The sequence below is a fragment of the Lacerta agilis genome, chromosome 8 (genome assembly GCF_009819535.1).
Source record: "Lacerta agilis isolate rLacAgi1 chromosome 8, rLacAgi1.pri, whole genome shotgun sequence".
NCBI lineage: Eukaryota > Metazoa > Chordata > Lepidosauria > Squamata > Lacertidae > Lacerta > Lacerta agilis.
Window position 1 is genome coordinate 69,719,381 of NC_046319.1, and position 60,948 is coordinate 69,780,328.

At 45.4% G+C, this 60,948-nt stretch overlaps 4 protein-coding genes across 5 annotated transcripts in view; all 4 read right to left on the reverse strand.

Annotated features, from left to right (window-relative positions):
* Window positions 1-15,882, reverse strand: part of LOC117051614 (transmembrane protein 91-like) — a 21,725-nt gene extending 5,843 nt beyond the window's left edge. The window contains exons 1-2 of one of the 2 annotated variants that reach the window (XM_033158176.1): window positions 15,622-15,882; window positions 246-460 (exon numbers count right to left, since the gene is read on the reverse strand). In XM_033158176.1, coding sequence (XP_033014067.1) covers window positions 246-460; window positions 15,622-15,832 — 426 coding nt within the window. In that variant the 5' untranslated portion in view covers window positions 15,833-15,882. Of the gene's footprint in view, window positions 1-245; window positions 670-15,621 lie in introns of those variants that run through there. The other variant, XM_033158177.1, reaches the window with a different exon arrangement.
* Window positions 15,883-32,157: 16,275 nt separating this feature from the next.
* On the reverse strand, window positions 32,158-35,145 carry LOC117051615 (proline-rich transmembrane protein 1-like). Its single transcript, XM_033158178.1, has 2 exons — window positions 34,654-35,145; window positions 32,158-32,880 (listed from the first exon to the last, which is right to left on the reverse strand). The coding sequence occupies exons 1-2, from the start codon at window positions 34,990-34,992 to the stop codon at window positions 32,710-32,712; spliced, it is 510 nt and encodes a 169-aa protein (XP_033014069.1). The 5' UTR covers window positions 34,993-35,145; the 3' UTR covers window positions 32,158-32,709.
* A 3,030-nt stretch (window positions 35,146-38,175) lies between these two features.
* Window positions 38,176-41,064, reverse strand: LOC117051617 (transmembrane protein 91-like). The gene is made up of 2 exons (XM_033158179.1): window positions 40,598-41,064; window positions 38,176-38,620 (listed from the first exon to the last, which is right to left on the reverse strand). Exons 1-2 carry the CDS (start codon window positions 40,937-40,939, stop codon window positions 38,450-38,452), a joined length of 513 nt encoding a protein of 170 aa, XP_033014070.1. The 5' UTR covers window positions 40,940-41,064; the 3' UTR covers window positions 38,176-38,449.
* Window positions 41,065-52,115: 11,051 nt separating this feature from the next.
* LOC117051995 (synapse differentiation-inducing gene protein 1-like) lies at window positions 52,116-54,925 on the reverse strand. Its single transcript, XM_033158722.1, has 2 exons — window positions 54,496-54,925; window positions 52,116-52,268 (listed from the first exon to the last, which is right to left on the reverse strand). Exons 1-2 carry the CDS (start codon window positions 54,880-54,882, stop codon window positions 52,116-52,118), a joined length of 540 nt encoding a protein of 179 aa, XP_033014613.1. The 5' UTR covers window positions 54,883-54,925.
* Window positions 54,926-60,948: the final 6,023 nt, after the last annotated feature.

A 60,948-nucleotide genomic window follows, 5' to 3' on the forward strand; every position in this document is an offset into this window, starting at 1 on the left:
CCAAATCATACCTTGCAATGTCACCTTCCAAAAACAGCACTTAAGCCAATGCTAGTCCTACTCAGAGCAGACCCACTGAAATCAATGCCCATTACTTGCAACGGGCCTTCTATGAGTAGAACTCGGTTGGGTGCAACCCCTTGTCACTAAGGGGGGGGCATGCCTGTTCTGCCTCCTTTGTGTTCTAGCAAAGCCTCAACCCCCCCACCCCCGTTTGTTTGCCTCCCCCTTTCACACACACTTACCTGTATAGAGTAAACCAAGGCAGCAATACCAAGGGGTAGGCAGCAGCAGAGCATGGTGAAGATGGAGTAGATCAGGTGATCGGGTTCATTGCAGGGTTGTACAGGTGTGACGAAGACAGCCTGTGGAGGTTGAAGGACTGGGCCTAGGTTAGATCCTGCACCAGGTGGGCCATAGTAAGGCATTGCCCCATAGCCTGCTTGGGGTGCTGGCCCAGGAGGCTGTTTCAGTGGGTCAGGCTCTGCATAGGCCTCTTTTTCAGAGTAGGCAGGGGGGTTCTGAGCGGCAAGTGCCTTCTCACCCAGCTTTTCGTAGTCTGGGTTGCTCATGGTGGTGCCCGTCTGCTTTCTTCTTCCTTCGTCTTCTCAGTTCTGCAACCTCTGCTCAGTCCTTCACGTTCCTCCGTTGTGGCTGCCCTGGTTAGCTGCTGGATGTCCTTCTCTCTCTCTCTCTCTCTCTCTCCTCTCTCTCTCTCTCTCTCTCTCTCTCTCTCTCTCTCTCTCCTCCTACCCTTTCCTCACCTTCTGCCTTCCCTCTGCCTTTAGCGCCCTCCTGTGGTCTGGGCGTGTGTGTTTCCTCTGCAATGCAGGCCATGCTGTGGGTCCTTCCTTAGGAGACTCTTAGATACGCAGCTTCTTAGACAGGACAGCTTTGCTGTGTCTAGCTGTCCAGAAGAAGAGTGTGTGGAATGAGGGGCAAGCAACGAGCAAGAGACCGTTTTGTCCTGGGTATTGCAACACAGGTCCTAGAAGTGAAGGATGTTTCCTAGCCATGGACTGCTGTAATGCTTCTTTCGTCATCCTTGCTGTGGAAATGGACACACACGAGAGAGACATTTTGCAATCCTCAGGTATCTGAGATGTCATTGGGTCTGCGCAGGTTCATAAATTTGGGGAGGCTAGTAACCTCTCCCAGGCCAGATATACTGCTCTCACACTGGAGAATCTGAGATGTGCCCTAATAAGGCATCCCTCTCTCTTTCATTATAAACTTTTAGGAAGAATTTAAAAACATTCTTGCTCACTTAGGAATTTGTTGGCTGAAAGATCTGTTCTTGCGAACGGACCTGTTTTTGTAAGATTAAACTGTTTTTGTAAGATTAAATTGCTTTATTATTGATGTGTTTGCTACTTTTCAGGAGGAAGGGTGGGATGTATGTTTAATAAAATGAATGAATGTAGTCTAGTCTAAGTTGAATCCTAAATTTGGGTAGAAATCCAAAGACACTGATCCTTTCATGCCAGAAAAGCAGCTGCTGATTGCCCTGGGATGGAAAACATACAAATCCCAAATATTATCTATCTATATCTATCTATCTATCTATCTATCTATCTATCTATCTATCTATCTATCTCTCTATCTATCTATCTCTCTATCATCTCTCTATCTCTCTATCATCTATCTATCTATCATCTATCTATCTATCATCTATCTTTGCAGTTAGCTATGTTGTGTGTGTATGTATGTATGTATGTATGTATGTGTCTAGACACTGGCCGTATTTGAACACCACAGCAAATGCAGACAATGGTTTTCTACAGAGGCTCGTATGACTCTGCTGTATTTCTCCTTTTCTGCAAATGGCAGCAGGAAACAGTGATTCCTGGCATTACTTCCATCAAGGGGGGGGGGGAGGGAGGAGAAGGGATTGTGGCTCATTTCACTCCAAACAAACCACAATATGAAATTATTGGCTTTAGCAATTATGGTTTGTTTGAGTGCCACAAGCCACCACCCTCGGTTTGGATGTGGCGCTAAGCCAGGGGTCATGGTTTTATTGCTCCCACATTAATAATAAACCATTAGCTGTTGTCATGATTTATCTCCAACCCTTCTTCCTAAAAGCAGCACAGGGCAGCAAATACACCCCCAGTCAAAACATATACTGTATTAGCTCGAATATAAGCCACACCCGAATATAAGCCACACCTTTAAAATTGGAGGGGGAAAGAAAAAGAAAGAAAAAAGCTCCAAATATAAGCTGCTCCATTCTTTGCTGCTCCTGGCTGCATACTGGTGGGGTGGGGGGGAGCAGCACTGCATTGCCAATGGCCTTTCCCCTTCCTTGCTCTCTCAATTCCTGGCCTTGGGGGAGAGGACGGGGGACTACGCATGGGTGGGTACCACTTTTCCATGCTCCTGGTGACGTTTGCCCCACACTCCTGGCTGCATACTGTAAGGTCACAAATATAAGTCACACATCGGTTTGGATGTGGCGCTAAGCCAGGGGTCATGGTTTTATTGCTCCCACATTAATAATAAACCATTTTATCTCCCTCCATTCCTCCTAAAGCAGCACAGGGCACAACACACCCTACACACCCACACCCACAGTCAAAACATACCATATTGGCCTGAATATAAGCCGCACCCAAATATAAGTTGCACCTTTAAAATTGGAGGGGGAAAGAGAAAAAGCAATAATACCCAAATACAAGCCGCTCCATTCTTTGCTGCTCCTGGCTGCATACTGGTGGAGGGTGGTGGTGGGAGCAGCGCTGCATTGCCAATGGCCTTTCCCCTTCCTCGCTCTCTCCCTTCCTGGCCTTGGGGGAGAGGATGGGGGAATACACGTGGGGTGGGCGCTACTTTGCCACGCTCCTGGCACTGTTTCCCCATGTTCCTGGCTGCATACTGTAAGGTCGCTAATATATCCTGCACTTTAACTTTTCACAGTTGGAATTTGGGAAAAAGTGAGGCTTATATTCAGGCCAATACGGAATTTGCCAAGTGCCCCATTTTCAGTGGGATGGACTTCTTTTCCTTGAGGGTGCCCTGCCTTTGTCCCACAACGCTCTGGTTTTGTGTCATGGTGTGGAGCAGGGTGAGGTGGGTGGCAGCGAAGGGTATCAGGCGGTGTGGCGCTCTGGTATGAATTAGCTGGGTCACGCCACAACACTGGAATGAAAGCCTCTTGTTTTTTGGTCTTGTGAGATCAAAGAAGGAGCGTGTTTTGTTTCTGTGCAGGCACAAAAGCTTGGAACAAAAAACGGAGCATTCTAACTTTGGTGGGTAAAATGTTGGACAGTATGAAAACATTCTAAAACCATGACAGTTAAAAAAAAAAAAGTTCTAAAAGCAGTGAAAAATATTACCGCATCCAGTGATCTCATGGTTGTCAAGGGCATTGTCTTTCAGCCACCAAATGCCTGGGTCAAATTGGTTAATTTGGTTGGTTAATTACACAGGTAAGCTTGCATAACATGTTGTGTGAAGTAATTGTATTTCTGAAGGGTGAAAAAAGAGTTCCTTTGTCTTTAAGATGCAAGTGTGGTATCAGACATCTTAGAACAACATGTCCATCTGATCTCAGGTGAAACACACCCACCCATACCAGGAACCATCTTAGGAGAGATATGAGAAGGAACTCTTCCAAGATGGTACCTACTGTTTACATTTTTTGTAACACACACACACACACACACACACACACACACACACAATTGGGAGCACTGGCTAAGTTGATCAAGCATCCTGACTGATTAAATACTGCTGTCCTTATTTGAATCTACAGAATGAAGCATCGGAGCTGAAAGTTCTTGGAATGCGAAATGTGCCAACACATGTAAACTAGTTATGAGAAGGCGAGCTCCAAAGTGAAATTACAGGAACTGAGACCAAAGACGTCTGCCTGTAGTTTGCAAATTCTTTGTTTAAGGAACCAAAAATAGAGTGTGGTATGCTTTTAGGCAGATGAATCCTCACTGCGGTCAGGAACAGGGCTTTTCAGATTTATTCATTTTATTTCAAAAGCATTCATTCCATAAAGCATGTAGCTGTGGGACTGCTGGGCCTTGAGGCAGTAAGTGGAGCCAGTGTCAATCACAGGCAGAACTGCCCCCTGACTGGCTGTAAGAAGGCAGGCGAAGAGGGGGCTGCCTGAGGTTTGGTGGGCCACTGCCCCATTTGCCCTCATGGACCAGTCTCCACTGAAAACACCTCCATCACATAATGTTGTTGGCACCCGTCTGTCTCAAGAGAATGAGGTGAAGTCAAACAGCTGTGTTAGCAGCACCGAAGTCACCTCCCCGGGGTGGAAGCCTGGGTAGTGTGTAAGGTGGTCCTGGGCTGTCCAGGTGACAAGACTCTTGGCCTCACTGATGTGGTCCCAAGGAAAGCAGAGCAATACATTTGGCACCAGCTTGGCTGTAGGAGTTGCCGGAAGGAGGTGTACAAGACGCCACCCAACCGTCTTGGGACTGCACTCCAGACTTGTGGAGGGTTTATGCCTTAGCCTTTCCTTCTCCCAAAGATATCCTGCAAGACAGCTGAGCTTCAGGATCAGAGATTTCCCTCTTCTAGATGGGCTACCTTACAGGTTGACCAGCACCACCTGCCCCTCACTTGCCTCTACAGCACATGCGGATACCACGTGTTGGACCCACTACAGTGGTACTTTGGTTCTCAAACGCCTTGGTACTTAAACAACTTGGAATGCAAACACCGCAAAAGTAAGTGTTCCTGTTTGCAAACTTGTTTTGGAAGCCAAACATTCTCCGTTTTGAGTGTTACACTGACAATTTGAGTGTTACACTGAGGTCCATCTGTTTTTGCTATTTATTTTGCTCTTTTTGTTTTGTTTTTGTGACTATGTGGAACCCAGTTCAGCTACTGAATGATTGATTGTGTGTTTGACCATAGTACATTGTTTATTGCTTTCATTTTATGGATCAATGGCCTCATTAGATAGTAAAATTCATATTAAATTGCTGTTTTAGGGGTTGTTTTTAAAAGTCTGGAACGCATTAATCCATTTTGCATTACTTTCTATGGGAAAGCATGCCTTATATTTATAGGAATGCTTTGGTTTTGGAGAGGTCTTCCGAAACGGATTAAGTTTGAGAACCAAGGTACCACTGTATTGGTCTGAGACCCATCAGCTACCCTCACCTGGTTTAGCCAACCAATTGAAACCACTCACAGGGTGTGGCCATTATCATGTGCTGACAGCTTCTAGGAGCCACAGATGATAGCTGAGTGCAAGGCAGGGGCACCAGCTCCTGGGAGCCGAGCGCGTTTGGCTCCCCCTCAATATTTTTGGGAGAGTCCCGGCCCCCTATGTGCAAAAAGCACGAAGGTGAAGTGTGCTGAGAGAGGCACAGCTCCAGTGGCCGACTCCTTCTCCTCCACCTCCTGCTGTGGAGGGGAAGGAAGGTTGAAGCAACTTCCTGCTGATGCTGCTCCAGGAGGAGGTGGAGTCCGAGCCACCGGCCATTGATGCCACCCGGCCTCCATGTTTATATACCTGAGACCTTAAATTCATATAACAATCACCCCTCTGTAGCTATAATTTTTCCTTTAAAAAGTTATAATAACCTGGTATCCACCTTATGATATGTTGTAAATAGATGCTTTTATGTAAATCTGAAGAGACTTGCATGTCAGGCTTCTTAAGACTATTCATAAGTGAAGCAGTGCACATAGCTGGACATAGGATATCGCATAAAGAGAACACATGTTGCATTCTCTTACTAAATCACTTGTGGCATTCTAGCACTAAGGAAGAAACATTTTCTCAATAGAGTTCTATGCTTTTCACTCAGCAGGAAGGTCCAAAAATGATTGAAAAATGCAGTTTGTTTTGTTTCTGCCTTTTTTGTGTTCTCAGGAGCCAAAGTTAGCTCTCCTCTAGTCTTTCACCTTCATCATACCACAGCAACAACAAACCCTGGTGTTAGGGGGTTTCAGTGGAGCACGTCACCTTGTACTCGCCACAGGTTTGGACATGTCGTGAGAGAGATGTCTTTGCCTTGGCCTTTCTATGGGCTTTTATTATCATAGGCTCAGGTCTTGCACGCAAGGGAAGTTGCTCACTTGCTCTTAAGGGACCAAAATAATAAAAAGAATAAATAAAATCTAATTGCAGCCTGGATACACTTGCCCAATTCAAACCGAGTCAAATTAGAATTTATATAGACCCATGGTTCTCAACTTTTCAAACCAATCTGTTAAAAAAACCATTCTAAAAAGGGCAGTTGTCCAAATTAGTCAATTTAACTTTATAAGGGATCATTCCTGTTGAATCAAAGCATATACCTTTCTTGTTATCTGGTCTTTCCTGGATCCTGATGCTTCTCCTTGGTAAAACAAATTTAAAAAAATTAAAAATGGGTACGTAATTTTAATCAATAAAGAACAATTAAAAAAATAAAAAATAAAAATGTGTAGGGGAGGTTTGCACACTGAATTGTTCTAGGTGGGACAAGGAAATGTGGTCATAAACTGATCTAATCTAAATATTGGACTACACAATAGCCTGATCTATTTGAAAGCATGAAGTGCATGAGAATCCTCCATTGGAGTGTAAGCAATAAGACACTATACATTAAACATAAAAACAATTACACACAAAATTGGGTCATCCTCTCTTTTGTGGGAATAACATATACTGTCAGACATAGTTCTACGTAATAACACATAATGCGCACATACTAATTAATAATTCTATTTACATGTAGGTAGCCGTCTTGGTCTGCCATAGTCAAAACAAAATAATTGTTTTAATAATTTAATATCAGTTGGATATCTTGAGGCAATAATGTGATATTGAGACAATTCTTGCTGCTTTTTTATACGTATTGTCAACCTTGGGGCACAAGGGCTTTTTCTTGCCTGCCCCTCAGTCACAGTGAGGAAGTTACCAGCACTTTTACACCTTGTTTAAATTTTTATAGCTTTCTAAGTTCTTTTTCTTCTTAGGTTGTGGTCAAAAAAGAGCAAATGTCCTTAACAATTCAACTGTTCAACACCCCTCCCCCACTGCCCTCAAGTCCTTTATGGAGAGAAATTGCGGTGGCCACTCTGATGGTAGGCAATCCTCTTGAAGCAATGCAGGCTGGTTTCACCATTCAGTTTCCAGTAACACATCCTTTGAAGAGACAGGCCTGCAGAGGGTTGGGGTCTGAAGACACAGTCGGTTAAAAGAAAAAAGGGATTAAGATAATAAATAGCCAAGAAAGGGGAGAATACCCTTCAAATTTCTTCTTAGGAAGCTGTAAACAATACAAATGGGTAGCATAAAATGGGTAGCATTTTATTCATTTAATTATTATTATTATTATTATTATCACCTTTCCATATAATTACTACTGTCATTTTCTGCTCCGTCTGTTTAATTCCCTTCCCTTAGTTTTTGGGTGTTGTGGGAGAAAAGAAGGAAAAAAACCCCTTTTGTTAATTTGGAAATAAGCATGGGTGACAGAGTCTCGCAATTCAGTTTGGAGATTCCTGGCCTGGCCGAGGAAGTATAAGCTCAACTAGAAATGACCCTGTGGGGGGCGGGGGGGGGGTTGCATGTTGCTTGCAGACAAACTAAGGAATCAAACAAGGAAGAGAAAAATAAAAGTACCCAACTTTTCAGATCTTAAGATAGGAGAAGTGATTTAAAAGGAAGATTAAAGGGAGCAACTGAGCAATTTTCCTGAGCTTCCATAGGAATAGTAAGACTAGTATAACAAATAGGAGTAAAATAATCACACACAGGGAAGTGAGATGGGGTGGGTATTCACAACAAATGGAGTTCCTAGGAACACTGCCCCCCTCTTTGCAGTTACAGGTAGGTAGCCATGTTGGTCTGCCATAGTCAAAACAAAATATAAAATAAAAAAATCCTTCCAGTAGCACCTTAGAGACCAACTAAGTTTGTTCTTGGTATGAGCTTTCGTGTGCATGCACACTTCTTCAGATACACTGAAACAGAAGTCTTTGCTAGCTACTAGGCTGTGGGTGTCACGGTGTCCCTCCCCCTCCCTTTTACACGCAGTCAGCAGCTAGGGAGCCTCAGCAACCTTCCTGCCTTTTACAGCCTACTGGAAAAGGACCACCTTGCAATTTGGACGCCTGTTCATAGACAGTGCCAATGGACATCCTTGCAGTCTGACACTAACCAGTCATCCCAGTTAACATCGTGGCAGGCCGGGGCGGCTACGTCCAAAATCAGGATAGGCAGGGAAACAGAAGCAGAAGAGACGCGATATTAGCTCTCAAGTTGGCCTAGTGCAAGGGTAGGTAACCTAAGGCCCGTGGGCCAGATCCGGCCCAATCGCCTTCTCAATCCGGCCTGCGGATGGTCCGGGAATCAGCATTTTTTACCTGAGTAGAATGTGTCCTTTTATTTAAAATGCATCTCTGGGTTATTTGTGGGGCCTGCCTGGTGTTTTACATGAGTAGAATGTGTGCCTTTATTTAAAATGCATCTCTGGGTTATTTGTGGGGCATAGGAATTTGTTCACCCCCCAAAAAAATATAGTCCTGCCCACCACATGGTCTGAGGGATGGTGGACTGGCCCATGGCTGAAAAAGGTTGCTGACCCCTGGCCTAGTGGTTTGAACCAACCTGGCAACAAGAGAAAAAGTTGATAGAGCACAGATTCCCTATTTTTTGTCAGAGTGACAGAAACGAGCATAGAGCTGGCCTCCCCCCTTGCAACTGATGCTTATGTTAGGGTGGCTGGGGAACCATCAGCCCCCCGGATCCTTAGACCCCCTTGCAATTGATACCTTTGTCAGGGCAGCTGGGGTTAAGGTCTGTAAGCAAAGAGCAGAAAAAAGGATAAATAGAGGGAGAGTTTTTTTAGTTGCTGGGGTTGGAGAGTCCCGCCCACCTTCTTCCCCATTCACGGTCCCTTATACTCACTTCTGCATGTACTGCTCCTGGCGATCCCTGGATCTTTTACTAAATTATTTATGGCTAGCCTGATCAAGCATTGCTTCCTCTGGTTAGCCGCATTGGAACTCCAGTTATTTCCAGACCCTGGGATCGCTGGAGGACTGGTGGTTCCTCCTGGCAAATGGCCTGGTGCGCATTGGATCACCAGTCCTTCTTCACCCCCAGAATCTGGACAACCAAAGCTCCTGCCTGGCTCACCATATTGGTGTAAACAAAATCTACTCCTTTCCCCTTATGGGGTATCCAAGGGCTCGTATAGAGTCCTTAAGCGAGTTCCCTATCGGCAGGAGAAAATAACAGAGGCCAACCAGAGAATATTGAGAAGCAAAGCAGCTACTAAGCTTGATCTTTATTAAACTGTTGCAACAGGGTCCTCATGCACCACATGCAGGAGGGAGGAGGAACCCAGAACAATGGTGTGCAAGCCCTTATATAGACTTTTGAAATTGCCCACCCTGTATCTCAAGATCACCCCCCAAAACATCATACATACATCACACAGATGAAGGCGGTCTACAACAGAAATCCTGTCTGCCAGGATACCTGACAATGGCCAGTGATTGCTTACTTGGGCAGCCTGGTCGTTTTTTGTGATGTCAAATACTTTAATTCCTGAATCCAGGTCACAGGCTCACCTTATTCATACACAAAGATGCCCTAAAGACAGGTAAGCAAAAGACAATGAAGAGCCTTTCCCATTTCCTTCCTCTTTGTAGAAAAACATTTGGGAGGGTCAAAATGGTTTCAGGATTGTTCTCCTGTACTATTTCAGACACGTGGTTTACATACTCATGTATATGTTTGCCTTGTAAATTAATGAACATTTAATTTATATATTTGAGACCTTAAATTCTTGAAACAAAGATGATATATATAATAATGCACCCCAGCCCAATCGCGAGAGCGAGGTGACCGAAGAGACGTGCCATGCGGGAGTTTCTCTCGGCAGACGCGGCATTTCCAGCGAAGTTGGCTTCTCTTGTCTGCAGAGAAAGAGACAGAAGCGAGTGAAAAACCATGCGGCTGGAGAACACCATGGAGAACACCTCCAGCATGCAGAAGTGGCAAGCAGAGAAACAGCTACCTTGGTGTTAGCCAGTGAAGAATCTTGTTGCTTGAGGCTGTCAGTCACTTACCAGTAACGTCGTGGTTTTAGACTGGAACCTAGCAGAGCAAAGCAAGACTATAAGCTCACATTGAGGCTCAAGACATCAGTTTGGATGGTCCTCTGGGTTTTCACCAGCACAGATCTGACCAGTGGTGAGGTTTCTCCATGAGCAATTTGCAAATCAGGCTCTCAGCAACTTCCAGCAGGCAGGCTGGGACCTGCCCTTAAAGTATCTCATGATTAAAGACCCTCTATCCTCTTCCCCTGTCGCAGTTGGTGCTGGCCTGTTGTTGGCAACTCTGGTTGGGTTCATATCATTTGTTTGAAACACTCATCCCGCAAAAATACCGGGAGCTGTAGTTTGTTAAGAGTGGCTGGGAACTGTAGCCCTGTTGGAGGGTTAAGCTACTATTCCCATGATTTTTCAGGGCGAAATGTGCTTTAAATGGACTTTTTAAAATGTATGGTGGATATGCAGCCACAGGTTCTATGGCCAGCCCCACTGTGTAAGAGCATAAGGCAAGCCTGATCAGGCCAGTGGCCTGTCTAGCCCAGCATCCTGTTCTCACATTTTGCATTGCTTTAAAAGGAGAAAGAGAAGAGGAGGAGGGAAGGAGCAGCAGGAGGAGGAGGAGGAGGAGGAGGAGGAGGAGGAGGAGGAGGAGGAGGGAACTAGAAGGGTAGAAGGAGCGAATAAGAAAGAAAGTGAATATGTGGGTTAGAGAAAGGTAAATAAAATATACCCTAGAGCAGGGGTGGCCAACTTCCAAGAGACTGTGATCTACTCACAGAGTTAAAAACTGGCAGTGATCTACCCCCTTTTTGGGGGGTTCATGTAAAAGTTGTGGAGCTTCTTTGGGGAAGAGGAAAGCAACATTGAGCTTTTCTTTTTAGGAAGGAAAGCCCTATTTTTGGTGGTTCAGGTCATTTTAGGGGTGCAGGGCAAAGATGCTGAGCTTTTTTTAGGGGAGCCAAAGTTTTTTAGCTTCTTTGGGGGCAGCCACTGATCTACCGGTGATCTACCACAGATGTCCAGTGATCTACTGGTAGATCACGATCTACCTGTTGGACGTGCCTGCCCTAGAGAAAGATCAGATGAAGGTAGCCTGTTCTTTGGTGGAGAGGTGATTATGAGCCTCTGCTCCCCACTCCTTGGCATTGGGGTATCCTGATCAAGAGATCCATAAGGAGGGGTTTCTGTCCATACATTCAGGCTAAGAGCCATAGCATTCCCAAATGCCGCAAGTCTGTGTGGGTTGCACTTATTTGATGTATGTCATGGGTCAACCCCAAATCAGGCTTGATTGCTGGAATTCCTCCAGCAGGCTGACTGGAGGAGATAGTGGCTGCCCAATGCCAAGCCAAAACTCAGTTACACCTGTAATCAACAAAGTTGTGGCCTAATTGAACCTCACTGAATGTTTCCTGTGGTCCGTGTTTTACTGATATGGCCCGATGGGGAGGGGTTCATGGTGCCTGGGCACACCGTTATGGAGAACTCACTTACGATGAGCATTTACACAACTCCTTGCTCAGGGAGAATGTACAAAGAAGGGAAACGTGCCCATTGACATGAGCCGTATCCTGGATCACATCCTCATTTAAGCTGGGTCACACCAGTGGCTTTCTGCCATACCCTTTCTCTCTCTCTCTGGTAATTTCGTGCACATTGTTTTAAAAGGAGGAAGAGAGGAGGAGGAGGAGGAGGGGAGAGGAGGAGGAGGAGCGGGGAACTAGAAAGAAGAGGAGGAGAGAATAAGGAAGAAAGTGAATGTGGGTTAGAGAAAGGAAAATAAAACATGCCCCAAGAGAAAGATCAGATGGGTAGCTCAGTCTGCCAGAGCATAATGCTGATAATTACAAGGTTGCAGGTTTGACCCTCTTATGCAGGGGTCAGCAAACTTACTGCGCCTCAGGTCAGTGTCTCTAGCGCCGATCGCGCGGCGGGCCAGAGGGTGGGGGAGCCCATACACATGCGCACACGCTATTTCCGGTGCACTTCTGGGTCGGAGGAGCACTGGAAATAGCTTGTGCGCATGTGCACGGGCCTCTTCCGACCTGGATGTGCACCAGAAATAACGCTTGCACATGCGCACAAGCTATTTCCAGTGCTCCTCTGACCCAGAAGTGGGCAGCAACGCTGTGGCACGCTCTTAAGAGCGGGCGGCAGCAGCGGGTGGTGGGGGCCGCTGCGGGCCGGATAAATGAGTCCCTCGGCTGTATCCGGGCTGCAGGCCTTAGTTTGGAGACCTCTGCTCTTATGGGATAGCTGCATATTTCTGTATTGCAGGGTCTTGGACTAGATGATCAGGGTCCCTTGTGACTCTACAATTTTACTATTCTATGAATGTATGCAGTAAAAGAGGAAGGAAGGAGGATAAAGGTGGATCCCAGTTCTCAAAACACAGAGCTCTGAGGCTGGATCCAGCAATAGCTGTGCCATGATCAGGTTGGTATAGAGAGCTCTTTCCCCCACAGCTGATCATCTGCAGCATCATGCCAAGTGAAGAATTAGCCCTTGATCTAAGGATATGAGGAATGGGGACAATCTCCTAGCTGTGTGACAAGATGTTCCAGATGACCATCTCACCAAGTTGCAGACAGATCCATGGAAAGTTAGCCCTTGTTGAACAGTCGGTTTCCCATCCACAATCCTAGTTGCAGTTAAAAAAAAGAAAGTTTGATTCCACATCACACCCTCAACCATGCCTGGATTCTGCAGTTAAGTGGTGGCATGATATTTTTATTTCAACTTCCGGCGACGGCGCCATCGCGGGCGGTCGTGGGTTGCCTCGGCAGCGAGGCGACCCAGGCCGTCCCGGGGGTTGGAGCCCCGCTACTGCTAAGCGGGGCTCCGGTGAGGCGCGGGAAGAGCGTCCCGCGCCTCGGGCTCCCCGGCGGGCCCATTATGGCTCCGAACCCTTCCCCCGTTCCCCCTGTAAAGGGGGAGGGGGGTGAAGGGACTACGGAGCCGGGCTATAGGGGAAATGCCCCAACCGGGACGGCGAAGCGGCGGCTGCCGCTCGTGGTGAGCGACATCGTTCTCCCTGCAGAAGTTAAAAAAGGAAGCCCGGTGGTCGTGAGTATCGGATTGGACTTATTTTGGACATTTAACGACCCGGGAGGCATTACGGAACGGAAGCCTGTTTCCCTCCCTTCGGTGGAAAGAAAATAACTGTTTTGATAGACTGCTGTTACAGTGATGGTTACAATGTTTTGATTTTTGACAAGTGAGACTGTTTAGATCTCCCTTTGGGGGGTAAGATGGTGAAGAATATCTCCTTTTGAAATTACAGTTCTTGCGCCCTAGCTCCAGGAAAAATGGCTGCGAAGGTTTGAGATTGAGTGGAAATGTACTGGCACTAAGTTAGAAAAACATTGAAATCTGACACCTATGCCCACTTCAGCCATGCTGGGTTTCGTTTTCGAGCTGGTCTTGGACTCTGGACTGACTGATGAACAAAGGATTATTTTTTTGAGGTTGGAACTGCTTAATCAGAAATTGGTGTTGTTAAACCGGGATATGACAGAAAAAGTACTACCCACAGAGGAGACTTTTCAGGATATGGCTGCAATTGAAGAAAGCCTTGGCAAAGAGCTGAAGGGGATCATGGAAGAACAGAGTAAAATGGCTTGGCATCTCCGAGAAGAACAATTACAAATAAAAGAAGAATGGAAAGTCGAAATGGAGAAGCCGGAAGATGAAGAACTGGGTACCCTGATGCTCTATGCAAGGACTGCTGTGAACTGTGTCTGGATCTGTGGATGCATAAGAAAAGAGGACAATTTGAGGAGAGGTTCTGACGTAAGATGGAAAAGGAAAATGGTTAGAAGCGGGATAGGATGAACTGTATTGGTATCCTGAAGCCGGTGTGTCAAGCTTCTTTTAAGTTTTTGGATTATAAAAGGGATATTTAGTTTTTCTTTTATTAGCAGCAGTTTAAGGGAAAGAAGAGGTTAGATATGCTTTGATTTAAGAATAATATGTCAAGATATGAAGAATAATACATTAAGATATGTTAACAATATGTTTAGAGATGAAGAATAATATGTTAAGGTATGAAGTTTTGTTATTAGTTATATGAAGATATAATAACAAGATTTTAAGAAGAATGTTTAGTTTTGAATTTATAAATGAATTTAATTTTAGAGATATGAAGTTATTAAAGTAAAATTAGGAATAGGAACCGAAGGAGAGAAAGCAGGGGAAGTCAATAATGATGATTCGAACCAAGATTTTTTTTTTTTTTTGGAATAAGAAGAAGAATCGTTGGTGTATTTGTATGTGTTTAGTCATAGTGGTGGGTGAGTGTTGGGGTTAATGTTGGTGAAGGCGTTGGAGTGTTGTTTGTTATGGAAAAACCAATAAATTCTTATATAAAAAAGATATTTTTATTTCATTTTGTTATTATTTATTAAATGCATATACTGCCCTTTATCTGAGGATCACATGGTGGGTACCTACCTATCAAGCTGAAGTCAATTGAAAGGGGGCTCTGGTCCACCAAAACAGGTGCTGCAACAATGTGTTCCTTTAAGGTGCTATGAGACTCTCCCTTGCTCACACTGCAATAGACTAGTAGATAGACACGTTTGCAAAGCAGTTTCCCGTAATACGATGCAATCCTTTCTTAGGCGTTGCTTTTACCAGTGTATGCATTTTATGCATGCTTTGCCCTGGTACAGGCATGTCCAACTCCCAAGAGACTGTGATCTACTCCCAGTATATAAAAAAACTGGCAGTGATCTACCTATTGTCATTGGAGGGAGGAGGAGTGTGCATGGGGTGGATGGATTGCCCAGAATTGTTGAGCTTTTAGGGAGGAGGATTGCACAGAGTCTTTAAGCTTCTCCCCGTAACATTTTATGCACAATAAGGATCCTGCGATCTACCAGGATCACCCGGGGATCTACCGGTGGATTGTGGTCTACTGGTTGGATGTCCCTGCATGCATTTTGGTAAACATATACTTGGCTGGAGAGCTGCGTCGCAAAATTCAGAGAAGTGTGAATTTTGGGAGGAGGGCTGTTTTTCGGTTTGTGTATCGTTTCGGAAAGAGCAAATTAGGTAAGTTTGCCTTTCAATTCAATTCAATTCACTCCCCTCCCACTCCCATCATGCCAGTGCTTGAACTGCAAAGGGAAATATCTTTCAATGAGATCCAGAAGTCCCATTCCCAATTATATCTTGTGATGTCACCTTCCAAAAACAGCACTTAAGCCAATGCTAGTCCTACTCAGAGCAGACCCACTGGAATCAATGCCAATTACTTGCAACGGGCCTTCTCTGAGTAGAACTCAGTTGGTTGCAACCCCTTATCTCTAAGGGGGGCATGCCTGTTTTGTCTCCTTTGTGTTGTAGCAAAGTCTCAGCCCCCCCCCCCATTTGTTTGCCTCTCCCTTTCACACAAACTTACCTGTATAGAGAAAACCAAGGCGGCGACACCAAGGGGTAGGCAGCAGCAGAGCATGGTGAAGATGGAGTAGATCAGGTAATCGGGTTCGTTGGTGGGCTGCGCAGGTGTGGCGAAGACAGCCTGTGGAGGTTGTAGGACTGGGCCCAGGTTAGATCTCGCAACAGGTGGGCCATAGTAAGGCATTGCCCCATAGCCTGCTTGGGGTGCTGGCCCAGGAGGCTGTTTCAGTGGGTCAGGCTCTGCATAGGCATCTATTTCAGAATAGGAAGGGGGGTTCTGAGCGGCAAGTGCCTTCTCACCCAGCTGTTCACAGTTTGGGTTGCTCATCCTGGTGCTTCCTTCTTCCTTCATGTTCTCAGTTCTGCAACCTCTGCTCAGTTCTTTGCGTTCCTCCATTGTTGCTGCCCCGGTTAGCTGCTGGGTGTCCTGCTTTCTCTCTCTCTCTCTCTCTCTCTCTCTCTCTCTCTCTCTCTCTCTCTCTCTCTCCCTCCCTCCCCCCTCCTACCCTTTCCTCACCTTCTGCCTTCCCTCTGCCTTTAGTGCCCTCCTCCTGTGGTCTGGGTCTTCTTTAAGGCTCTTGTGTTGCCTCTGCAATGCAGGCCAGGCTCTGGGTCCTTCCTTAGGAGACTCTTAGATACGCAGCTTCTTAGACACAGCTTTGCTGTGTCTAGCTGTCCAGAAGAAGAGTGTGTGGAATGAGGGGCAAGCAACGAGCAAGAGACCGTTTTGTCCTGGGTATTGCAACACAGGTCCTAGAAGTGGAGGATGTTTCCTAGCCATGGACTGCTGTAATGCTTCTTTCGTCATCCTTGCTGTGGAGATGGACATACACGAGAGAGAGATTCTGCAATCCTCAAGTATCTGAGATGTCATCGGGTCTGCGCAGGTTCATAAATTTGGGGAGGCTAGTAACCTCTCCCAGGCCAGATATACTGCTCTCACGCTGGAGAATCTGAGATGTGCCCTAATAAGGCATCCCTCTCTCTTTCATTATAAACTTTTAGGAAGAATTTAAAAACATTCTTGCTCACTTAGGAGTTTGTTGGCTGAAAGATCTGTTCTTGGGAACGGACCTCCAGAACGAATAAAGTTCGTAACTAGAGGTACCACTGTATTATCTATCTATCTATCTATCTATCTATCTATCTATCTATCTATCTATCTATCATCTTTGCAGGTAGCTATGTTGTGTGTGTGTGTATGTATGTATGTATGTATGTATCTAGACACTGGCCGTATTTGAACACCACAGCAAATGCAGACAATGGTTTTCTACAGAGGCTCATATGACTCTGCTGTATTTCTCCTTTTCTGCAAATGGCAGCAGGAAACAGTGATTCCTGGCATTACTTCCATCAAGGGTGGGGGGGATTGTGGCTCATTTCACTCCAAAGAAACCACAATATGAAATTATTTGCTTTAGCAATTATGGTTTGTTTGAGTGCCACAAGCCACCACCCTCGGTTTGGATGTGTCGCTAAGCCAGGGGTCATGGTTTTATTGCTCCCACATTAATAATAAACCATTTTATCTCCCTCCATTCCTCATAAAGCAGCACACGGCACAACACACCCTACACACCCACACCCACAGTCAAAACATACCATATTGGCCTGAATATAAGCCATACCTGAATATAAGTTGCACCTTTAAAATTGGAGGGGAAAAGAGAAAAAAGCAATAATATCCAAATATAAGCTGCTCCATTCTATGCTGCTCCCGGATGCATACTGGTGGAGGGTGGTGGTGGGAGCAGCGCTGCATTGCCAATGGCCTTTCCCCTTCCTCGCTCTCTCCCTTCCTGGCCTTGGGGGAGAGGATGGGGGAATACACGTGGGGTGGGTGCCGCTTTGCCACGCTCCTGGCACTGTTTCCCCATGTTCCTGGCTGCATACTGTAAGGTCGCTAATATATCCTGCACTTTAACTTTTCACAGTCGGAATTTGGGAAAAGAGTGAGGCTTATATTCAGGCCAATACGGTATTTGCCAAGTGCCCCATTTTCAGTGGGATGGACTTCTTTTCCTTGAGGGTGCCCTGCCTTTGTCCCACAATGCTCTGGTTTTGTGTCATGGTGTGGAGCAGGGTGAGGTGGGTGGCAGCGAAGGGTATCAGGCAGTGTGGCGCTCTGGTATGAATTAGCTGGGTCACGCCACAACACTGGAATGAAAGCCTCTTGTTTTTTGGCCTTGCGAGATCAAAGAAGGAGTGTGTTTTGTTTCTGTGCAGGCACAAAAGCTTGGAACAAAAAACGGAGCGTTCTAATTTTGGTGGGTAAAATGTTGGACAGTATGAAAACATTCTAAAACCATGACAGTTTTTTTTTAAAAAAAAGTTCTAAAAGCAGTGAAAAATATTACCGCATCCAGTGATCTCATGGTTGTCAAGGGCATTGTCTTTCAGCCACCAAATGCCTGGGTCAAATTGGTTAATTTGGTTGGTTAATTACACAGGTAAGCTTGCATAACATGTTGTGTGAAGTAATTGTATTTCTGAAGCGTGAAAAAAGAGTTCCTTTGTCTTTAAGATGCAAGTGTGGTATCAGACATCTTAGAACAACATGTCCATCTGATCTCAGATGAAAAACACCCACCCATACCAGGAACCATCTTAGGAGAGATATGAGAAGGAACTCTTCCAAGATGGCACCTACTGTTTACATTTTTTGTAACACACACACACACACACACACACACACACACACACACAATTGGGAGCACTGGCTAAGTTGATCAAGCATCCTGACTGATTAAATACTGCTGTCCTTATTTGAATCTACAGAATGAAGCATCGGAGCTGAAAGTTCTTGGAATGCGAAATGTGCCAACACATGTAAACTAGTTATGAGAAGGCGAGCTCCAAAGTGAAATTACAGGAACTGAGACCAAAGACGTCTGCCTGTAGTTTGCAAATTCTTTGTTTAAGGAACCAAAAATAGAGTGTGGTATGCTTTTAGGCAGATGAATCCTCACTGCGGTCAGGAACAGGGCTTTTCAGATTTATTCATTTTATTTCAAAAGCATTCATTCCATAAAGCATGTAGCTGTGGGACTGCTGGGCCTTGAGGCAGTAAGTGGAGCCAGTGTCAATCACAGGCAGAACTGCCCCCTGACTGGCTGTAAGAAGGCAGGCGAAGAGGGGGCTGCCTGAGGTTTGGTGGGCCACTGCCCCATTTGCCCTCATGGACCAGTCTCCACTGAAAACACCTCCATCACATAATGTTGTTGGCACCCGTCTGTCTCAAGAGAATGAGGTGAAGTCAAACAGCTGTGTTAGCAGCACCGAAGTCACCTCCCCGGGGTGGAAGCCTGGGTAGTGTGTAAGGTGGTCCTGGGCTGTCCAGGTGACAAGACTCTTGGCCTCACTGATGTGGTCCCAAGGAAAGCAGAGCAATACATTTGGCACCAGCTTGGCTGTAGGAGTTGCCGGAAGGAGGTGTACAAGACGCCACCCAACCGTCTTGGGACTGCACTCCAGACTTGTGGAGGGTTTATGCCTTAGCCTTTCCTTCTCCCAAAGATATCCTGCAAGACAGCTGAGCTTCAGGATCAGAGATTTCCCTCTTCTAGATGGGCTACCTTACAGGTTGACCAGCACCACCTGCCCCTCACTTGCCTCTACAGCACATGCGGATACCACGTGTTGGACCCACTACAGTGGTACTTTGGTTCTCAAACGCCTTGGCACTTAAACAACTTGGAATGCAAACACCGCAAAAGTAAGTGTTCCGGTTTGCAAACTTTTTTTGGAAGCCAAACATTCTCCGTTTTGAGTGTTACACTGACAATTTGAGTGTTACACTGAGGTCCATCTGTTTTTGCTATTTATTTTGCTCTTTTTGTTTTGTTTTTGTGACTATGTGGAACCCAGTTCAGCTACTGAATGATTGATTGTGTGTTTGACCATAGTACATTGTTTATTGCTTTCATTTTATGGATCAATGTCCTCATTAGATAGTAAAATTCATATTAAATTGCTGTTTTAGGGGTTGTTTTAAAAGTCTGGAATGGATTAATCCATTTTGCATTACTTTCTATGGGAAAGCATGCCTTATATTTATAGGAATGCTTTGGTTTTGGAGAGGTCTTCCGAAATGGATTAAGTTTGAGAACCAAGGTACCACTGTATTGGTCTGAGACCCATCAGCTACCCTCACCTGGTTTAGCCAACCAATTGAAACCACTCACAGGGTGTGGCCATCATCATGTGCTGACAGCTTCTAGGAGCCACAGATGATAGCTGAGTGCAAGGCAGGGGCACCAGCTCCTGGGAGCCGAGCGCGTTTGGCTCCCCCTCAATATTTTTGGGAGAGTCCAGGCCCCCTTTGTGCAAAAAGTGCGAAGGTGAAGTGTACTGAGAGAGGCACAGCTCCAGTGGCCGACTCCTTTTCCTCCACCTCCTGCTGTGGAGGGGAAGGAAGGTTGAAGCAACTTCCTGCTGATGCTGCTCCAGGAGGAGGTGGAGTCCGAGCCACCGTCCATTGATGCCACCCGGCCTCCATGTTTATATACCTGAGACCTTAAATTCATATAACAATCACTCCTCTGTAGCTATAATTTTTCCTTAAAAAAGTTATAATAACCTGGTATCCACCTTATGATACGTTGTAAATAGATGCTTTTATGTAAATCTGAAGAGACTTGCATGTCAGGCTTCTTAAGACTATTCATAAGTGAAGCAGTGCACATAGCTGGACATAGGATATCGCATAAAGAGAACACATGTTGCATTCTCTTACTAAATCACTTGTGGCATTCTAGCACTAAGGAAGAAACATTTTCTCAATAGAGTTCTATGCTTTTCACTCAGCAGGAAGGTCCAAAAATGATTGAAAAATGCAGTTTGTTTTGTTTCTGCCTTTTTTGTGTTCTCAGGAGCCAAAGTTAGCTCTCCTCTAGTCTTTCACCTTCATCATACCACAGCAACAACAAACCCTGGTGTTAGGGGGTTTCAGTGGAGCACGTCACCTTGTACTCGCCACAGGTTTGGACATGTCGTGAGAGAGATGTCTTTGCCTTGGCCTTTCTATGGGCTTTTATTATCATAGGCTCAGGTCTTGCACGCAAGGGAAGTTGCTCACTTGCTCTTAAGGGACCAAAATAATAAAAAGAATAAATAAAATCTAATTGCAGCCTGGATACACTTGCCCAATTCAAACCGAGTCAAATTAGAATTTATATAGACCCATGGTTCTCAACTTTTCAAACCAATCTGTTAAAAAAACCATTCTAAAAAGGGCAGTTGTCCAAATTAGTCAATTTAACTTTATAAGGGATCATTCCTGTTGAATCAAAGCATATACCTTTCTTGTTATCTGGTCTTTCCTGGATCCTGATGCTTCTCCTTGGTAAAACAAATTTAAAAAAATTAAAAATGGGTACGTAATTTTAATCAATAAAGAACAATTAAAAAAATAAAAAATAAAAATGTGTAGGGGAGGTTTGCACACTGAATTGTTCTAGGTGGGACAAGGAAATGTGGTCATAAACTGATCTAATCTAAATATTGGACTACACAATAGCCTGATCTATTTGAAAGCATGAAGTGCATGAGAATCCTCCATTGGAGTGTAAGCAATAAGACACTATACATTAAACATAAAAACAATTACACACAAAATTGGGTCATCCTCTCTTTTGTGGGAATAACATATACTGTCAGACATAGTTCTACGTAATAACACATAAGGCGCACATACTAATTAATAATTCTATTTACAGGTAGGTAGCCGTCTTGGTCTGCCATAGTCAAAACAAAATAATTGTTTTAATAATTTAATATCAGTTGGATATCTTGAGGCAATAATGTGATATTGAGACAATTCTTGCTGCTTTTTTATACGTATTGTCAACCTTGGGGCACAAGGGCTTTTTCTTGCCTGCCCCTCAGTCACAGTGAGGAAGTTACCAGCACTTTTACACCTTGTTTAAATTTTTATAGCTTTCTAAGTTCTTTTTCTTCTTAGGTTGTGGTCAAAAAAGAGCAAATGTCCTTAACAATTCAACTGTTCAACACCCCTCCCCCACTGCCCTCAAGTCCTTTATGGAGAGAAATTGCGGTGGCCACTCTGATGGTAGGCAATCCTCTTGAAGCAATGCAGGCTGGTTTCACCATTCAGTTTCCAGTAACACATCCTTTGAAGAGACAGGCCTGCAGAGGGTTGGGGTCTGAAGACACAGTCGGTTAAAAGAAAAAAGGGATTAAGATAATAAATAGCCAAGAAAGGGGAGAATACCCTTCAAATTTCTTCTTAGGAAGCTGTAAACAATACAAATGGGTAGCATAAAATGGGTAGCATTTTATTCATTTAATTATTATTATTATTATTATTATCACCTTTCCATATAATTACTACTGTCATTTTCTGCTCCGTCTGTTTAATTCCCTTCCCTTAGTTTTTGGGTGTTGTGGGAGAAAAGAAGGAAAAAAACCCCTTTTGTTAATTTGGAAATAAGCATGGGTGACAGAGTCTCGCAATTCAGTTTGGAGATTCCTGGCCTGGCCGAGGAAGTATAAGCTCAACTAGAAATGACCCTGTGGGGGGCGGGGGGGGGGTTGCATGTTGCTTGCAGACACACTAAGGAATCAAACAAGGAAGAGAAAAATAAAAGTACCCAACTTTTCAGATCTTAAGATAGGAGAAGTGATTTAAAAGGAAGATTAAAGGGAGCAACTGAGCAATTTTCCTGAGCTTCCATAGGAATAGTAAGACTAGTATAACAAATAGGAGTAAAATAATCACACACAGGGAAGTGAGATGGGGTGGGTATTCACAACAAATGGAGTTCCTAGGAACACTGCCCCCCTCTTTGCAGTTACAGGTAGGTAGCCATGTTGGTCTGCCATAGTCAAAACAAAATATAAAATAAAAAAATCCTTCCAGTAGCACCTTAGAGACCAACTAAGTTTGTTCTTGGTATGAGCTTTCGTGTGCATGCACACTTCTTCAGATACACTGAAACAGAAGTCTTTGCTAGCTACTAGGCTGTGGGTGTCACGGTGTCCCTCCCCCTCCCTTTTACACGCAGTCAGCAGCTAGGGAGCCTCAGCAACCTTCCTGCCTTTTACAGCCTACTGGAAAAGGACCACCTTGCAATTTGGACGCCTGTTCATAGACAGTGCCAATGGACATCCTTGCAGTCTGACACTAACCAGTCATCCCAGTTAACATCGTGGCAGGCCGGGGCGGCTACGTCCAAAATCAGGATAGGCAGGGAAACAGAAGCAGAAGAGACGCGATATTAGCTCTCAAGTTGGCCTAGTGCAAGGGTAGGTAACCTAAGGCCCGTGGGCCAGATCCGGCCCAATCGCCTTCTCAATCCGGCCTGCGGATGGTCCGGGAATCAGCATTTTTTACCTGAGTAGAATGTGTCCTTTTATTTAAAATGCATCTCTGGGTTATTTGTGGGGCCTGCCTGGTGTTTTACATGAGTAGAATGTGTGCCTTTATTTAAAATGCATCTCTGGGTTATTTGTGGGGCATAGGAATTTGTTCACCCCCCAAAAAAATATAGTCCTGCCCACCACATGGTCTGAGGGATGGTGGACTGGCCCATGGCTGAAAAAGGTTGCTGACCCCTGGCCTAGTGGTTTGAACCAACCTGGCAACAAGAGAAAAAGTTGATAGAGCACAGATTCCCTATTTTTTGTCAGAGTGACAGAAACGAGCATAGAGCTGGCCTCCCCCCTTGCAACTGATGCTTATGTTAGGGTGGCTGGGGAACCATCAGCCCCCCGGATCCTTAAACCCCCTTGCAATTGATACCTTTGTCAGGGCAGCTGGGGTTAAGGTCTGTAAGCAAAGAGCAGAAAAAAGGATAAATAGAGGGAGAGTTTTTTTAGTTGCTGGGGTTGGAGAGTCCCGCCCACCTTCTTCCCCATTCACGGTCCCTTATACTCACTTCTGCATGTACTGCTCCTGGCGATCCCTGGATCTTTTACTAAATTATTTATGGCTAGCCTGATCAAGCATTGCTTCCTCTGGTTAGCCGCATTGGAACTCCAGTTATTTCCAGACCCTGGGATCGCTGGAGGACTGGTGGTTCCTCCTGGCAAATGGCCTGGTGCGCATTGGATCACCAGTCCTTCTTCACCCCCAGAATCTGGACAACCAAAGCTCCTGCCTGGCTCACCATATTGGTGTAAACAAAATCTACTCCTTTCCCCTTATGGGGTATCCAAGGGCTCGTATAGAGTCCTTAAGCGAGTTCCCTATCGGCAGGAGAAAATAACAGAGGCCAACCAGAGAATATTGAGAAGCAAAGCAGCTACTAAGCTTGATCTTTATTAAACTGTTGCAACAGGGTCCTCATGCACCACATGCAGGAGGGAGGAGGAACCCAGAACAATGGTGTGCAAGCCCTTATATAGACTTTTGAAATTGCCCACCCTGTATCTCAAGATCACCCCCCAAAACATCATACATACATCACACAGATGAAGGCGGTCTACAACAGAAATCCTGTCTGCCAGGATACCTGACAATGGCCAGTGATTGCTTACTTGGGCAGCCTGGTCGTTTTTTGTGATGTCAAATACTTTAATTCCTGAATCCAGGTCACAGGCTCACCTTATTCATACACAAAGATGCCCTAAAGACAGGTAAGCAAAAGACAATGAAGAGCCTTTCCCATTTCCTTCCTCTTTGTAGAAAAACATTTGGGAGGGTCAAAATGGTTTCAGGATTGTTCTCCTGTACTATTTCAGACACGTGGTTTACATACTCATGTATATGTTTGCCTTGTAAATTAATGAACATTTAATTTATATATTTGAGACCTTAAATTCTTGAAACAAAGATGATATATATAATAATGCACCCCAGCCCAATCGCGAGAGCGAGGTGACCGAAGAGACGTGCCATGCGGGAGTTTCTCTCGGCAGACGCGGCATTTCCAGCGAAGTTGGCTTCTCTTGTCTGCAGAGAAAGAGACAGAAGCGAGTGAAAAACCATGCGGCTGGAGAACACCATGGAGAACACCTCCAGCATGCAGAAGTGGCAAGCAGAGAAACAGCTACCTTGGTGTTAGCCAGTGAAGAATCTTGTTGCTTGAGGCTGTCAGTCACTTACCAGTAACGTCGTGGTTTTAGACTGGAACCTAGCAGAGCAAAGCAAGACTATAAGCTCACATTGAGGCTCAAGACATCAGTTTGGATGGTCCTCTGGGTTTTCACCAGCACAGATCTGACCAGTGGTGAGGTTTCTCCATGAGCAATTTGCAAATCAGGCTCTCAGCAACTTCCAGCAGGCAGGCTGGGACCTGCCCTTAAAGTATCTCATGATTAAAGACCCTCTATCCTCTTCCCCTGTCGCAGTTGGTGCTGGCCTGTTGTTGGCAACTCTGGTTGGGTTCATATCATTTGTTTGAAACACTCATCCCGCAAAAATACCGGGAGCTGTAGTTTGTTAAGAGTGGCTGGGAACTGTAGCCCTGTTGGAGGGTTAAGCTACTATTCCCATGATTTTTCAGGGCGAAATGTGCTTTAAATGGACTTTTTAAAATGTATGGTGGATATGCAGCCACAGGTTCTATGGCCAGCCCCACTGTGTAAGAGCATAAGGCAAGCCTGATCAGGCCAGTGGCCTGTCTAGCCCAGCATCCTGTTCTCACATTTTGCATTGCTTTAAAAGGAGAAAGAGAAGAGGAGGAGGGAAGGAGCAGCAGGAGGAGGAGGAGGAGGAGGAGGAGGAGGAGGAGGAGGAGGAGGAGGGAACTAGAAGGGTAGAAGGAGCGAATAAGAAAGAAAGTGAATATGTGGGTTAGAGAAAGGTAAATAAAATATACCCTAGAGCAGGGGTGGCCAACTTCCAAGAGACTGTGATCTACTCACAGAGTTAAAAACTGGCAGTGATCTACCCCCTTTTTGGGGGGTTCATGTAAAAGTTGTGGAGCTTCTTTGGGGAAGAGGAAAGCAACATTGAGCTTTTCTTTTTAGGAAGGAAAGCCCTATTTTTGGTGGTTCAGGTCATTTTAGGGGTGCAGGGCAAAGATGCTGAGCTTTTTTTAGGGGAGCCAAAGTTTTTTAGCTTCTTTGGGGGCAGCCACTGATCTACCGGTGATCTACCACAGATGTCCAGTGATCTACTGGTAGATCACGATCTACCTGTTGGACGTGCCTGCCCTAGAGAAAGATCAGATGAAGGTAGCCTGTTCTTTGGTGGAGAGGTGATTATGAGCCTCTGCTCCCCACTCCTTGGCATTGGGGTATCCTGATCAAGAGATCCATAAGGAGGGGTTTCTGTCCATACATTCAGGCTAAGAGCCATAGCATTCCCAAATGCCGCAAGTCTGTGTGGGTTGCACTTATTTGATGTATGTCATGGGTCAACCCCAAATCAGGCTTGATTGCTGGAATTCCTCCAGCAGGCTGACTGGAGGAGATAGTGGCTGCCCAATGCCAAGCCAAAACTCAGTTACACCTGTAATCAACAAAGTTGTGGCCTAATTGAACCTCACTGAATGTTTCCTGTGGTCCGTGTTTTACTGATATGGCCCGATGGGGAGGGGTTCATGGTGCCTGGGCACACCGTTATGGAGAACTCACTTACGATGAGCATTTACACAACTCCTTGCTCAGGGAGAATGTACAAAGAAGGGAAACGTGCCCATTGACATGAGCCGTATCCTGGATCACATCCTCATTTAAGCTGGGTCACACCAGTGGCTTTCTGCCATACCCTTTCTCTCTCTCTCTGGTAATTTCGTGCACATTGTTTTAAAAGGAGGAAGAGAGGAGGAGGAGGAGGAGGGGAGAGGAGGAGGAGGAGCGGGGAACTAGAAAGAAGAGGAGGAGAGAATAAGGAAGAAAGTGAATGTGGGTTAGAGAAAGGAAAATAAAACATGCCCCAAGAGAAAGATCAGATGGGTAGCTCAGTCTGCCAGAGCATAATGCTGATAATTACAAGGTTGCAGGTTTGACCCTCTTATGCAGGGGTCAGCAAACTTACTGCGCCTCAGGTCAGTGTCTCTAGCGCCGATCGCGCGGCGGGCCAGAGGGTGGGGGAGCCCATACACATGCGCACACGCTATTTCCGGTGCACTTCTGGGTCGGAGGAGCACTGGAAATAGCTTGTGCGCATGTGCACGGGCCTCTTCCGACCTGGATGTGCACCAGAAATAACGCTTGCACATGCGCACAAGCTATTTCCAGTGCTCCTCTGACCCAGAAGTGGGCAGCAACGCTGTGGCACGCTCTTAAGAGCGGGCGGCAGCAGCGGGTGGTGGGGGCCGCTGCGGGCCGGATAAATGAGTCCCTCGGCTGTATCCGGGCTGCAGGCCTTAGTTTGGAGACCTCTGCTCTTATGGGATAGCTGCATATTTCTGTATTGCAGGGTCTTGGACTAGATGATCAGGGTCCCTTGTGACTCTACAATTTTACTATTCTATGAATGTATGCAGTAAAAGAGGAAGGAAGGAGGATAAAGGTGGATCCCAGTTCTCAAAACACAGAGCTCTGAGGCTGGATCCAGCAATAGCTGTGCCATGATCAGGTTGGTATAGAGAGCTCTTTCCCCCACAGCTGATCATCTGCAGCATCATGCCAAGTGAAGAATTAGCCCTTGATCTAAGGATATGAGGAATGGGGACAATCTCCTAGCTGTGTGACAAGATGTTCCAGATGACCATCTCACCAAGTTGCAGACAGATCCATGGAAAGTTAGCCCTTGTTGAACAGTCGGTTTCCCATCCACAATCCTAGTTGCAGTTAAAAAAAAGAAAGTTTGATTCCACATCACACCCTCAACCATGCCTGGATTCTGCAGTTAAGTGGTGGCATGATATTTTTATTTCAACTTCCGGCGACGGCGCCATCGCGGGCGGTCGTGGGTTGCCTCGGCAGCGAGGCGACCCAGGCCGTCCCGGGGGTTGGAGCCCCGCTACTGCTAAGCGGGGCTCCGGTGAGGCGCGGGAAGAGCGTCCCGCGCCTCGGGCTCCCCGGCGGGCCCATTATGGCTCCGAACCCTTCCCCCGTTCCCCCTGTAAAGGGGGAGGGGGGTGAAGGGACTACGGAGCCGGGCTATAGGGGAAATGCCCCAACCGGGACGGCGAAGCGGCGGCTGCCGCTCGTGGTGAGCGACATCGTTCTCCCTGCAGAAGTTAAAAAAAGGAAGCCCGGTGGTCGTGAGTATCGGATTGGACTTATTTTGGACATTTAACGACCCGGGAGGCATTACGGAACGGAAGCCTGTTTCCCTCCCTTCGGTGGAAAGAAAATAACTGTTTTGATAGACTGCTGTTACAGTGATGGTTACAATGTTTTGATTTTTGACAAGTGAGACTGTTTAGATCTCCCTTTGGGGGGTAAGATGGTGAAGAATATCTCCTTTTGAAATTACAGTTCTTGCGCCCTAGCTCCAGGAAAAATGGCTGCGAAGGTTTGAGATTGAGTGGAAATGTACTGGCACTAAGTTAGAAAAACATTGAAATCTGACACCTATGCCCACTTCAGCCATGCTGGGTTTCATTTTCGTAATGAAACCAAATAAGAACTCTGGCCAAAGTTTTAACAAAAAAACATGCGTTTACTCATAAGTAATTCCAAACGTATTATCAATTCTGTAAAGAATTACAGTCTTAAACAACAAATAGTTTCATATGAAAGTTTTCTTTAAAGTCTTTTAGAGATGGCTGTCAGGGCTTCTCCAATGCGTGTCAGGTGTAAACCAGGGAGACCAGGACAGGGCCCCGTTTCGGCATGGATGCCTTCTTCAGCTGGCAATATCAAATAGTATTAAATAGCACAGAGTACATCAAGTTTCAAAATTGAACATTTTAAACAACATCAAACGAGTTATGTAAGGTTTTAAACAGAATTATAAAGTATCATTCACTAAAGGTCATAATTCAACAACATCAAATAAATTATTATTACAGGAAGTTTTAAAGTCTCGTGCTTATATATGTGCCCAAGTGGCTTTTCAAAGTATTTGGTTCCTTACCTTGTTTTTTATGGTAGAAGTATGTGAAAAATAAAAATGGTGTGTTTCTTTGATTCCTAAGAGGATATAGCGTCTGTAAACCATAGAAAAAACGACTGTTACAATTCTTCCATTAAATTGTGTATATGTGAAGTACAAGATTATGTGTGGTCTCACCTTAGAAGTTTTGCTGTATTTTTCTCTGTTTTTTTCGGGCGTTTCCTACTCATAGGTGAGTTTGTGGCCTTATATCTGAAAGGGGAGGAGATAACCCCCTGTTCTTCTTAAAGGTGTAATACAATCTAAACTCCTCAAAAACAAAAGGCACTGTGGTGATATTTTAAAGAAAGGAAATGTATTCCTGATGTTCATTCAGACCCTTGGGAGACATGGTTTCAAACAGATGAATGTATCTGGCTTCCTGTTGTAATAGAAGTTTTTCAATATTTCTTCGGTTATATAAGTCTATTTTGGGTTTCCAGATAATAAAGAAGACAAAATCATCCTCCGTGTGTTTTTGTCGTATATAATGTTCCACTAAAGGGGCTTCTAGTACCTTGTTTCGGATCCGTGATCGATGTTCATTTATGCGTAATTTTATCGGTCTAGTGCTCTTGCCTATGTATATCTTTTTGCAGGGGCACATCCATGCATACACACTGTTTTTTGTGTTGCAATTGCTGAAGTGTTCTATTTGAAATTTAAAGCCAGACTGTACATCAACAAACTCTTTCACTTGTAGTGCATATTTGCATACGCCACAGCTGCCACATTTGTAATGGCCCTTCGTGGTTTCCTCCGGGTATGTAAGCAAGTCCGATTTAACCAGATAATTTCTAAGTGATTTGGTTTTATTTAACCCAAACATAGGTGGATTCTGACATCCCGGTATGTTCGATAACAGGTGCCAATGTTTATATACCAGTTTCTTAATATTGGATGTGTAAGGTGTAAATTGTAACGCTGTGTAAATCCGATCTTCTTTGGATTTTCCAGAAGTCTTAACAGAAAGAAGATCTTTCCTGTCTTTTAATTCCGCTCTTCTTTTGGCAGCTTGAAGAGTTCGTAGTGTATATCCTCGCCTTAGTAAAGACTGTGTAAGTTTATTGGCTGCTGTTTCGTAGTCTTGTTGAAGGGTCGCATTTCTTTTGAGTCTCAAATATTGTCCATATGGTAGATTATTCAATAAATGTGGAGCATGGAAAGATGAGGCGTGCAGTAAGGAATTACGATCAGTCAGTTTACTATATGGACGGACCTTCAGTAATTGGAAGTGATCTATGAAAACTGTAACGTCCAAAAAATTGACCGATGTGTCGTGGATCGTCCCGGATAATCGTATATTAGGATCTTGAATGTTTATCCATTGCAGAAACTGTGTGGCCGCGTCTTGGTTCTGTATAACAAAAAATAGATCGTCTATAAAACGATAGTATTTTATGATTTGGGTTCTGAAAGGATTGTGATTATTCAAAATGAATGTTTTTTCAAAGTTTATCATATAAATATTGGCAATAGAGGGGGCACAAGAGGATCCCATGGCTACACCTTTGATTTGCAGGTAAAACTGTTCCAAATGACGAAAAAAGTTGTGGTCCAAGATGATATCCAGAATGTCGAGCAAAAAATGAGTTGGTGGTTCTTTGTTGGGCCTAGAGTTTAGGAGGAATTCTATAATTGTTCTTACCTCCGGAAGGGGGACATTGGTGTAAAGAGACTCAACATCCAAAGTTACAAGCGAGGCTCCTTGAGGTACTTGAATATTCTCTATATTTCCAATAAATGTTTTCGTGTCCAATATGTACGACGGGGTATCAATGGCGAATGGGTGCAAGAAATGTTCCATATATTGGCACAAAGGTTCCAGAAGGGTATTTGCCAAGTGCCCCATTTTCAGTGGGATGGACTTCTTTTCCTTGAGGGTGCTCTGCCTTTGTCCCACAATGCTCTGGTTTTGTGTCATGGTGTGGAGCAGGGTGAGGTGGGTGGCAGCGAAGGGTATCAGGCAGTGTGGCGCTCTGGTATGAATTAGCTGGGTCACGCCACAACACTGGAATGAAAGCCTCTTGTTTTTTGGCCTTGCGAGATCAAAGAAGGAGTGTGTTTTGTTTCTGTGCAGGCACAAAAGCTTGGAACAAAAAACGGAGCGTTCTAATTTTGGTGGGTAAAATGTTGGACAGTATGAAAACATTCTAAAACCATGACAGTTTTTTTTTAAAAAAAAGTTCTAAAAGCAGTGAAAAATATTACCGCATCCAGTGATCTCATGGTTGTCAAGGGCATTGTCTTTCAGCCACCAAATGCCTGGGTCAAATTGGTTAATTTGGTTGGTTAATTACACAGGTAAGCTTGCATAACATGTTGTGTGAAGTAATTGTATTTCTGAAGCGTGAAAAAAGAGTTCCTTTGTCTTTAAGATGCAAGTGTGGTATCAGACATCTTAGAACAACATGTCCATCTGATCTCAGATGAAAAACACCCACCCATACCAGGAACCATCTTAGGAGAGATATGAGAAGGAACTCTTCCAAGATGGCACCTACTGTTTACATTTTTTGTAACACACACACACACACACACACACACACACACACACACACAATTGGGAGCACTGGCTGAGTTGATCAAGCTGTCTGACTGATTAAATACTGCTGTCCTTATTTGAATCTACAAAATGAAGAATCTGAGCTGAAAGTTCTTGGAATGCGAAATGTGCCAACACATGTAAACTAGTTATGAGAAGGCGAGCTCCAAAGTGAAATTACAGGAACTGAGAAACTGAGCTCCAATGTGAAATTACAGAAACCAAAAATAGAGTGTGGTATGCTTTTAGGCGGACGAATCCTCACTGCGGTCAGGAACAGGGCTTTTCAGATTTATTCATTTTATTTCAAAAGCATTCATTCCATAAAGCATGTAGCCGTGGGACTGCTGGGCCTTGAGGCAGTAAGTGGAGCCAGTGTCAATCACAGGCAGAACTGCCCCCTGACTGGCTGTAAGAAGGCAGGCGAAGAGGGGGCTGCCTGAGGTTTGGTGGCCCACTGCCCCATTTGCCCTCAGTCTCCACTGAAACACCTCCATCACATAATGTTGTTGGCACCCGTCTGTCTCAAGAGAATGAGGTGAAGCCAAACAGCTGTGTTAGCAGCACCGAAGTCACCTCCCCGGGGTGGAAGCCTGGGTAGTGTGTAAGGTGGTCCTGGGCTGTCCAGGTGACAAGACTCTTGGCCTCACTGATGTGGTCTCAAGGAAAGCAGAGCAATACATTTGGCACCAGCTTGGCTGTAGGAGTTGCTGGAAGGAGGTGTACAAGACGCCACCCAACCGTCTTGGGACTGCACTCCAGACTTGTGGAGGGTTTATGCCTTAGCCTTTCCTTCTCCCAAAGATATCCTGCAAGACAGCTGAGCTTCAGGATCAGAGATTTCCCTCTTCTAGATGGGCTACCTTACAGGTTGACCAGCACCATCTGCCCCTCACTTGTCTCTACAGCATGTGCGGATACCACTATTGGTCTCATACCCTCAGTCTCCCGGAGCCTGTCTTCACATGCAGGGGAAGTCCTTAACTCACTGAGGGTCTGGGACTCATCAGCTACCATCACCAGGTTTAGCCAGCCAATTGAAGCCACCCTGAGGGGTGTGGCCTTTATTGCATGCTGACAGCTTCTAGGAGCCACAGATGAGAGCTGAGTGTCTTGCACTCAGCTCCTGGGAGCTGAGCCCATTTGACTCCCCCTCAGTATTTTTGGGAGAGTCTGGGCCCCCTATGTCACCTTCAGAGCATAACCTCTATTTTTTTTTAAATGATCTTTATTGGTTCTACAGATTTTACAAATTTCACCATCATAATACATCATAAACACCTTATTCCTTTTAACCTTAATACTTTAACTCTAAACAAGTTTGTGCTTCCCTCCCTCCTCCTTCTGGTTTCTCTATATTTTCTTTATATTTACGCATTTGTCATGTTTACATTCTATGTGTACTTAATACTATGGAATAATACTATTCAAAATTTCATTAAATATACATCCTTCATTTGTTGTAATATATTTGTTCAATGTTCTTAAATCCAAAACGAATGGTTTTTAATAAACATTATGAGGTCTATTTCAGCCCCGCGAGTGTTGCTGTTAAGGTGACGACATCAAGTGCTCTGAAAGTTAACGCACCCCCCTGCTTGTCATTGCGTAAATTCAATAGAAATCATGTGGTGCACATGCATGTGTATACCAGCCCTTGAGCACACCCTGTTATGGAATGAATCAAAACGCACGGCCTCCAACCAGGCCTTCTCTGATTAGTGCAGTGGTGGGGAGGTCTTTCAGGAGGTGGAAGCTGTGTGGCAAATCCTTAGTTGTGCGGAGGGTGATTTTTTGCATTTGTATACATAATTGCCATTATTACGATATACACAACAATGAAGACGCATCCCACCCCGAGGGCTGTGTTGGCCAAGATGCGCGCCATTCTGGAGTTTCGCTTGGCAGCTATGACATCTCCATTAAGGTTGGCTTCTCTGGTCTGTGGAGAAAGAGAGAGAGAGAGAGAGAGAGAGAATTGAAGGCGGATGTAAAAGAGAAGTAGAGCTGTGTGTCATCGGCATATTGCTGACAACGTGCTCCAGAACTCCAGATAACCCCACTCAGTGGTTTCATGTAGATGTTAAACAGCAGGGGGATAAAATCATACCCCCGAGGAATCCCACATTTCTGAGAAAGCTCATGACTGTGTTTGGGTGAAAGAGGAATAACAGGAAGCAGGAAAGATAAACAGAAGAAAAAGTGACATTGCTAGAAGAGGTCATAAAGTGAGGAACAGAGGCGACACAGTGTGGTGGGGAAAATAACTAAAGGGGAATTTGTGTTTTTAATTCAGTCTTTAATATATCCTATATTCAGAGTATGCAGGAAGATGAAAAGAAATGTAAAGAACCACAGAAACAGGGGGAAGGGAATCAAAGTTTGAAATGTTAAAATTATGATGGAAAACTTGTTGTAATATATATAAATGAAAATTATAAATGAAAAATTAAAAGATAAATAAATAAAAGATTCAGAGTTTGACTTCCCCAATGGCCAGAGGCTGTGGCAACGTCATCTTTGGACTTGGAAGACCCAATGCAAGCAGAGACTCCTTCGCTCCACCATAGCTGGGCCCTTTCAAGCAAAACAACAACTCACACTGCTGGTAGAGGCAGCTGTGCTGATACTATAGGGCGGAGGATGCCTTTATTTCCTGCTGAAATGTAGGAGATTTGGAGTTGCATAGCTTGGCTTGAGCCCCTCCAGCCAGCTGGAATCCTCCTGCATTCAGCCTTCATTCAGTCCCCTTTCTGAAGCTCACTCTGCCTGAGTTTTGCCTCGACTGAGCAAGAGCAACATCTTAGCAATCCCCTTATCCTGTTCTCTTTGAAACCACCACCCACTTTGTGCTCTGCTGTTTCTCCTGTAGCATGACACTGTGGCTTAAATGATTGGTGTTGTAGGAATTCTAAGGTCTCAAATATAGAATAAATGTTGATAATTGCACACATGCATAAGTATGGAGAGGAATCCAAAAGCCAGCTTGGGTCTCCTAAAGACTCTAAATATTTCTCTGCCTCCTTAATCCCTCTTGCCTATGTCCACGTAGGCAGGTAGCAATTGGGAAGTTCCTGAAGGGATCCCTCTCCTATATTTATTGAACCTCCTTTTTATTAATTGCCACTGTTCTTATCAAATGCTTTTTCTGCAAACTGTGTCTGGAACTATGTAAATCTTGCCAAATTCTTAGGAATACAACACCTTGACCTACCTGAGCCACAGTTACCCCACATTATGTGTGATGTAATTTCTGACTGTTTGTAGAGGGGATGTCCTTCTTCTCCATGCCAAAATGAAAACCCTTTAAAAAAGAGATGTTTCTTCTTGGTTCTGGGTCTCTTTGCCTCCTTGCTAGGAGGGGAGGGAACTCTGTTGCAACAGAAAAATAAAGATCTGCCTTGCTTTCACTGCATCCTACCTCCATTTATCCCTGACCGATCATAGACTTAGGGGACTTGGTCCCTTGGGGAGTTGGGCAGCAAAAGTCAACCACCCTAATTTTTCCTCTATCAATTGGGGTGAGGAAAGAGTCCCCAAAGCCTGAATCCAAAATCCCTAGGCTCCCCTGCTCCCAGAATTTCAGCCATACCACAAGCTGCCTTCTACAGACTGTTGCTAAAAGGAAATCAGAAAAGGTCATGGGGCTTTTTGGACCCCCTGTTATTATAGCACCCCATCTCCCCCAGCCCCAAGAAAAAGAGGAGGGGCTCACCTGCATAGAGTAAACTAAGGCAGCAATGCCCAGGGGGAGGCAGCAGCAAAGCATGGTACAGATAGAGTACGCCAGGTAATCAGGCTCATTGGCAGGTGGACCACGAATGATGACGGTGGCCTGTGGAGGTTGAAGGATCGGAACCTGGTGGGATCCTGCACCAACTGCACCATAATGATGGTACTGGGATGGCACAGGGTTGGAGGGCCATCCCATGCGGTGGGGTTCTGGTCGAATAAGAGGTTTCGTTGGCTCAGGGTTTTCATGGGAGTCTTTGTCAGAGTAGGGAGGTGGATCCTGAGTGTTGGAATCGTCTTTCAGCCTCCCATAGTTGCTCATGGCGAACGGCTGCTCTCCTTTTCTTCTCCTGTGCTCCCCGAACCTTGGTGGTCTGTGATTAGCTGCTGGGTGCTCTGCTCTTCCTATCCTCAGCTGCACCTCTAGCTCTTTTCCCCACCTCCTGCTACCTCCCTGCCTTCCTCTTTCTCTATCTGTGGACTTTGGTCTTCTTTTGCCTAGGCGCTGGCTTTATATTGCCGGCTGCTCTGCTCACGTGGCGGCTAGTCCATGCTCTGTCTCTGGAATAGAACAGCAGCTCCACTGGGCCTTCCAATCCAGAAGTACGAGTGGCTGGCAATGAGGAAATTGGTAATGACTCCTCCCCTAAAGCTGCATACACCCCAGTCATAAAATATGTACAATCGTACCTTGGTTTTCGAACAGCTTAGTTCCAGAATGTTTTGGCTCCTCAACGTCGCAAACCTGGAAGTGACTGTTCCGGTTTGTAAACTATTTTTGGAAGCCGAATGTCTGACGGGGCTTCCGCGGCTTCTGACTGGCTGCAGGAAGTCACGATTTGGTTTTTGAATGTTTTGGAAGTCGAATGGACTTCTGGAATAGATTCGTTTGACTTCCACACTACGACTGTAGTGCTTCATCTTTTATTGGTGGGTTATTTTGAAATTGAGACCTGCAGTTTTAATTGAATTTTTAAATTTGTATTTTAATCTGTTATTTTAAATTGATCGTGTTTATGTTTTTTTGCTGTGATTTTAATTGATGTTAGCCGCCCTGAGCCCGTTTTTTTTGGCTGGGAAGGGCGGGGTATAAATAAAATTATTATTATTATTATTATTATTATTATTATTATTATTATTATTATTATATCACATATTTATTTATATCACTCTGAGGCTCCCAAAGCAGCATACATTTGCAGTATTTGCCTTTTAAACACAAATCTGCATGAATATAAGAGATGACATTTAATTCACGTTCAAGGCACATTTTTTTCTTTAGCTTGAAGGCAGGGATGGGGCACTTCAGGACTGGGTGCCCAATGTTCTGCTCCAGGCCTCACTGTTTGGCCCCAGGCCACACCTTCACTGCCTGTGTTCTGCAGGGCTTGGGCTGGAATTTGTAGGAAGAGAAGACGGGTATGATAATCATGTATTCCTGTTGGTGAAGCGTTGGGGGAGTTTAGGCACCAGACCCAGCAGTGCTGAGCAGATGAGGCAGGAGGGTTGGAAAAGGGAGTTAATCATCTGGATAACAAGAAGTGATCCAAACTGGAGGAAGGAGTCTTACATAGGAAGGTAAAACTGGGCAGGATGGTGGGAGTGAGGAGAGTTGCAGCTGGGAGCCAGAGGGTTAAGCCCATATCATGATTTTAAGGCAGGGGCAGACTTTGGTCTTTCAGATTTCAGAGACTCCTTGCCCAAGGCCAACATTTGGTGCGGGGCCGCCCAGTGCAGCAGAAGCAGTCACACTGCTCTAAATCCAACTTTGTTTTAAGGGCATGGATCGTTATATTTTATTGTTGCCAATTCTGGGGCAATTAACATGGCCATTGTTCATGGGACTCTGCGTGGTATCCAACTGAATTCTACTCAGGGTAGCCCACTGAAAGGGACGGACCTAAGTCAGTCATATCCATTAATTTCAATGAGTATACTCTGAGTAGAGGAAGCACTGGATACAACCTAATCATTCCTACTTGGAATCACCCATGATGTCTGTCACTTGCTAAGTGTAGAGCATTTGTCCATGGCAAGTCTGCATTTGTAATGCAAGTTGTTCAAATGTTGCGAGTTTGTATAAGTCTTCAATCCAATTGTAGAAGGGAGCCGCATTTTAATTTTTCCAATTCATCAGTATCAGTCTTTTTGCTATGGTAAGGGCACGGAGAATCCACTCGTATTGTTCTTTTATAAGGTTCCATGTGCTGGCTATATAATTCAAGAGGATATTTTGCTCTATAAATGTAAGGTTGTTCTGTACAGTTCTGTTGATAGTTTCAGTTACCTTCTGCCAAAAATCTTTCAATGTAGGACAATGAAAAAACATATGTTTTAGAGAAGCATTATCCTATTGTATCTCCAACAGTTAGATATATTAGATAGCCCTTTTTTAAACAAATGTAATGGGGTTCAGTATATTCTAAATATTATTTTTTGTTGTATGAGCCTCCATCTAAGGTCCAGAGACACCCTTGTTATAGCAGTTAAAACAGTTTCAAACTGTGTGGTCGAAATGGAGATCTCTAAATCTTTATTCCAATCCTCCCTCCATACCTGTATATCAAATTGGTTTTCTAATAACAAAGATTTATATATTTTGATGACTGTTTCTTTTTGTTGCGTAAGATTTAATCAATGATATCTGGAATCCATTCTTACAAATACTGTAATAGGTTAAGATCTGGTGAAGTACAGTAACAACCTTGTAAAGTATACAGTTTTGGGTTCCCCCTCCCCCCTTTATTTTCCCTTCTACACAGGTTCTGTTTCTCTTTTTCTTTTTCTCTTTTATTTACGTCTCACAATGTTTAGTGCACATATAATCATGTACTTTTTGAACTTTCAATAAAGATGTCAAAAAAAGAAGTGTAGAGCATTTGAATATTTTAATTACTTTGCTTTGGTAGGATAGGGTTCATATTTTGTAACTTTGCCTTATTTAACCATTACGCCTGCGTAATAAACAGTTCCAGACACTCACTTCCACACATTCACATATCAATGGTTTATTTTGGCTTTATATTATGTCTGTATTTGTCCATCTCTGATCTATAATTGTAAATGGAGTATGCATATTACCTCCAGATCCTGTTTCATAACATTGTCTTTTTCAGAATCTCTTATAAACCCCATCCCCGTTTTTAAAAATTATAATTTGTATAGGAATATATGGCAGAGTATAGGATATTACAATTTCCCCCCTAGGTAGAACTTCCAAGAGCACTTGATGTCACCTTAGGGACAGGGATCAGCAAACTTTTTCAGCAGGGGGCCAGTCCACTGTCCCTCAGATCTTGTGGGGGGCCGGACTATATTTTGAAAAAAAAATATGAACGAATTCCTATGCCCCACAAATAACCCAGAGATGCGTTTTAAATAAAAGCACCCATTCTACTCATGTAAAAACACCAGGCAGGCCCCACAAGTAACCCAGTGATGCATTTTAAATAAAAGGACACATTCTACTCATGTAAAAACATGCTGATTCCTAGACCGTCCGTGGGCCGGATTTAGAAGGCGACTGGGCCGGATCCGGCCCCCGGGCCTTAGTTTGCCTACCCATGCCTTAGGGACAAGGCTTTGAAGTTCACACATCCCATTATTGGTCACCAAGTAAAATAAACAGAAATCATGTGATGAGGCTGTAAGTGTAATTCAGTCCTTTAGCACTTCCTGCTATGGAATGATTCATAAAGCACAACGTCCAACCAGGCCTTCTTCTCAGTAGTGCAACGGTGGAGAGGTCTTTCGAGATGTGGAGGCTGTGCAGTGAATCCTCAGTCAAGTGGGTGCTGATTTTTCAGTTGCCAATACAAAGTCGCCATTATTATGATATACATAACAACGCAGAAGCACCCCACTCCGAGGGCTGTGTGGTTCAAGATGCGAGCCATCCTGGAGTTTCGCTTGGCAACTATCACATCTCCATTCAAGTTGCCTTCTTGGGTCTGTGGAGAAAGAGAGAGAGAACTGACGACAGATGTAAAGGAGAAGTAGACCTGTGCGTCATCAGCATATTGCTGACAAAGTAGAGTGGTACCTTGGTTGTCGAATGGCTTGGCTCCCGAACAAATCAGCTCCCGAATGCCGCAAACCCGGAAGTAAGTGTTCCGGTTTGCAAACGTTTTTTGGAAGCCGAACTTCCGACGTGGCTTCTGCGGCTTCCAATTGAGTGCAGGAAGCTCTTGCAGCCAATCGGAAGCCCCACCTTGGTTTTCGAACGGTTCTGGGAGTCGAACAGACTCCTGGAATGGATTAAGTTCGACAACCAAGGTACCACTGGACTACAAAACTCCAGATAACCGCACTCAGTGGTTTTATGTCGCTGTTAAACAGCAGAAGGGATAAAATCAAACCCTGAGGAACCCCACACTGAAGGGTCCAGGGAGTTGAAGAGCACTCCCTAAGCATCACCCTCTAGAAATGACCATCCAAGTAGGACCTGGACCACCACGAAACAGTGCCACCCACCCCTAACTCGGAAAATTGCCCAGCAGCTCAGACAAGGCCTAGTTTGTGAAAACAACTGTCCCAAAGAATCCATTCAACCAGGGCCGTCTCATCATAGGGGCTGGGTGGCGCGGCGCACCAGGGCGGCGGGCCCCCCAGGGGTGCCCCTGCGAGCCCACCGGCATACCGGGCGCCCCCTCCCCAACCCGCCCCCATGGGCGGGCGGGCGCCTGCGTGCCGGCGGGCGAACTGCAAGCCGCCCGCCCTGCGGAGCCCCAGCTGGAGCGCTGGGAAGGGTGCGCAAAGCCCCGCGCCGCTCCAGCGCCATGCCCCTCATCCCCTGCTCACCCACCTCCCTCCTGCGCTGGCCGCCCCTCGGGGGGTGAGAGGCGTGGCGCTGGAGCGGTGTGGGGCTTTGCGCGCCCTTCCCAGTGCTCCAGCTGGGGCTCCGGAGGGTGGCCGGCTTGCAGCGCCACGTCCCTCATCCCCCGCTCGCCCACCCCCCCTCCCGAGGGGCGGCCAGCGCGGGAGGGAGGTGGGCGGAGAGGTGGCCTGCCGGGGGCGCCGAGGGATCGTTGCGCCACGGTGGCCGATCCCTTTAAGACGGCCCTGCATGCAACTTTAAAGTGGTCATCAGAGACTTTCCTGTTTTGCTGCAACCTAGCTACCTCTCTGGATGTTGGCTGCCTGAGAGTCATCCTGCGCCTGCCAGGGAACAGGAGTCAAGTCATCTTTAGGTGGTGAAGTGCAGGCCTCCAAAACGAAAGGAGGAAGGCCACGCAGGAGACATCCCAGAAGCATTGCTACCCAAAATGTCCGTAGGGCGAGAATCTGACTCATCACTGGCCAGAGGCTGTGACAATGTCATACTTAGACTTGGAGGACCCACTGCAAGCAGGGAATCCTCTGCTCCACCATAGCAACAAGAGACTAATGCAGAAGGCTGGGCCCCTTTAAGCAAAACAAAAACTCACACTGCTGGTAGAGGCAGATGTGCTGAGGCTCATTTTATTTCCTGCTGAAGCGTAGGAGATTCAAAGTTGCAGATCTTAGCTTGAGCCCCTCCAGCCAGCTGGAACCCTCTTACACACAGACGTGATTCAGTCCCCTCTCTGAACCTCACCCTGCCTGAGTTTTGCCTCGACTGAGCAAAAGCAACACCTTAGCGATCCCCTTATCCTGTTCTCTTTGAAACCATCACCCACTTTGTGCTCTGCCTTTTCTCCCTGTCCCTGCAGGCAACACGGTGGCTTGAATTATTGGGGTGGGGAAAGGGCCCCCAAACCTTGAAATCCAGAAGCCCTAGCCTCACCTGCCCCCCTGAATTTCAGCTACATTACAAGCCACCCTGTAGCCTTCTACATGCCTCTGCTAAAAGGGCCATCAGAAAAGGTCATGGGGCCTTTTGGACCCCCCTGTTATTATAGCAACCCATCTCCCTCAGCCCAAAGAAAAAGAGGGAGGGGCTCACTCACCTTTATAGAGTAAACTAAGGCAGCAATGCCCAGGGGGAGGCAGCAGCAAAGCATGGTACAGATAGAGTACGCCAGGTAATCAGGCTCATTGGCAGGTGGGCCACGAATGATGATGGTGGCCTGTGGAGGTTGAAAGATCGGAACCTGGTGGGATCCTGCAACAGCTGCGACATAATGTTGGTACTGGGATGGCACAGGGTTAGAGGGCCAGCCCATGCCATGGGGTTCTGATCCAGAAAGAGATTTAGTTGGCTCAGGGTCTTCATGGGAGGCTTTGTCAGAGTAAGGAGGTGGATCCTGAGTGTTGGGGGAATCGTCTTTCAGCCTCTCGTAGTTGCTCATGGCGAACGGCCTGCTCTCCTTTTCCTTTTTGGTGTTCCCTGAACGCAGTCTCTAAAGCCTTTCGCTCTGCTCCTCCTCAGCTGTCTGTGATTAGCTGCTGGTGCTCTACGCTTCCTCCCCTCGGCCGCCCCTCCAGCCCTTCTCCCCCCCCCTTCCTCTTTCTGAAAACTTTGCCTGGGAGCTGGCTTTACATTGCCGGCTGCTCTGCTCAAGTTACTGTTAGTCAGGGCTCTGGCTGTGGAAGAACGTAAAAGCAGCTCCACTGGGTCTTTCAGCCCAGAAATACAAGGGGCTAGGAATGACGAAATTGGTAACCCAAAGCAGTCAGATTAATACGGAGTGTGGCCTTCACTTTCCCCATCTTTTATGTGTGGCTGAATGGACACACATGCACACAAACAGAGCACACCCTGCACAATTTCACAGCTGCAGATGGGCACATGCTTCCATATTTTATGTTATGGCAAAGTCAGAAATTGAGGCAAAAATCGGTTGTTGGAACCAGGCCTGGTGCTGGAAATTGCTTTAGTAGTCCTGGAAGAATTGCCAAAAACCTTCCTTTTGTTTTGGAGACCGGCTGGTCACTCTCAATGAGTAGTTTTTTCCGAATGGCTAGGAAATGCATGAAAGATGGATGCCTCTCTCTGCCCACCAATCCTCTCTCCAAGTATTCCTGACTGGGAACATGTTGTAGCCCATGTTTCAGCAAACAAAGGACAGATTGCTTTTTGAGAAAGAGATAAAGGTTGCTTCCAACTGACTTGCTTATTGGCTACTCATCCTGCTTTGTTTGCACAAAGTTTATGGGGGAAATTAAGATGACAGCAGCTGTTTATTAAGTAACCATTCATCCCACTTGTTAGGAGATCAGAAGATGTCGCATGGTGAAAATGTTATCCCATACTTGTCAGAGTGCCAACTCAGATCTCATTTTCTACTATAGACATTCTCAGGTCAATATGGTACAAAAACCAAAGCAAGGATCCCCAGCACAGGGGAGCTGTCTGCAGCGCCCGAAAGCCGGTGCTGGAACTGGGACTGTTGGAGGGACTGTAGCTGTGGTGGCTGCTCTTGTAGCCCATGCTCTTAGGCCTCACTGGCACCTAACTTTTTCCTAGCTCTTTTCAAATCTTCACATTGGAGTATGTCGTCCCTCCCCCCAGCAAAAACCCATACTTTAGCGCTCGGTCAATTCGGATTTTCCATGCTTTGTGGTTTGCTCCGATTGAGCTTCACACAACGGGTTTTCCAGAGTGTGGATAAGCCTTTAGTAAGTACAGATTTAGGGCTGTGTGACATGAACTGGGCGCTGAGCCAGGGGGGACCCTTTTCAAATCTGGGTAAGGGAGGCCTTGGGAAGGAGATGGGACGGCTTCAGGACCCTGCCAGAAGCTTGTGCCTCCTTCCCAAAGTTTGGAAATGCAGCTGGGATTTTGGTGGTGGTGGCAGAGTCCAATGTTGGCTCACACAGGGTGCCATGTTAGCTGAGTCTGCCACCACCCTTTGTTTACTCGTCGTTTTTGCAGAGCCAGAGTCTGAACGGACGACACCCGCTGCTGCGCTCCCAGCTCCTGCCGGCACCATGGAAGGGTGCATGAGCGAGAGAGAGAGGAAGCCATGGGTGCAGGGCTTCTGCGCCCCCGTGGCCTCCTGTCGCTGGAGCCCAGGAAGAGAAGCTAGGAAGGCAGGGCGAGGATGGGGAGAAACAGAGTGGGCATTTAGGGTTGCGAAGGAGAATTAGGGACACCCCTCGGTTAGTTGCATAAATGACTGTCCTGCTGGCCTTTACCGTTTGGCGCAAAAGAAGAAGAAGAAGACGAGTTTGAGCTTCACCCTGATATATTTGCACAACAATTGCAGGGGGAAGTTGATGTCATCAGCGGCTAATGGAACATTTATATGGTGCATGCTTTTATTTGTATGGCGAACGGTTAGGTGACGTGGCAGTGCATTGCCTCATTTCTTCCTGTATTGCAAAAAGTCTGATTATTGGGGGAAGTGGGTTCATTGCAGAAGAGCACCAAAACTGCTGCTATGTGATTGATGGAACCCCCTCCCGGAATAAGGACAGTCTAGAAGGACAGTTGTTGCGGTTTGTGGGGTTTCTCCCTCTCCCATAACACTAGAACTCATGGATCTCCAATAAAGCTGAAAGTTGGATCATTTAGGAGAGATAACGGAACGTACTTCTTCATGCAGTGCCTAGTCAAACTATGGAACTTGCTCCCCCAGGAGGCAGGGCTGGCCACAAATTTAGATGGCTTTAAAGAAGAGGACTAGACAATTTCATGTAGGAGAGGGCTATCAAAGGCTGCTAGGCATGGTGGCTTTGTTCTACCTTCACAGCTGAAGTAAGTGAATCTGCCATGAAGGTGTCATGATTAGGCAAGTCAGGGAATTCTGATGAAAACAAACGAGAGCTGAGATGGCCAATGTTGGCTCATTCACCACCATATCTGCAATGCAAACCCTTCCAGCAGATAAAGTCAGTGTTCACTGTTGTTGATGTTTTCAATCTACATATTACATTCCCTCTCCCCACCCCCACCCCATTTGCATTGTGTTTCCTTTGTGTCAAAATGAATGGGGTGGAATGACGTAATGACAATGTAACGTAAGTAATTTATGTAATTTCACCACAGTGGACAGTAAGACGAATAACCACAGTGGACAGTAAGAGATGCACCCAGGCACCTCTTTCCCTAGCTCAGGCTGTCCTCTTTTTTGCTCTTCAAGATATAACAACCCTAGAATAACACAGTTTGGGGCAGAAGGTGAACTGCAGCAGAATGGAGAAAGAGCTGCATGTGACAGATAATGAACATTTATAATTTATCCCACTTTCCTTTCTCTATGTGGAACCAACAGCAGTTTTGTGAAAACATCACACAACACATAATCATGGTGATCTCAATGTATATTTTATTTATTTTGCCTCAAATGGCTCTCTAAGCATATCACAAATGCCTTCTTTGCATTAAAAACACATGGGATAAGTTATCACAGGATAAACAAATAAGGACAAAGAAGTAGGACCATGGGGAATGGGGTGGGTGTCAAGGACAGGGCTTGGGTTGAAATTTGTACTCTGACGACAGTTGTGTTTCATGCATGTCCCAATTATTATCTGTGAAATGTTGGGAGAATGGTCAGCAGTCAAGAGGAACAGGACAAGACCAGAAGACTCTCAAAATCAAAATAACTCTGGGTGGGAGAATGAGAAAGGGGAGAGATACTCCTAGAAGGAGTTTGAGATCTTTGGGCATCACAGAGTTGGCTCACACATGATGTTCATTGCTTGGCATTGTAAATCTATCCCTAGTTAGAACAAGGGTATAGAAGTGACATGATGCACATGCGTTCGAGCCAGCTCAGAGCATGCCGCTTTACAGAATGATTCAAAGAGCACAATGTCAGTTTAGGAGGACTTCTCAGACTTGGGCATCTTGGGCAGGGAAGGTCTTTTAGCATATGAAAGTTGTGTATCCTCAGGGGCTGATGGTTGACACTTCGATTATCTGGTGAGAAATATTCATCCAGAAGATGATGTATATAATCAGGCACCCAAGACCCACCCCGAGTGCCGTGTGAGCCAATATGAGTGCCAGCCTGGAGTTTCGTCGAGCGCTTATGTGGTTTCCATTATGGTTGGCGTTTTGGGTCTGGGGAGAAAGAGAACAAACTGGATCAGGGGAAGAGCACCCCTTATCTCTTCGCGAATGTGTGTGGCATAGTGCGAAATCAGACATCCATGTACAAAGTGGCAACTTGCCCCAGTCTGCAGGGGCATAACTGACCACTGTAATAACATCATGGCAAGTGAAGAACCAAAGATACATGGCAGAGGTTCAGTTCTCCTTGCTGCTTGACATGGGGTTCCAGATGATCATCTGGCCCAGGGGTAACATGCAGTACTGTCGTGGTAAACATTGCCTCTTGTCAAAATGCAATGCTTTCTGATTTACCCACACTCCCAGATGCAGTAACTTACCGTATCAGCAAAACCCAGACAAAAGAAACATTCAAAACAGTGCTGCACACAGCAAATAGTTCCAACTATGGAATTCACTCCCACAAGAGGGAGTGATGGCTTGGATGACTTTAAAAGTGGATTTTAAGGTGGTTAACTTAACAGCGGCTACTAGCCACAATAACCAAGCCATAGCCACCAGTTATTGCTGGGAATTCCACTTGGGGAGAGGGCTGCTGTGCTCCTGCCCTGCTTCCAGTGCACATCTGGTTGGCCACTGTGAGAACAGGATGCTGGACTGGAAGGGCCATTGGCCTGATCCAGCAGACTTTTCTTAGGCTGTTATGGATTCATTGGTGGCATGCCATAGCTCAGATAAAACGCAGAGGGGGGCTCTGTTTCATGAAAACAGTTGCCACCATAAATGTGCTTGCCTTTAAGCTCCCACAAGCTCCTCTCTTTGTTTTGCTGCAACATATTGTCTTAGCTACCAGGGCTGGGCCTAGACATTTTGCTGCCTGTGGGCACGATGGCACCGTTGTATTTCAGGGTATGGAATCCAGCTAGACTGGCAGCAGCATCTTGCTTCAGTGCAGATGATGGTATGGTGTCCTCAGCCTAGATTGTCTCAGAGGCCTTAGCTACAGGGGAACTAGCTGGGTATTTTGCCCTGTGTGAACCCTTGAGGGGGAAGCCCCCACCCAGTTTTCCTCTGAGAAGCCTAGATTGTCTCAGAGGAAAACTGGGTGGGGGCTTCCCCCTTGAGGGTTCACACAGGGCAAAAGCTCCCCTGTAGCTAAGGCCCTGTTTTAGCTCTAACTAGGGGACTCTTAACAACTCTCAGCACCAGGTCCCCCCCCCCCCAGCTGGATCTCACCAGAACTCAGTTCCAGCACCTCTCAGGTGGGCGCCATTGCCATCATAAGAGAACAAGGGAGGCATTCCTGGTGAGTTCCAGTGCCTTTTTTTCTAGAAAAATAGCACTGCTTAGCACCCTTAAGAAGTCCCCAGGATTCTTTGGGGGAGGGGGAAGCCACGACTGTTTAAAGTGGTATGATACTGTTTTAAGTGTATGGTGCAGATGAGGCCTTAGGTGTCAGCACAGGCCGTTGACCCTGCCCTTTAAGGTCTCCCCCTCCTCTCTCAAACACTCACTCAGCTCCCACTCACCTGTATCGAGTATGCAAGGGCAGCAACACCCAAGGGGAGGCAACAGCAGAGCATGGTGAAGATGGAGTACGCCAGGTAATCTGGTTCACGGCTGGGCTGCACGGAACTGATGACGATGGTTTGCGAAGTTTGTGCTATGCTGGCTGGACCATAGATGGGGGTGTACTGGTGTGGCATAGTGGGAGTTTCTCTGCTGCCCATGGTGGGTGCCATCCGAGCAGAAGGACCAGGCTCTTCGTTCCTTTCAGAGTAGGGTGGTGGATTATCCATGTCCAGAGCATTTTCGTTCATCCTCTCATATTTGATGTCACTCATGGTGCAGGTCTGGCTCTCCTCCTTTCTCCACTGGCTTGTTGTTCTGCTAGTGAAGTATCTCTTCCTTTTCTCTCGGTATCCCTGCTTCTTGGGTTGTCTGCAGTCCTCGTCTCTCCTCGGTCAGTTGCACCCTTTCCCCTCCTTCCCCCTCCTCCTATAGTGGTACCAGACCCACTGCTCTGAATATTCTTTCAGAAGAGTCCTTGCTCTATAACCTAGGCTGATCTGCTTGGCTCTCTGTGTGCAATGCTCTGCCCTTGGACGAAACAACTGTGCACCGTGGTCCTCCCTCCCACCCTGCAAAATGTGTGGGTGTTTGGAATGAGGAATTAGATAATGAATAACCCCAGCCGATTGATACCGAATGTAGAAACGCCAGTGAGCATTTGACATCCCCCTTATCCTTCCCTAGGAATGGAGGATAAATTATTTTTCCTTTGCATTTTAATGCAGAACTACCTAAACTGTACTTCTCAGACCAATATACACTTCTCCAGATTTTGCAAAGCAGTTCTCCAACCAAATGATATCCATATATTGGGGTGAGAGGTGCCTAAAAACGCATGTTTCAGTGAAAATGATACACAAAACTGCTTTATATGTTGGGGGGGGGAATTGCTTGCAGAAATATGTGCATTAGTCAAAATGTGTTTATTGAGAGAAATTAACACTGAAATGCTGGTATGTGTATATATATATGGAGGGGGGCAGGTAAGTCCCACTCACATAATCGATCACATGTCATGGCACCCACCCACCATTTTAATGGAAATTCCCTTCAACTTTGGGAGGGGGTGGCCCCCTCAAATATTTTATTTTTTGGGAGGGCAAAGGGACTTCAGCCCTTAGGAGTTGGCTCCTACAATCCCCCCTGACAGGGTTAGCCTGGACCTGCTGCCTCCTCAGCAGTCCCTCCCCAATGTTGCCTCCACATCGGCCTCTTGGCAAATAGGAGCTCCTGCTGGGATCGTCCCAGCCCTTTGTTCCTTCACCCCAACCCTTTTCAATGTTGATTTGATTCCCTTCCTTGTTCCTGGTGCAGATCTTCATTCCCCCTTCCTCTCGTTTTTTTTTTTTTTTTTTGCAGTTTGCCTTAGGTGCCAAAATGTCTCGGGCCAGCTCTGTTTCCCCCGGGAAAGGGATTGATTGTTAAACCAGAATTCGGAGGTTTGGGGATGCTGTGGGACCTTCTTCCAGCAAAGATTCAGCAGGCACCCTCACTTTTGATTTCAGTTTTCCCTTGGATACTTTTGTTATTTTATGCTGACAGGTCTATGCGGTTGCTTGAAGCTTTTTTCTTTTTTCTGACTAGCCCAGGTATTTTAATGATCGATTTGTATTGCTTTACGTTTTGTTGTCGTGAACCACCCAGAGATTGCAGTATATACGTAAATAAAAGGACACATGGAGAGCTTTCGAGAACTACTGCTGAGCTTCCCTCCTCCCTCCCCATTGCTTTTCCTTTTGTGCCTTTTAGATCGTAAGCCTGGGGGCTGAGATTGCTTTGTTTGGCTTTTATGAAATTTACCTGTGAGCTGCTCTGGGAGCTGTTTTTGGCTGAAGAACTGGGCAAAGCAATTGTAAATAAATGCATGCAGACATAAATTAGCAGCAATGGCAACAAGGAACCTCCATGCTTAGGGGCACAATATCTTAGAAGACCAATTGCAGTGGGGGCAGCAGTGAGGGATGGGATTTGTCTTTATGCCCTGCTTGTGACCTTCTATAAGAAGGGATGGAAAATCTCTGGTGGTTCCTCAGAGATGAGGAAAGTTGGAGTATTACAACAAGCCAAGGGACAAAAATTCCCCTTCCCTGTCCCAGAAGATTCTGAGCAACACTTCTGGGAAGAAAGCCTTGCGCTGGACAGCTGTCTGATGCAATAGGTGTGATGCAACAGGAAACCTCTTATCATAGCTATAATGAAACTTGTTTTCCACAAATTCAGTGACATTATATTCAGGGTCATTAACCAGCAGTCCATTCCTAGTTACATTTCCCTCCTTATCTCCCCGCAGTCATGACTTTTGGATTGAACATGGAGGTCTCGGGCTACAGGATCAAGAGAAAAGTCCTGTGAAAAGTGTCCCCCCCCCAAAAAAAACCATTGGTGGCTGCTGTCCAGTGGAACTGGTAGGGCAGAATGCAGGGAGACCCTCACTAGGTGGCAGTAGATGACTTATTCCAAGCATGACCATTGATCCATCTAGCTCAGTATTGTCTACACTGATTGGCAGTGACTCTCTAAGGTTTCAGGCAGGGTTCTGTCCCAGCCTTACCTGAAGATGCTGGGGATTAAAACTGGGCTCTTCTGCATGTAAGCGGATGCTCTGCCACTGAGTTACGGTCTTTGCTCTGATCAGACCTCCCATGCTTAAAAAAAAAAAAAGTTAGTGCATAAAAAGTGTCTTGCTGGATCAGGCCAATGGTGCTGATGTCGAAGAGTAGGTAGGAATGTAAATAAAGATTGTTTGTGATACTGTGCGGCTGTGTTTATAACCCATCGAAATGGCTCCCTCCAGTACGTAGCTTGCAGGATTTATTGCTTCCAAAGGCCTGTATTTAGTTTAATACGATGGTTAAAGTAAGACATAAACAAGCTGTCTTAGGGCTGGGCTGCTTTGCTATGAAACTGGAGATGAGGAGCGGTTTAAACATTCCCGAGATACTGCATTTCGAAGCCAGAGCTGGATTAAGACCTTGAGAGCTTCTCAGCACTGAGATTATAGTGCCCCCTGCAGATAGGTAATCCAAAATAAAAACTAAATACTAAAATATAAAAAGCTTTTTTTGAAATGACACAAAACTTACATGTATGCTACAATTAAAATAGCTTCATTTTTTTTCCAGTTTTCTGATTTCCAAGTTCTGGATAAGTTCATCGAAGTCACCTGACGAAACATGTCTGATTCCATACAGAGTACAGAAAGTGAATCAAGTTGGCCCCACCACATGTCAAATTATTCCCCCCCCAATGGGGTTGCCCTTATTTTGCTGCTGCCCTGAGCATGTGTTTAATATGTTTATTGGGTAATCCAGCACCGTTTGAAGCATACCTGAAATGATCCAAGCTCTCTTAGGATTCATTAGGAAATTATCTGAAAGCTTTTGCTGATTCACTGGTAGAGATAGAAAATAAAACAGGAACCCTGGCCATGCAACCATTTTAAGGGAGCATATTTGCATGCCACATTATGTTCAGTTACCTCCACTGTTTCAGCTCTGTCTTAATGAAGCCAATTAGCTTAATGAGATTGTTTTCCAGGAGACAGGGGCTATTTGAAACAATGCAGACTCCCATGTGCTTCCATATGCCATTTAACCCCTTTTCGTTATTTAGATTTAAGAGGCTCATGAGCCAAGGAATGAAATAGTGACTGGCAGAATCTCTGGTTTTATGTGATTTACTTGGAACCCAGAAGCTGCGTAATAAGCCCCTTGCAAACCTGATAAAGAGGATAACTGGTTTTGTAATGCATAATGTGGTACCATTAGCAAACTGGTTTTTATGCTTACTGCCTTTGCCAGCATCACCTTTGTTCTTGTCTTCCTAGCAACACTTGCAGCACAAAGCAATGGGGACAAAGGATAGCCCTGCCACGACTCATGGTGAATGGGAGGGAATAACTGGAGCTAAACTGGTTGTTGTTGTTCAGTTGTTCAGTCGTGTCCGACTCTTCGTGACCCCATGGACCAGAGCACACCAGGCACGCCTATCCTTCACTGCCTCCCGCAGTTTGGCGCTAAACTGGTATTTACCTTATTAACATATGTTAACATATGTTAGCATATAGAATAAGAGAACAAGAAGAACATATGTTTAAAGAAGATTGGAAAACGTTTATGGGGGAAATTGTGTATATTTGAAAATGTGGGCAGCATTAAGATAAATTCAACAGTGTAAATAAGTTTTGATGGATGTAATAATGGAATACTCAATGGTTTAGTTTACATAAAATATGTAGGGATTTATGTTATGCAAAATGAACCATGGAAAGAGAAGAAGGGAAGTCATTGATACTTTAAGGATGTAAAAATGAATATTTAAGGATGTAAACATGAATATTATAAAATGTAAAACAGAAAATTTAATAAAAATTATGGAAAAATTAAAAAAAATAAGCTGGTATTTGCCAAATGCTTGAGGTGTTCAGTGTAAGGCTCTGCCCCCCCTGGAGGAAACTCAGGCAGGAGTGCCAACTTGGCCCTGCAATTGTGGGTGCTATGCAGCGTGCATAGCCCTGGCACCAAAATTTGTGAGTGCCCAGCCCCTTCATGGGGAATTTTGTGGGTGCTCAAGCACCCAGGGCCCCAATGGAGTTGGCACAAATGCTGGCCAGGAACGGGCAAATTGTCAATTTTGGTTCTCCAGGTTCTGTATTTTTCCAGTCGTAAATTCAGTTCTCCACATTTCTGCAACAATTTGATTTTTTTATTATTAAAAAAAAATCCTCATGAAAATTCACCCATACTTTAGTGTGGATTTCTTCCAAGAAACATAGTTCCGTATTCTGTTTGGACTAATGCACACATTTCTGCAAGCAAATTCCCAAAATGTAATGCATCTTGGTGGTCATTTGGAACTGCCTCCCTCACCCTCCAAGACCTTGCCCCCAAGGTCCTTTCCCTGCAGCAAAATTGCTGCCGAAATGATGGCTTCAAGCTGAGCAGCTGGAACTCATTCAGCCTGTTATCGAGGCAAGCGAATCTTCCCTTGCTGGGAGCTGACCCCTGCCAGAGAACAGCTTTCATCAAGATCCTCCACCAAGGCTGAACTTACAGCCTTGCTGGCAGCAGCAGGAGGACGGCACTGAGATACATTAAAAGGAAAGCAAAGTATGGGTCAATTTGACACTGGTGCAGAATTAGGAATTCATTGGAGTGAATAAACATGTCTTGCATGTATGCCACTACTGTGGCCCATGTTTCGTTAGCCACAAAATGGAAAACCAAAGAAGAGTGGCAACTTCAGTTGACAGAATATGCGCAGCTTGCAGGCTTAACATATAGAACAAGAAGAACATATGTTTAGAGAAGATTGGAAAATGTTTATTGAATATATGGGAAATAACTGTGTACAGCTGAAAATGCTGGCAGCTCTAAGATAAATTCAACTGTGTAAATAAGTTATGAAGGACGTAATAATGGAATAATGAATGGTAAAGTTTCTGTAAAATATGCAGGGATTTATGATATGTAAAATGAACCATGGGAAGAGAAGAAGGGAAGTCATTGCTATCTTAAGGATGTAAAAATGAGTACTTTAAATTGTAAAACAGAAAATTTAATATTTTTTTTAAAGCATGCATCTTCAAGGGCTGCTTATATAGCTGCAAAGGTTGTGCCCCCCTCCCCCCGCTCTGCTGGGCGGTAGCAAGATATCAGGGATTCCAGATGCTGAGCCATGGTTGAGAATCAAGATGCAGCAGAGACTGTAGTATCTTTAAGAAGTTTGGTTTATTCTACACTGGAAGCTTTCAATGGGGGGAGTGGAGAGTTTATGGCATTTGCATCTAAAGAGGGTCTTGTTCCCCACTGTGGCACAGCATTGAAGTCCAAGGCATCTTCCACCCCATTCCGGTGCCTCCGTCCCAGGCCTCCCCATTGAATCCCCTCAACAACCCTGCATAGTAGGTTAGGCTGAAAAGCAGTGTGTCATGAATATGTGTGCATGTGCATGTGTGTGGTGCATTACAAATATGAACGATGCACAGTTTATCTTCAGTAGTTCTTGTCATGGAAAAGCACCAGTCGGACGATGTTCAGAATGATGATTACAATCCCCGCGCCAACTGCTGAGTGGGCCAACTTCAGTGCCTGCCTGGATTTTTGCTTTGCAACCATGGTCCTTCCCATGCGGTTGGCATCTCGGGTCTGTGAAGAGAGATAAGTGAAGGAGCCTGGGCTGAACTGGATAGCCTTTCTTCCCTGGCCTGGCCTATTGTCCAAAGGGTACCAAGGGCACTCCAGCCTCGCATGCTCACCTGACATACCTGCACCATCTCCAACATCTCCACACCTTCCATGAGAGACATGGATTTCCAGTAATGGTCCTAAAGCTTGCAAGCCCAAGCTTGGAGGATGGAGCAAGCTTGTTTTCTCCTGCTCCCGAGGGTAGGACCTGAACCAATGGCTTCATGTTACAAGAAAGGAGATTCTAACCAAACTTGCTGACAGCAAGAGCTGTTTGACGGTGGGATGGACTCCCATGAGAGGTGGTGGACTTTCGTTCATTGGAGGTTTTTAAGTAGAGGTTGGATGGCCACCTGTCATGTATCACCTCATTGAGATTTCTGCATTCCAGGTGGTTGGACTCTTGGGGTCCCTTCCAACTTGACAATTATATGATTCTATGATTCTCAAGAGTTTCAGCACACAGAGCTTCCCCCTCATTCCAGGGCCTGCATATTTTTTGTGCTATTCAAGAGGCTGTGCCCCGCCCCACCCAATCTCCTGATGGCAGTAGGGCTGCCAAGACCAGTAACTGAGGAGTCAGCCTAGACCTCCTGCCTAGCTATGCCCCTCATGTCATGGCTGAATCTTGGGCGTCTGTGTGGGCCCTGCCCCTCTTCCTTCACAATCTGGAAGCTGCTGGGTGGGGTGAGCAGCAGCCACAAGAGCCTCCCTCCCCTTGAACAGAGACCCCTGAAGAGGAGTTAGGGCAGAGCAGCCAACCGCAAAAAGGCTCTTCCTTGCAGGGAACCACCAAGGTGCCTTTGAACACTCAGTTCCAAAGCATTTCCACCTTGGAGGTTGCAGGAGAAAGACAGAGATAGGCCATTGAAGGAGGCTGGACTGGATCCCAACTCCAGGCTTGCTTGCACACACCCTCTCGTCTGTGGGAGCTGCACAACTCTGGGGGGAAAGCGCCCCATCACAAGGCTGGTGATGGTGGCCCTTCCTGTGGCATCCACACAATAAGCCAGTCAGGCTTTAAGGTGGGGAAGTCTTTGGTCCTGGATCTATGCAGTTCCCGAGGAGGGCAGATGGATTTTTTCCTTTTTTGCTGTGATGGTCCAGCACAACTCGCCCTGCTGGATTTGACCCCAGAAAGGTACCGACCTGGGCTTCTCCTCACAGCCAAGAAAACCTTGACTCCCCAACTCCCAGGGAGGGCCCCAAGGACTCAAGGCAGCCAGATGTTGCTTGAGGCAACTTTTGGGGGACTACAACAGCAAGAGAAAGAAGGGTGTGGGCAAAAGGAAAATGACCAGGGTGGAGCATCCAAGGATGGTCTCAAGCATCACCCCTGCTTAGTCTGCTGTCCAGCTGCTCACTGTTGAAGGGCAACTTCAACTGCCTCCTTTTCCTTCCTTTATCTTAAAAATGGGACTTGGAATGCAAAGTAGGACACCTGCTCCCTCAGACAGGGTTCCTTTCATGCTCATAGAGTTGGGCTCCCTTGTAAGCATCTCCATAATTTATGCTTATGGTTAGAATTTGGGGGTAATTCAATTGCCGAGCTCGAAAAATCAGCTGATTGAAGTCTGGTACACAGCCTCGAAGGTGAAAAGGACTAATCTGATTTGGGTGACAGGAGGCAGACAGAACTGTGATTACTTTGCTGAAAAATGGTCCTTTTCATTAGGAACTCATATAATAAGGACAATCAAATCAATATACTTCGAGATCTTTATCTAGATAAGTTCAACATAGCAAACTTTATTATTATTATTATTATTATTATTATTATTATTATTATTATTCCATTATTACCTCAATGTTTGCTTTGGCTTTTGTTTTGCATTATCTCTGCATGATTGGAAAATATAATACAATGCATCATTGTATAATGTCATAAGAGGTGTAGATCAACTACCGGACTCCACTAGATTCCAGTGTGTGCAAATTTCAGTGAGGATCTTGGTTCATCAAAGATAATGATTCCCCCCCCCCCAAGGAATGGACAATTGACTGAGGACAATGTGGGGAGTTTGGCCCCCTCTGGGAATGGAAGGCTCTGACTCACCTAAACGGAAACAAGCTTGAATTTAGTAAAAACTAAAGCTTAACTGTTTGCCTGGATATTTTATCATGAGGGAATCCCCTTGTACCCATAACACTGCTTCCCTCCCTCCTTCCCTCTTTCTCGCACACTCACCTGTATAGAGTAAACTAAGGCAGCAATACCAAGGGGTAGGAAGCAGCAGAGCATGGTAAAGATGGAGTAGCCCAGGTGATCGGGTTCATTGCAGGGTTGTACAGGTGTGATGGTGATAGTCTGTGGTGGCTGAAGTATGGGATCTTCTGTGGACCCTGCACTAGGTGGGGCATAATAAACTGGGTATGGGGGTTGGAAAGGGGGAGGTGCCCCATAGCCCATGGGGGATGCCCCATAATCCATGGATGGTGCTGGCCCAGCAGGAGGGATCAGTGGATCGAACACTTGTGAGGGTTCTTCTCCAGATGGGAGAATAGGTGGCTTCTCATTGCTCATGGTGTTGACTTGGTCTTCTCCAGAGGGGATAGGTGGCTTCTCATTGCTCATAGTGTTCACCTGCTCTCCTCCTTCTATCCCGTTTTGCAGTTCTGCAACAAGAGTTTCTTCTCGTGTCTCCATTCTTCTCGCTCCTTCTGTTCTGGCTGCCCCAATGAGCTGATGGATGACCTACTGTACTGTCTTTCCGTCTCTCTCTCTCTCTCTCTCTCTCTCTCTCTCTCTCTCTCTCTCTCTCCCTTCAATTCCTTCCCTGCACTTTGCCTTCCTGCTGTTGTGGTACCTGGCCAACCACTCTGAATCTTCTTCAGGATGCCTGCCTTTTGCAGCAAGAGGCTCCTGGCTCCTCCTCTTCTTCTTTGCTCAACGGACTCTTAGGTACCATTCGGGCTCTTTGATTCAATGGCTTTCCTGTTTCTCACTATCTGGAAGGGAAGTGGGTAGAATGAGGGGTTAGGTAATGAATAATCCAAGCAAGTCGACAGCTACCGGGTGTGGTTATTCGGTTAAAACAGGAAAGCAGTTCCCATCACTGAGGTGACCTTGGACCAGCCATTGCCTCTCAACCTAAGCTACCTCACAGGGTTGTTGCAGGAGGGGGAGAAACATTTCCACCATCTTGAACTTCTTGGAGGAAAAGGTTGTATATCAACGTAATTAATAACGGTAATAATTACTATGATGTTAAAAGAAGACAATTAAAAATAAATAAAACACATTTCAGTGCAATGAAAGGCTCTTCACCACTTTCTGTTTTACTTGACTATTTGATAACCCTGCTCTCCATTGATTGAAAAATGCCAAAGGGGGAGCAATTCTTTTCCTAGGAGAAAATAAGAACAATAATTGTCCTACAATATCAACTGCTCAAAATGGTATGAAATAACTGCAGCAGCAACAACAACAAAAAAATATTTTCTGTACCTGGTCCATCTTATTGAGTTGCCCCAGTCACTCTGGGTGGCTTCCAACAAAACATACAAAAAAATAACATCACACACACACACACACACACACACACACAAAACTTCCCAATACAAGGCTGCCTTCGGATGTCTACAGAAGGTCACATACTTATTTATCTCTTTGACTTCTGATGGGAGGGCATTCCGCAGGGTGGGTACCACTACCGAGAAGGCCCTCTGCCTGGTTCCCTATAACTTTGTGGGGATTCTTGCTGACGCCTCCCGTGTGTAGAACGAAGTTGGCCTCACACGGGGCGCCAGTTGCAGGGATAGGCAGCCTGCGAACGGGACGGCCGGTAATCCTGGAGCCTGCTCCTACTGCGCCGTGGACGAAGAGATCCGCTGGCTGCAATCTGAGGGTTTGAGTTCTGTGAGTCCGTGAAGATTTTGCCTCGTAGATAATTGCAAGCGTCTGTCTGGTCCAAAAACTCCGAAGAGGAAAATAAAGCTAAAGGTGGCCAAAACCGAACGGCCAAATAAAAGACTTTAAAAGCGAAATTGAAAATAAAACTACTGAGACTGCAGTCTGGAGGGAAACGGCTTTTGCTGCCCTGCGTGGATGGTTTGGCTTTCGCTTTGCCTAGGCTTGTCACGCAACGTTCTTCTCACTGGGTTTTTTCACGTGTTCTCCACACCACAAACAGGGAGCGACAGCTATTTATTGAGTTAATAACCAACGTCATAATCGATACATAAACCAATCACAACTCTGTTGCTGCCCTAAATTGGGCGGGAAGCAGATTAACTGACCATTGCCTAATTTAAAGTTTGGAGCCGCTAAAACCCCGTGGAGGGATCCCAGCAGTAAATCCCCTGCCGGATCCTGCTGTTACCTTTCCTTCCAGATGGAAGGATACAGTAAAATTAAGCACAAATAAACACAAATAAACACAAATAACCACAGGTGCAAGCGCACCTGAAAAGTATATTCCCACATAACTTCACTTCTTGCAATGAGGGAACCACCAGAAGGCCATTGGAGCTGGACCTTAGTGTCTCAGCTGAATGATGGGGGTGAAGATGTATACAGGGCCAAATCTTTGTTATGTACTGAGTTGAATAGGATCCAAACTGCAGCAGTCTGATTGGTCCTAGAACAATAGGATTGAGATTGCAGCAGTCTGACTGGTCCCAGAACAATAGGATTGAGATTGCAGCAGTCTGATTGGTCCCAGAACAATAGGATTGAGATTGCAGCAGTCTGATTGGTCCGCAGGGGCCACCCAATCCAGCTCCAGGTGGAAGTGAATCCGCACTCTGATTGGCATACAGGAGTATCCCGGAATTAGCCAATCACGTGGGGCCCATTGTGTAAATAGTGTATATAAAGCAAACGTTTTGGGGGAACTACATTCCTCACTACTATGAGCTGAATAAAGAGTATGAAAATCACACTGGACTCCGAGTATCTTTCACCCACGTAGAGTGCATTGCAGAAGTCCAAGCAGGAGACAACCAGAGCATGTACCCTCTGGCATGTACCCAGTGGGCAGGCACTCCATGAGAGGATAGTGCCCATGCACATGCACTGAGATTAAGGATGAGTGAATCTGTCAGTTGTGGTTTCACTCAGTTTCTCATTTTAGATCTTCTTATGATTTATGTGGAATTGGTTCAATTTGGTTATGTACTTTTTGATGTCTTTATTGTTTATGGCTTCTTTTGTTATGTCTGTAATTACGGTATGTAATTTTTTAATTCATTGTATGTTGCATTGAGCATGGTTTTAACCTTGGAAAGGTGGCATACAAATAACATGATTGATTGATTGATTGGTTACTTCCACATCAGTTTACTTAAAAAAATTAAAATCCTCACCAGCATTTTAGTACACACTCCATCTGCTTTATTCCATCTCTGCTCTGGGAAAGTTCACCCTTGTTTTGGGCTAGCAGAAGTAGGTTGTTCAACAAGAAGTGTTGGGGCTACACCACAAATACTGTGGTGGCTTTCTGAATCTTCTCTTGCATAAGCCATTCTGCTAGCACAACCAGCACACCACGAAGGGGCTTTAACTTAGCATGGCATGGCTTGAAGAATCTTTAACCCAGCAATGCAGAGACTAAAGAAAGAACTGGTGTCAAAATTTTCTGTCCTGTATTTGAAACTTTTAGGGTGGAAAATAAATGTGGATTGATTACTGCCGTGTGTGTGACCTGTGTTTCTGGATCATCCAAATGACTTCCTCATGTGTGTGGCCTTGTAGGTCTGCTTCTTTTAACAAATACTGTTTCATTTGATATGAAGGTTAAAGTAATACATTAAGTGTGTGCACTATAGGTTTGTAGGCTCTATGACGTTGTATGTACCTTGTTAGCTCCTGCCCCATTTGTACTGCCATATAGTGGCTGCAGGTAATATTACTGTTGAGATGCTTTAATGACAGACAGTTTGCTTTATGGTGACTTTAAGATGCTATAATGGGAGGAATTCAGTGTCATGCTAAGTTAAAGCTCCTTCGTGGTGTGCTGGTTGTGCTAGCAGAATGGCTTGTGCAAGAGATGATTCAGGAAGCCACCACAGTTTTTGTGGTTGGTTGTGCAGCCAATTGCTGTAGCCCCAACACTTCTTGTTGACCAACCCACTGCCGCTAGCGCAAATGTTGTGCTGGATTTCATGAATGTTGAATCTGGGCTCCAGGTTCATATAATCCAACCTAACTGGACTGGTCTGTTTGAAATGATTTAGTAAGCAGACCTTATTTGGTCCTTTGCCAAGAAACCCACACTGCTTTTTGTCCTGCCAAACGTAGAGTTCATGGTCCCTTGAGTCCAACCCCACTGTTTACATTCAAGTTCATGCTGTATTTACAAGCTGTGTACCTAGGTTTGAGGCTGTTTCTCCAGCACCTGCTCGCAACTTACGATGACACATTTCTTTGCAAGGAATAGTGGTTTGGGTTTGGGTGTGTGTGTGTGTCAATTTTAGGAGGAAGAGGGGGGAAAGCTCAGAAGGACCTAGCTGTATTTAGCTTTCTTTCACCATATCCCATAAGCTGTGCTTTTTGCATGGTCTCTTAGCTCAGATAAACGATCAGAGATTTGTTTAACCAGTGAGGTTAAGAAAACATGTAGCAGCAAGAGATTAATTTCTGAATCAAGGCATGGCTGAGACGAGTCCAGTTGGGCAATCTGAGCACAGCCTTCCCCAACCTGATATCTTCCAGATGTTTTGAACTACAGCTCCCTTCAGCCGCAGCCAGCATAGTCAATAGTCTGGGGTGATGCAGACATATGGTGGGCACCAGGTTGGGGAAGGGTGTTGCAGTTAACAGCCTGGAAGCCTCTTCCTCAAATCTCACATGCACAGGCTGGGTTAGTGTGGTCATGGCTCCTCACCTGCTCACCTGCTCATGTGCCTCTTTGTGGCAATTGGCAGGTGAGCATGTGTGAGTTCATTCATAGAAATCTTCACCTGCTGGTTTCTAGGGAGGTTTTTTTGCCAATTTTTAAATTAATTTTCTAGATTTTTAACAAATGAACAACAACTTAATTCAAATTGAACACAAATTTTAAGATTGACTTCCCCCACCCTTTCAAGATGTGTTTTCCTCCTCCATCCTTTGCTGCTCACAATAAAATACATTTTCTTAATTTCTAATACTGTATATACTTGAGTATAAGCCTAGTTTTTCAGCACATTTTTTGTGCTGAAAAAGCTGCCCTCGGCTTATACTTGAGTGAGGCGGGCGGTGGGGGGCGGCGAGAAAGAAGCCCTTTCTCTCCACTCGTGCCGCCACCCGCTCTCCCCAGTCAACCATTCCTTAAGAAGCATACATGAACGGCGGTTGTTTACTCTCCCCAGGCAGCTTGTTTCATTCCTGAACTGCTCGCATAAATGCAAACTTGGCAAAGGAGGAAGAGGAAGGAGCAGCCCAAAGGGCTGCTTTCAGGCTGCTCGTTCCTCCTCCTCCACAGCGGCAAGGGTGAACCGGCTTATACTCAAGTCAATAAGCTTTCCCAGGTGTTTGTAGGAAAATTAGGTGCCTCGGTTTATATTCGGGTCGGCTTATACTCGGGTATATATGGGTACTTTCCCATCTGTTCTCTTTTTCCATTGACTGTGCATGTTCAATACCTGCATAGACTTTTATTTAACTATCTTCCCAATTAATCAAATAGAGTTAATCCTCATATTTCTTCCAATACAACTTATTCATCATGTCTTCATGTGTTCACCACATTCCTACTTAATAATACTAATTATATTATCTTATTTAGCTTGCTGGTTTCTATGTCAAAGCCTCAGATGGGTTGTTCTTTCCAGAGCAGTCGGTAACATTATCTTAATTTTTGTCCTTGCATGGTCTTGTTACCATTCAATGTCTGAATCATTGTCAATCAGACACATTCAGGCAGGAATCTTCTCCAGCAGGGTTAAGCTGATTCAGGTCTTTCCAAGATAGCTCTATTCTCCAGACTGCTTCATGGACTGGATATACATTGTCCCACTCTCCTGATTTTAAAGAAGAGTAAGAAGCTGCCCTACACAGAATGAAACCATCGATCCAGCAAGCTTTGCATTGTCTACTCTGACTGACAGCAGCTCCTGAAAACAGTCTTCCCCAACCCATTTCCCTAAGCATGCTTTGTGCCATCAGCTGCAGCCAGAATGACTGATCTTCAGGATTGATTGGAGGAGGAGAATGGCTGACACAGACACAAGAAGAGGGAGGAAAGCAAGGAAAGACTTTATTAAAGTAGGAGAGAATAAGCAGGGGAGGAAGACTACAAGGGAAGGAGGCTGCCTTACTTTATCAAGGGCTGAGGAACTGGGAGTAGAGAAAGGGAAGAAAATAAGAGTTTTTTTAGTGTACTGGTCCAGTAAACACTTCTGCTGTGCAGACCAGCAACACTTCTCTTTGAAGAGCATTAAACAAGTCCAGCTGTGGGGTTCTTGTTGCAGTTGTGGGGTTCTTCTTGTTGCAGCAACGAAATGATGACACACGGAAGACAGGTTTATTGCAGACAGATAACAAACACTCCTCCAGAGCTTTCAGACATGACTGCTCCACACCCCGAGAGGCAAACAAAACAAACACTCTATATATACTGAGCATCTTAACAACTTAACAAGCTTAACAACTTAAATCATGTGACCTTGCTAATTTGCCAGCGTCTCAGGTTTCAAACCCTAACAGAAAAAGGGTAGG

What these genes read in the sequence shown, in the direction of transcription:
- LOC117051615 (XM_033158178.1), bottom strand. Translation starts at nt 34,992, where the DNA reads ATGAGCAACTATGGGAGGCTGAAAGACGATTCCAACACTCAGGATCCA. An exon ending in CCTTAGTTTACTCTATGCAG is followed by an intron (nt 32,881 to 34,653) that starts GTGAGCCCCTCC and finishes CTTTCTCCACAG; the next exon opens with ACCAGAGAAGCCAACCTTAA.
- LOC117051617 (XM_033158179.1), bottom strand. Translation starts at nt 40,939, where the DNA reads ATGAGCAACTACGAGAGGCTGAAAGACGATTCCCCCAACACTCAGGAT. An exon ending in CCTTAGTTTACTCTATAAAG is followed by an intron (nt 38,621 to 40,597) that starts GTGAGTGAGCCC and finishes CTTTCTCCACAG; the next exon opens with ACCCAAGAAGGCAACTTGAA.
- LOC117051995 (XM_033158722.1), bottom strand. Translation starts at nt 54,882, where the DNA reads ATGAGCAATGAGAAGCCACCTATCCCCTCTGGAGAAGACCAAGTCAAC. An exon ending in CCTTAGTTTACTCTATACAG is followed by an intron (nt 52,269 to 54,495) that starts GTGAGTGTGCGA and finishes CTCTCTTCACAG; the next exon opens with ACCCGAGATGCCAACCGCAT.